General features: G+C 35.4%; 12 protein-coding genes across 25 annotated transcripts in view; 5 read left to right on the top strand and 7 right to left on the bottom strand.

Annotated features, from left to right (window-relative positions):
• The window catches only part of LOC129575071 (uncharacterized), a 17,538-nt gene extending 17,306 nt beyond the window's left edge, over positions 1-232 (bottom strand). Inside the window, exon 1 of one of the 4 annotated variants that reach the window (XM_055457922.1) lies at positions 62-232. The gene's annotated coding sequence lies outside the window, so the exon portion shown is untranslated. The remainder of the gene's footprint in view (positions 1-61) is intronic. The other 3 variants (XM_055457924.1, XM_055457929.1, XM_055457930.1) reach the window with 3 other exon arrangements.
• A 17,493-nt stretch (positions 233-17,725) lies between these two features.
• LOC129575067 (tudor domain-containing 6-like) lies at positions 17,726-25,415 on the bottom strand. 2 transcript variants are annotated; one of them, XM_055457908.1, is made up of 7 exons: positions 23,326-23,769; positions 22,611-22,797; positions 21,180-21,428; positions 20,588-21,066; positions 20,279-20,423; positions 19,995-20,213; positions 17,726-18,384 (listed from the first exon to the last, which is right to left on the bottom strand). In XM_055457908.1, the coding sequence occupies exons 1-7, from the start codon at positions 23,619-23,621 to the stop codon at positions 18,373-18,375; spliced, it is 1,587 nt and encodes a 528-aa protein (XP_055313883.1). In that variant the 5' UTR covers positions 23,622-23,769; the 3' UTR covers positions 17,726-18,372. The 2 variants fall into 2 exon arrangements, with proteins under 2 accessions (XP_055313883.1, XP_055313881.1); XM_055457906.1 differs by lacking the exon at positions 17,726-18,384 and adding an exon at positions 18,418-19,117 and having other exon boundaries at positions 23,326-25,415.
• On the bottom strand, positions 24,436-30,233 carry LOC129575069 (rho GDP-dissociation inhibitor 1). 7 transcript variants are annotated; one of them, XM_055457916.1, is made up of 4 exons: positions 30,102-30,233; positions 26,452-26,736; positions 25,723-25,947; positions 24,436-25,415 (listed from the first exon to the last, which is right to left on the bottom strand). In XM_055457916.1, exons 2-4 carry the CDS (start codon positions 26,636-26,638, stop codon positions 25,222-25,224), a joined length of 606 nt encoding a protein of 201 aa, XP_055313891.1. In that variant the 5' UTR covers positions 26,639-26,736; positions 30,102-30,233; the 3' UTR covers positions 24,436-25,221. The 7 variants fall into 7 exon arrangements, with proteins under 7 accessions (XP_055313891.1, XP_055313887.1, XP_055313885.1 ...); XM_055457912.1 differs by having other exon boundaries at positions 29,963-30,104; XM_055457910.1 differs by lacking the exon at positions 30,102-30,233 and adding an exon at positions 29,164-29,683.
• On the top strand, positions 30,094-35,586 carry LOC129575066 (histone-lysine N-methyltransferase E(z)). Of its 2 annotated transcripts, XM_055457904.1 has the most exons (8): positions 30,447-30,954; positions 31,049-31,182; positions 31,463-32,099; positions 32,269-32,429; positions 32,707-32,721; positions 33,646-33,746; positions 34,001-34,321; positions 34,468-35,586. In XM_055457904.1, the coding sequence occupies exons 1-8, from the start codon at positions 30,824-30,826 to the stop codon at positions 35,311-35,313; spliced, it is 2,346 nt and encodes a 781-aa protein (XP_055313879.1). In that variant the 5' UTR covers positions 30,447-30,823; the 3' UTR covers positions 35,314-35,586. The 2 variants fall into 2 exon arrangements, with proteins under 2 accessions (XP_055313880.1, XP_055313879.1); XM_055457905.1 differs by lacking the exon at positions 32,707-32,721 and having other exon boundaries at positions 30,094-30,954.
• On the bottom strand, positions 35,424-40,374 carry LOC129575070 (chromosome transmission fidelity protein 8 homolog). The gene is made up of 3 exons (XM_055457919.1): positions 40,239-40,374; positions 36,519-36,645; positions 35,424-35,938 (listed from the first exon to the last, which is right to left on the bottom strand). Exons 1-3 carry the CDS (start codon positions 40,256-40,258, stop codon positions 35,642-35,644), a joined length of 444 nt encoding a protein of 147 aa, XP_055313894.1. The 5' UTR covers positions 40,259-40,374; the 3' UTR covers positions 35,424-35,641.
• Positions 37,159-40,105, bottom strand: LOC129575065 (general transcription and DNA repair factor IIH helicase subunit XPB). The gene is made up of 3 exons (XM_055457903.1): positions 39,842-40,105; positions 38,644-39,680; positions 37,159-38,545 (listed from the first exon to the last, which is right to left on the bottom strand). The coding sequence occupies exons 1-3, from the start codon at positions 39,915-39,917 to the stop codon at positions 37,250-37,252; spliced, it is 2,409 nt and encodes an 802-aa protein (XP_055313878.1). The 5' UTR covers positions 39,918-40,105; the 3' UTR covers positions 37,159-37,249.
• A 128-nt stretch (positions 40,375-40,502) lies between the features above and the next one.
• LOC129575068 (E3 ubiquitin-protein ligase RNF25) lies at positions 40,503-44,591 on the top strand. The gene is made up of 5 exons (XM_055457909.1): positions 40,503-41,214; positions 41,356-41,427; positions 41,505-41,964; positions 42,260-42,496; positions 42,641-44,591. Exons 1-5 carry the CDS (start codon positions 41,207-41,209, stop codon positions 42,938-42,940), a joined length of 1,077 nt encoding a protein of 358 aa, XP_055313884.1. The 5' UTR covers positions 40,503-41,206; the 3' UTR covers positions 42,941-44,591.
• A 2,989-nt stretch (positions 44,592-47,580) lies between these two features.
• On the top strand, positions 47,581-48,148 carry LOC129575112 (uncharacterized). Its single transcript, XM_055458040.1, has 2 exons — positions 47,581-47,703; positions 47,811-48,148. The coding sequence occupies exons 1-2, from the start codon at positions 47,670-47,672 to the stop codon at positions 48,146-48,148; spliced, it is 372 nt and encodes a 123-aa protein (XP_055314015.1). The 5' UTR covers positions 47,581-47,669.
• A 581-nt stretch (positions 48,149-48,729) lies between these two features.
• LOC129575111 (uncharacterized) lies at positions 48,730-49,637 on the top strand. The gene is made up of 2 exons (XM_055458038.1): positions 48,730-48,827; positions 49,075-49,637. The coding sequence occupies exons 1-2, from the start codon at positions 48,785-48,787 to the stop codon at positions 49,635-49,637; spliced, it is 606 nt and encodes a 201-aa protein (XP_055314013.1). The 5' UTR covers positions 48,730-48,784.
• Positions 49,638-52,373: 2,736 nt separating this feature from the next.
• On the top strand, positions 52,374-54,232 carry LOC129575133 (uncharacterized). Of its 2 annotated transcripts, none has more exons than XM_055458069.1 (5): positions 52,374-52,464; positions 52,537-52,713; positions 52,786-52,947; positions 53,079-53,172; positions 53,286-54,232. In XM_055458069.1, exons 1-5 carry the CDS (start codon positions 52,406-52,408, stop codon positions 53,325-53,327), a joined length of 534 nt encoding a protein of 177 aa, XP_055314044.1. In that variant the 5' UTR covers positions 52,374-52,405; the 3' UTR covers positions 53,328-54,232. The 2 variants fall into 2 exon arrangements, with proteins under 2 accessions (XP_055314044.1, XP_055314043.1); XM_055458068.1 differs by having other exon boundaries at positions 53,038-53,172; positions 53,286-53,569.
• On the bottom strand, positions 53,533-57,637 carry LOC129575132 (zinc finger protein 665-like). Of its 2 annotated transcripts, XM_055458066.1 has the most exons (11): positions 57,395-57,637; positions 57,161-57,314; positions 56,614-57,100; positions 56,327-56,512; positions 56,206-56,267; positions 55,864-56,116; positions 55,320-55,736; positions 55,022-55,219; positions 54,876-54,957; positions 53,890-54,174; positions 53,533-53,822 (listed from the first exon to the last, which is right to left on the bottom strand). In XM_055458066.1, exons 1-11 carry the CDS (start codon positions 57,524-57,526, stop codon positions 53,661-53,663), a joined length of 2,418 nt encoding a protein of 805 aa, XP_055314041.1. In that variant the 5' UTR covers positions 57,527-57,637; the 3' UTR covers positions 53,533-53,660. The 2 variants fall into 2 exon arrangements, with proteins under 2 accessions (XP_055314041.1, XP_055314042.1); XM_055458067.1 differs by lacking the exons at positions 53,533-53,822; positions 53,890-54,174 and having other exon boundaries at positions 54,938-54,982; positions 57,395-57,590.
• A 2,616-nt stretch (positions 57,638-60,253) lies between these two features.
• LOC129575226 (zinc finger protein 28-like) lies at positions 60,254-64,382 on the bottom strand. The gene is made up of 12 exons (XM_055458317.1): positions 64,056-64,382; positions 63,565-63,860; positions 63,331-63,484; positions 62,799-63,270; positions 62,497-62,682; positions 62,375-62,436; positions 62,033-62,285; positions 61,509-61,925; positions 61,210-61,407; positions 61,062-61,143; positions 60,694-60,987; positions 60,254-60,620 (listed from the first exon to the last, which is right to left on the bottom strand). The coding sequence occupies exons 2-12, from the start codon at positions 63,694-63,696 to the stop codon at positions 60,459-60,461; spliced, it is 2,412 nt and encodes an 803-aa protein (XP_055314292.1). The 5' UTR covers positions 63,697-63,860; positions 64,056-64,382; the 3' UTR covers positions 60,254-60,458.
• Positions 64,383-67,556: the final 3,174 nt, after the last annotated feature.

Below are 67,556 nucleotides of genomic sequence, written 5' to 3'. Positions count from 1 at the left end.
AATTTCAATGTGGTAAAAAAAAATCTTTTTTTGTATTAATGATTCAAATTAACTCGCTAACCGAAACTTTTCTTCTTGTTGTGGATATAATTGTATATATGTATATTATTATTACTCTCTTTTTGGTAATAATATCGCCTGTATGGTTATGTAATGCTTTGTATTTGTGCGACCGGCAAGACAACTAAACGAGAACTAAGATGATACGGCAATGAGTAGTTTGTGCGTACACAATCAACATAGACCGCACCGTACCGCATCGCACCGCATCGATAGAGTTAGGAGAGAGCCGCGAGTGTTCTCGATATAATGTGTTTGCGATATATGTGTTTGCATGTATATGGAGCGAGAGCGCGAGAAACACCGAGCGGCATGGCACTCTCCGCGCGCGCGAGAGCCTCTTATATCGATAGAGCATGTGATAGAGAGAGCTACGGAATAATGAGAGTGGCCCAAACCAGCGGAAGAGAGAGCGAGTGAGAGATAGCTAAGGAGGCCGGTATGGTGTATCAGATGCGAAACAACAACAACAACAACATTAAACACATTGCTATGAAATTTCTGACAAAAATATTGTTCGATCACATGTTCAGCATTCTCGACGGTCCCAACTCAGAATGCGCATGTGTTTCGATAATGCCGTTGCTACCGCACCGTTTTGCTATTATTTGTTGTTTTCTTCTTCACTTGGGCATTTTACTGCCAGATTTGCCCCCCCCCCCCCCCAAAAAAAAACAAATCTTTTCTTTGCAAATTGAATGGTCTGCTTTTCTGCCGAATCATCCAAGAAAATCAATGTGCATGAGCAAAAAGAGCAGCGTTGAAACGCAAAAAATGTTCGAGTGAATTGAAAACTGACAAACCATTGCGAATAATCATGTTTTCACAGCTTTCGAAAAATTTCAATGTAAACATGTGTTTGAGAAGCGAAGAAAAAAACTATCGTTAAATTTGACTTTAGCGAATTGGTTTATAACATTGTGTTGATTGCTTGTTAACATTAAAAAAGTCGTTGAGTTTCGGATTATGGTGTGACTTTTTGCGAATTGGTCAAAAAGAAAGTTGATCGTTTGTTTTGATTAGATTCCAGAACGCAATATTTTTTTTTCCGGGCTGCACGTTTTGGAAAAGAAACTGGAACACAACGAAACAGAGGCAGAGAAAGGAGGAAGAGGGCGAGAGAGATAAAGAATTTTCTCGTTGGTTATGGAAAGAGATTAGAATCGTAAATCAAAAGACGCACACGATTTCCATGTGCTTTTTTGTGTGTGATAACATATCAAATGTCATTGGCAGCAGCAGCAGCACATTTCTGTGGCCGCTATCTATTTGAACCATTGGAACTTTCAATATTGAAAGAGTTATAGGCTTTAATGTTTTTTTTTCTACACATGAAGCGTCTCAAATCAACCGTTTGCTGTCTCATTCCATTATTATGACTTCTTTTTAATTTACGAAACTGTGTGTATTGGTCGGTCACATGGTATGCATGATAGAGTGTCGCAGCCTATACTCGGTTTGTGTGATAAAGAAATCGAACGAACGAACGATGTGATTCGTGTCCGCAAGAGCGTCGGATCATATGATTTTCTCTCCGTGCCGCAGTCGCAGTCTTAAGGAGAAAGAGAGCGGTGCCAAGAAACCATGTGTATATAGTATATCGACGCACACACTCAGCTCAGCCGCTTTGAATGTGTGATAGTGTGTTAACGCATAGCCAAGCACATGGTTCCATTCGCCCAATTCGAAATGATGCAATATCTTTGAAATCTGGTGAAATTGTTCGTTAGAAATGCAACGAGTATTCGATGTATGTCTCCTTGTCTCGGTTCAGGAGGATGACGAGTATGTTTGGTGTCCTTTCTTGCAATCGATAATTCGGTGCCGAAAGGAAATGAAGTAATTTTATTTGCCTTGCATCGTTTACCATCAACAAATGACGAACAGAGTTTGTAAAAGAAACGAACTCTCACACGCGATGCTTGCATCGGCAAACCAACTTTGAGTGTTGATTCCTCAAACAACTGATATATATATTTATTTTTGTCATAAACAAGGCCAACCAACTCATCGTGAATCGATGAAAATGAATGAAAATTGTCAAAATTACTGTGCGATGCTAAATGCGGCTCAACTCGGTTGCAATTAAACCAAAAACCGACCAAACGAAATGAAAAAAATGAAATAGAATTAAAAAAAAAACAATCGGCAACAACTGCCATTGACAAGACACTCACGCACACAACAACAAGCAGGAATTGTAATCCGAGCGTCGCATCATTACGTAAACATCGCGTTTTCATAATTAATTTTAGAACACAATGGGGCACCCGATGTGTGTATTGTGCGCACTCGATCATGTGCACATTTTTTTGCCCACCGATTTTTCTTTTCTTCATTTTTTTCTTTTCTCGTTTTAAATTCCTTTCGGTCAGTTTTCAACCAGAGCAAAAGAGAAAATATAGATAAAAACATCACAAAGTCATGAGAAAATAACAACATGTTTTACATACACCGAATATCTATATGGTTTCTTTTCTTTTGAATTCAAATGGTGGTTTATTCACGCCTTTGCCGCTTTCATTCATATTCATCATTATCATCATCACATTGTGCATGTGACACCAAACACTAGGAGCTATCTCAAATATGTGCACCGATGATGCGTTCATTAATTTTCGCGAATTGCACGAACAGCACTTAATGCACTCGCTCATTACACATGTTGTCCCTATTCGGCGGATGCATTTTCAACGACAACACACATGAAATATTCATTTCATCACGACCAATTGCGGCCAAATAATTTGTATCACACCCATTCGACCGAACTGAAGCCAAAATTATGAGTTGGGACGAAATTCAAATCGGTACGTTTGGGTTTGTGAAACGAATATTCTGAATAAAAATGAGATTTGGATGAAGTGTCGCCTTTTTTGGCACATTATTCAGAGATTCTAGGAAAAAGGTGAATTCACATTTTTAGCCAAATTTCCATCCTAGTTGAATTGTTCTCCATTGAAATGAAAATTGAGTCTCATTCGAAACTTAGGGCCAATTTACAGTTTGCCATGCGAAAAAAGGGCATTGATTTTTAGGTACCTAGCCCGGCCATGCGAAAAAATATATATTTTTATTGCATATGATTGAACTCTTCGAAACTAATAATAATTCAATGGCTTAAGTTTTGTCCATCACTTGTGATTACGGAGTAATAAGCGTTTAAAGTCGTCAGTAACGTCACATGAAGTGATTTTCGAGGTTACTTCATATTTTCTAAAAATTAGCGAATCTAGCAATTTATTTTTCGGGCCATAACCAAAAATTTAAAGATGAAGAATTAAAGAAACGATAGATATGGTGCACCATCATAATCACGATTACGCTGAAAAACATATTTTTGGTAGATCTACAGACGTTAAAGTGACGTCAGTAAAAAAAAAGTACGAACTTCGTGACAAAAAAACAGGATGCGATAAAAAAATGTGATTTCTGTTAACTGAATAATAAAATTTGAACCTTTTTCTTTAAGAATATGTATTTAACCTAACGAAAAACAGTCCACAAAAAATCAAAAAATGACGAAAAAATTCGCAAATAACCTCGTGCAGCTTGGCGTCATTTCCTCCACTTCCATATGTTTGCAGTGATGTTTGAACTTTGACAAGCAAGCTTCTAGAATGGAAATTAAATGCGAGTGGAGACGCCACAAAAATGACTCCAAAATCGTTGATTAATGATCGAACTACTTTGGCAATTTCGATAGGAAAAAATAATCAAAATTCCATGAAATTCTCAGAATATATTGAGTTTATGTAAGATAGTTTGGTGCAAAACTTCACAGCAATCTAATAACAATAAGACCATTTTTTCCACTTTAAACTTTTTTTTGCCGCGGTTTCATCTTACGCCACCGTGACCATATATGGTATTTTATACAATTTTTTTGCATGCAGAACAATTGCCGGTCCATTCTTTTGCATGCAAATAAAAAGGTACCTAAAAATCAATGCAAATTTTATTTTCGCATGGCCAACTTGGCCTTTACACTCAAACCTCAAATCGACTTGTCATAAATTTAACTTAATTCTGAAAAACGATTGCGAATTGTGCATCAAACTCAGACCAAACTTTCAAATTGGAAATGAAAATTGTGTAAAAATGTAAATTAAATTGAAATGTTGCAAGCAATTTCTACTTCAAATGATGCTAGGCTCTGTGAAGTGTGTTGCTCATGAATGAATTATTTTAAAACATTGACTGAAGGTAATTTGCCTTAAAGTACGTTGTTCGCTCATTGCGCTCACGCTATACATAGATACCAAATGTCAATCAAAGGCCTTTGGAAATAAGGCAAACGGAGTTTAATGCAGCATAATCGATATTCTAAATGCTTAGTTAACAGCTTCTAAATGTGGCAGCCGCTTTATACTGAGCAACAGCAACAGCAGCTCTCGTTTAAAACCGATCGTCGTCAACTTCTTCTACTTAAAATCAATCATCATTACTTTTAAGCTGTAATCTTAGACTGAAACATCACTCAACAGCACGTGACGAAAAATCGCACGAGTATTGAACAAGACTTGAACAAGAGTTTTTAGTTACTCAATCTATTTTGTTGTTTCACAACAAACAATTTTTTGGCACACTACATGAAATGTATTTCATCAAAGTAACTTTGAAGTAATATATTTATTTGCAAAATGAATTACAAGATCTTGATTTTATTTCTTTTTTGAAATATACTGCCTTTGGTTCAAATTAAATAAATAATATGAGCATAGAATCTAAAATCACTGCAATTCTGGTCAAGACTCAGAAAATATTATACGAAAAATTAATGTAATTTTTAAACAACATTTGATAATAAAAATTTTATTGGCGCTTTGAGATATTATGCACTTATTTGTCGTTACTGCCACTGTTCTAAATTAAATAAAAAATATGAACATAAAATTCAAATTCACCATAATTTGTTTCAACACTCAAAAAGTATCTAGGAAAAAAAAGAGCAGATTAGTAGCTCTACATTTCATGTAGTGCGAAAAACAAAGATGGAACGAGTGTCTCGAAAAACAACTGATATTTTTAACTATCTATCTATTCCTTGCTAGAAACGAAAAATGGCTATCGATTCGCATAAAACAATTTTTCACCAGATTGAGAGGGATTGCTTGACTGAAATAAAAATGGAGCAAATGGCTTCGACATTTCGAATGAATCTGTATGAATAAGATATGGTTTCAATCGATGCGAGACATTCTTAGGCAACATATTCATATATCATTTCCACATAAGTAGAATTTTAGTTCGCGAGACATGTGCAAATATTATATATGTGAATATGTTGGGTGGTCGCCAAAATATTGAAAGTCTGAAACACTTTAAAGCCAAACTCAAAAAAGACCAAATATTAAATTGAATATTTATGAGCTGAACTTGAATCGTCCATCTTCGTACTTACAGTTCAAAACTAGACAAACTTCGTTCAAAAAAAGGGAACAGTAAATTGCTGCCAAATGTTCCATGGTCGGCACTCACTATCACGATCATATGGAAGCGACAAACTCAAAAGAAAATGGTTCAATTCAAGCCAAATCAAAATGTCTACAATGTAAACTCACCACAACATATTCACAATATAATTGAGATAATGTTATCTTTTCGGTGATTTGAAACAGCATTCTTACTAAATTTCTTCTCTACCATTTTATTGAATCTAATGCCCGTCGTCAAATTGGCTCACCAGTTGTTAATTTTACATTATCTTTATTGAATTTTCCGTTGCTCATCGTATGTAAGTCCACTGGTATATGCAACAAGTCGAGTGTTTCCAAAAGAAATGTGTACGTTCTAATTTGTAAGTACCATATAGATCGCATGCTTATTTGAATACTACTTGATCGGTCTATAGGTACCACGAGTCTACGCACATTATTTCCTCTACGTATTTTAGCGTATCACAATTTCTCTCATACAAATTCGTCTCAGTTTGGCACTGAGAGCATGGTATACATTTGCTGGTAACCAAGATCATTTATTTACTTTGATCTTGCAATTTGTTTGATGTCTAATGAATCAAATACTGAGCCAAACAAATCATTGGGCTTTGCTGTGTTGTGTGTCAACGGTAAACAGTTCGTGATCGACCATTTAGATGTGTGCATTAGAGGACTGCGTCAAGAATTCAGCGTATGAATTTAATAAGAAGATGAATGAGAGATGTTGAATGCGAGTCGATGAGATGGATATTCAACGATTTCTCAATTATATATAATTGAACTCGCACATATTCAATGCGCAGATTTACTTCAAATGCTTCGGAGTTGTAGAAACTGCAAGTGAAATATTTTATTTAATGAAAGAATTATAATTAATAACATTTGCATTATAAAACAATTTAATTATTTATTTATAATAAAGAAAATGAACTTATTTCACCTAAAAATGTTTTTGAATACATTTTACATTTAAAAAAAAAATCAATTTCTCAAGTCAGCCGGATCTGCACCTGAAATTCTCGTAGCTTCGTCAGTCATTCTGGACCATTCAGAACAGAAAATGATCCAAGATGTCGACAGAGATCTAAATTCAAGTCGGTTGTCTCTTTCTTGTCAACAAAGAAGATCTTAATTTGATTTATTGGTCTAAATAGCCTTGCAGAACGTATAATTATAAGAAAAGTCGGTTTTAGGTTATCCACCCAATCTATTTATTGAAAATTTTATAAAATAGGTGTTTGGAACTCAATCGATAAATTAGCGTATGACAAATGCTGATTCTTTGAAGTAATAAAATGAAAGAACAGATGTTGTTTAACTTCCTCAGAATTTTATTAATTCCAATTACGGGGGAAAACGCAAAATAATGTGCAAAACGAATTGGAATTTAAAATATATTAACCTGGCTACAAAGTTTGCCATGACCTATCGGTATCAGACTTTGTGGAATAAAAACGTGAGTTTTGAGCATCATTGATGCCTTGAAAGTAGCGACACATAACAGCGGTTTTTTCATAGCAGTCAATCAAATATCATGAGCTGTCAAAATTTCAGTATTCTACGTTGTTTAAATGTCAAAACGAGAACCGCTGTAAGAGGGCGATACGAGTTTACATTGTTATTGTTTTTAATAGAAAAACACTGACATTCAAAGAGCACGAATAAAAAGGGAATGACTGTGAATCGTTTTTCGATGTAATGATCTAGTTCAAGTTTAATAGTTGATTTGGTAAAGTGGTACCATTCGGTTTGGTAGCTGTTTTCAATTTCATTGTGGTTTTCCCAATTTCCACGCAATGACACGATTTTTATTTTGGAGTTTCTTGATCGGGTTCATTGTGAGTGAAACCAAACGATTAGTTTTTCGTTTTGCCTTCAAATCACACAATGTTCATATTTTTCTATAATCAAATAAGTTTCAATAACATCGACAGAACTATGTCCACTCAAAAAACCTGATCATGTACGGATAGAATGGACGAAAACATCAGATGGAATTCAAATTGTTAACGCAATGGTTTATCCCCCGCTTTGGAGAAAGGCCCGAGATGAATTTAAACCTTTCAAAATTGTTTTGAAACGTACACATTTTGTTATGGTATTTAACGAACATGAAACTTGAACCAAATCCTTTTTTTATAGATGCATTGCGAAAGATTTCTATTCACAGGACAATGCACAAAAATTTGCTATTAAAAATGACAAGCCAAAGCTGAAACAAGAGCCAAAGCTGAAACAAGAGCCAAAGACGAAGTTCGTAACTTTTATTGAAATACTAATTTTTATTTCAAATTATTAGAGAATTTATTTATTCCCTTAAGCTCAAATCACGAATATCTGGAATCGATAAAAAATGAAGTAAACAAAAAAGTTACCAAATATATGAAAACATACGATAATGAACAGATCAGCACTTTTACCAACATCGAATATGCAAAGTAAACTGTGCCGGTATTCTAACACCATTCCGAATACTTTGTTCGGAATTATTCCTAGCGATCAATTGTATTTTGGAAGGTGGTATCCAAACGTTATATATGGATTTGTCTATTTTTCATTGATTGAACGTTTGGTTTCCACCTTCCAAAATACAATTGATCGCTCGGAATAATTCCGAACAAAGTGTTCGGAACGGTGTTAGAATACCGGCACTGATAAACAAATTGACTCGTCTTATTTTCAAATTGATCTTTTCAAAATGTAATGTTGAAATAATTTTTCCTATTAATATCGCACAGACTTAGACTAGTCTTTAATTCGTATGCATCAAAATTGCGAAAATTCATCGAAAAATGGCAAGTTGAATTTTAAAACACGTTTCGACTCTACGAATGATTTTACTTTCATTTAGATGTTTGATGATATGATGAAGAGAAATATTTTATTCAATATTATTTGCTTGACAATTGAATTTTGCAGCACGAAAGACGAAGACTGGTAAACATCTTCAGATGCAACATTTGTGCAAATCGCTGTGGGCTACTGTAAAGATATGAATACCAATTTGATTGCTATAAAAGCTGTGGAATTGCAGAAAACTCCTTGGGGAAAATTGATAAGACTCGAAAAGCTGGGCATTTAGGTTGGATACGCTGGTTATACACTTGCAAAAAAGAAGAAATGACCTTTTATCTACCACCATCAGAAATGAGTGTTGACATTGTTTCATCATTTGAGAAGGAATTGGTTACATCATTTTGTTGCTCAATGAAATTTTAATGAATTTCCATTTTGAATGCAAAAGACATAAAAATTAAAATTAAAAGACAGAACAATAAAAGTTGGTGAGAATTCCTTTCGAAAAAATTCTCTGTTTCACCAATAGCTCAACACCACTCAACACCTCAACGATCAAGAGAAATAAACACGAAAATCAGAATGAAAGAGAGTTGGAAAAAACCTTTCAAAAGCCGTTGTAAGCTTTTGGGTATCCGATGTAGACATTTGGTCGTGTACTCCGTAATATTCTAAAATGTGTCATCCATTACTATAGGATTCTCTCAATCGATTGAGCGGCTAATGGAAGGTCATCAAAGTGTTGACCAGAGGAATCCCCTGAACAGCAATTACCCTGAACTAAAAACACATTGTTAGAATTTATGTAAAAAATAAAATGTTTTACCATGTAAAACGAACTTTTCCGCACATTTTCGGTAGAATGTAAAATATAGATCACTTGGATGGAATGTTGCAATTGTTAAGTGATGTTACCATAACCATGAAGGACCCGGATGGTATTTATGTTCATCTTCGTTCCAAGACCTTTCATATGATACCCATATTGACTATACCTATGTAGAAATGGTATGAAGTCCATCATGGTCATCATGATGGACGGATATAGTGTCCATGTCCACGCCCATTTTAAAACCTTTCATATGATACCCATATGACATGTGTCAACTATTTATATAAAAATGCTGTTAAGTGGTGTTAACATAACCGTGATGGACCGGGATGGTGTTCATGTTCATCTCCGTTCAAAGACCTTTCATATGATACCCATATTGACTATACTATGTAAAAATGGTATGAAGTCCATCGTGGTCGACCATCGTGTTATAACACCATTTAACATCACTTACCATGGGGAAATCGTGTAAAAACAGTAAAAAAAAATAAAAAGTTTTAAAAAAAAATTCAAAAAAAAATAGAAAAAAAGTCAATCATGGTCGGCCATCGTGTTATAAATCATTTAACACGGATTAACATGATAAAATCGTGTTAAAACAAATCAAAAATCCGTTCTATGATAACAAGAAAAAAAAGGGGTGAAATTCTTCCCCCTTGGGTGAAATTCTATGACATCCGAAAATTACCAGATGAACTAGTCCAATTTGGCCCAACTTTTGATACATCCAAGGTATTTACTAATAGTGACTCCTGGCCAAATTTGAGCGAAATCGTTTAAGCGGTTCGAAAGTTATCGTGGACACAACCAAAAATCGTAGTTTTTGGGCCATCATGGTCGGCCATCGTGTTATAAACCATTTAACACTGCCTAATATTATAAAACTATGTGAGAACGATACAACAATCCACTCTAGGTTGATTGACAATGATGATTTTTCGACATAATCCAAGGGGGGACCCTTGGGTGATTTTCTATGACATCCGAAAATTACCAGATGAACTGGTCCAATTTGGCCCAACTTTTGATACATCCAAGATATTTACTAATTGTGACTCCTGGCCAAATTTGAGCGAAATCGCTTGAGCGGTTCGAAAGTTATCGTGGACACAACAAAAATTAGCACACTTTTTATCACGTCGATCGCTATACTTTTCTCACACACTTCGTGTGCGGAAAAGTAATAAACGGTTTAATTCAGAATCAAAAAATAGAAGCAAATTAAATGATCAGACTATGAAAATAGGTGCGGTTTATGAGTAATAAAGTAAATTATTACACATTGCGTCAAAGGTTACACATCATTCAGAAGAGCACATCGACCGCTTCTGCTCTTTTTTTCATTCCTACAGCTAATTATAGAAATAGTGAAAATTTGAGAAAATTTTTTCTCAACCACTTTATATTCAGTTTTCAATAGAAACAGCAAATGATGACTGGGTTCAATGTGTGGAACAAACATTGTTTCTTTGTTTATTTATTTTTCGGTTTGTTTACTTCTTTTGGGTTGCGATGCTAACCGCTTATCTCTGTAAAAAAAAAACGGTGAATTCCCTCGATGTTGACGAGCCACGGCATATCACATTGAACAACCACGATGTGCATGAGTTTAAAACATGTTTCGATATTAATCGGTTTTCGTTGATTGTGTGTGTGACGCTGATGCTATTATTGGCTGAAACGATTCAAAACAGCAAAGATTTCGATTTTATTTGAAGCATTTCAATCGATTAGGACTCTCAGCTGAAGACATTCTGTGGAAAAGAGATTTTTGATCCTTTCAAATATGTCCAAAGTGTAAAGTAGTAAAAGCAGAGCATTTCGAAATGCAAACGGTGAAATATGACTCTTAAACACACTGAGGGATCTCTTTCCCTAAACAGGATCGAATGATATCGACTTTTCCAATCCCTTTAAGAGAGATCGACTCCCCCAGAGTGTTTAGGAGTCATATTTCACTGTTGGCATTTTAAAATGCTTTCCTCTTTATTTCATTTCCGATGAAATTTCTCAATTCATATCATTATCTCCATTCCTTTCCATTCTTTCCGATTTATGAATTGTTTCGTAGCTCATACCTCATTCTTCTTCAAAAGTCCCGTTGAACGAGAAAAAAAATCATACACAAATGTATATGATATATGAATCGGTTAGAATAAAAGTGACCTCCGACGATTTTTTGGTGTTTTTTGTGATTTTGTGTTTTACCAGTAATAGATATAGGAAAGTTTGAGTTTTTGAGAATATCTTCTACTCTCCTACAGACATTTTTCAGAAACCTCCAACCTAAAATCCACAAAATACAAAGACCAAAAAATCGTCGGAGGTCACTTTTATTCTAACCAATTCATATCTAGTGTTACATCTCATGTGCGGTTCCAAAACCATTTTTCGCACATTTCAACCAAATGAAATGGCACGATTTTTGATCGCTTCAATAGCTAACTAACAGCATGTTATTTCAAAAGTCTCGTCTGTTTTCTTTTCATATGGAAAAATATTATGAGTCAATTATCAGCGTCATGTGAAAAATATATCGACCGTCTGGACCATAAACGGTTGAAAACGTAAAAATAAAGTGACCGAAACGATAACATTGAATTGAATGAATTCGTTTTTGTAAACTGCATTTCAAAGGCATAAACAATGACGACGATGAGTGTAAGGAACAAATAAATGCGCTTAAAAATAACATTGGGAGAATAAGTTGAATCATTTAGATAAATATATGGTAGTTTTCTATCGGTTGTTTTGTTGATTTTTCTTATGAAGCCGATTACAACAGAACAAGTGTCAGAGTCTGCAGCTGATGCCTGGAGAGTCAGGAAAAAAAAACCATGCTATAGATAAAAATAAACAAGCAATACCACTTTATCTATTGTTGCAAGAACACCAAGCGAGTGCTTTATGGTTCTGGCCATAAACATTTACGGCTAGGTCAGGTAAAACAACACAGCGCAACCATTTTTAAGTCGAGTTTCATGAAGAGATTGAAGTTATTACCATTTTTGTTCTTTCTTCTCTCGTCACATTCAAATCGAATAGTCTGTATGATACAGATTATATGGATCAGCTCGAAAATGAAGAACACGAGATAACGAATTATTTTATTACAATTGAAACCACGTGTAAATAGTACTTACTAAGTGCAACACTTTGATCATTTTATTTGCAAAATATGATATTACTTAGTGTATTTATACCTCGGATATTACTCTTGATTCAACAAAGATATCTTCATCAGGTATGAATTTTACGGAAGTTTCAATATTTTTTTATGTTTTCGGAAAATAAACCGGCAATTCCACACGAAATCAGAGTAAAGTTGTAATGAGGGGTCGCCGAATTGGCTGAAAATTGGTTTAGAGTTTTGTTTCGATGAGAAAATGATAAAAACAAAATCTTGGGGCTGTAAGTGGTTCACATTGTCATGTTCACCCAGTGTAAATTTTTGAAAAATTTTAAAAATAGAAAAAATGTGTTTGCGCCAACTGAAATCTAACTATAAAGTTGCTAACACATTGCCAAACCACTGGATCCATTGGAAAGGGAATCAATGGGGCTACGAAAAAAAACTCCATATATACTTATTCCCCTTTGACCCCATTGCGGCCCCTAAAAATGGGTTCAAAGTATCAACTTGGACGATTTTGCTGATTGTATGAAGTAATAAAACAAGACAATATTTATTCCGTCAAATAAAAATGCCCATAAATTAAGGGAACTGAAAATCTAAAAAAATGTACAAAAACAATTTGAAATACATTGTATACATATTATACATATATTTTTTTTAATGTCTGCCCACAAAATTTGGCAAAAGCTGTCTGTATCAGACTTAAAAAGGAGGGAAAAACTGCAAAATATCATATCAATTGCTTTAAAAATGAACCCTTTATTTTATAGATATATATTCTTGATAAGCCACCATATTTCCTTATGCTTCTTTTAAGTCCTAAAGATATTTTTATTTGTCTTATGTTTCCTTTATTTATGTTCTTGAATAATTATATAGTTGTCTATGAAAATCTGTTAACAATATTCTATGCAAAATGAACATGTTTATAAAAGACGGTTAATAGAAAAAAGCGGTTGAATGATCTATTCTTAAAATTCGCTTTTTTTTAGCTAAAAATATTTTGGAAGAGAGTAATTGTATCAAAAATACCGTATGATATTCAATTATTTGTTTATTCGCTCAAAAAATGTTTGCCGCATATTCTATCGAAATCCGAAATAGTTGCAACTTTGTTCGTCCGTTTTCGGCAAAGCATTGTCATTTCATCATATCCGTATCAAAACGTGTTTGCATTTTAAACTTGTATTTCTTTATTGCATTATAGTACTTCGTCGTCAGATAGTTTGTCATGATTGAAAATTTGAATCACCGCTTGCGCAACATCTAGTCGCTAAAGTATCGACTTTAGTCGATAATCGTATCGACTGGAAAATGCGTACTGTGACACTTTTTTCTGAAGCGCTTGTGTTTATCAAGCAAAAAGAAGGTCGAACGAAAAAAGGGCGCAGTTCAATCGGAGTTATTGAAATGAGACAAAATCCGCGTGCTAATAATAAACTGAGTCGATTTGACGACAATGTAAAAAAATATACTGAAGTTCACTTTCGACCCAAAAAAATCCATATCAGCACGCGCGCGCACACGGTCATGAGATTTGGCAAAAAAAAATTCGAACCAATCTAAAACAAAATCACCTAAATTGAGCTCGGAATTTATATGAAATTGATACAGATAGAGACACAAAAAAATTTATTCTAGCGTCTTTCTATTCATTTAGTTCCGTGAGATAGCTCAAGAGATTAAGGGATTGAACAGAGTTTTTTACTGGCCGGTCATTCACCGGGTGAGGCAAAAAGGATCGAAAATGGTAAAAGAACGAACTGTGAAATCGGAAGAACAAAAAAACACGGAGAACAATTGAAAGAATTAGAAAAAAAAAGAATTTTAAAAACGATCAAAAAGCGAAAATAAAACATTGAAATACATAAATTTCTTCATGGTCTCCAAACTTGGCACTGACATTGTTTATTTTATATTTGAAGTATAATTTTTCTTTCAAGAATTTCAAATGTAAACCAAATCTGTTCGCAATTTTTTCCCACCCGGGGTGTCAATTTGATTACAAAAAAATGAAGCGAATAAGCAATCTTGAATTCCTAGTTTGTTTATGAAACACTTCACAGTAACAGAAATCAAACCAAATGGTTTACCGGATACACGATTGTAAATCAATTGAATAAAATGTTAATTATTAATTCCATTGAATCGAACGAGCGAGCAAAATTGAGTGTTTGTGTGATGTGAAACTTTTTGTTTTGCATTGTACTGTTGCTGCAGTCACTCTTCACATTTCGTCGGGGATTATTTTTATGTGTTTCGACGAATCAAATGGTTGTCCATTAAATTGTTTATTGTTTTGATGTTTGCTGTTGAGTTGGAGTGTTTTCAAACGGGAAATATGCCCATATTGTTCATACGGTTGTACTCGAAATGATTGCGTCAAAAGAGACAATTTTTTATTGGTTGATTTACAAATTTTCGTCGATATTTGGATTTTGATCAATCATTGTTTCTGTTTGTCGGTGCGATTTTTCCAGAGTTCATCTTTGTTTACGAATTTCATTGTGCCATTGTTGCCACTGTAGTGTACGTCATTTGCAGTAGAAGATGACCCCAAATACAATTTACCACTGTTACCGATGTAATTCACTTTGCCCGAGTTTTCTCCAATTTTCACCCTTGACGAGTTGCCAATCACATCCAAATGTCCTGAATTACTCTTCATATCGATCTTATTGTCGTTGCCAATAATCCGCAAATGAATCTTATTATTGTCGATGGTAATCCTTTTGCTACTCCCAATATATTCGCGTTTTTCCATTTTCACAATCAGATTTTATCCATCAGAATGGTCTGCTGAACTGAGCTCTTTTTATCTAATGCACGTCAACTATTCGACTGTCAACTATAACCAGAATTGCGTCCGTTTATGTATAACACTAGTTAGATATTATCGCAAAGTTTCAACAAAAAAAAAACGAAATGGAAAAGCAAAACTACGCTCTTAGCAATTACACACAATGAGAGGTGTATGAGTGAATTGTCTATGCGGAGACCATTTAGACATATTCGATACAATTAACTCAATTGATAGATAACAAAAGCAGCCGTTTCGCATGTGGCAATTTCAACCTAACGATCGTAAGCACAAGTTCACACAAAAAAAAAAACATGCTCAATCGGTGTTTCCCCGAGATATGTTTGTTCGCTGTTTGTTGTGCTCTTTTCTATCTCATTCATTTCTTTTGTGTCTTTCGTTTCATTCGGCCGATTTTAATCGGACACACTGCTCATTATGCACAGCATTTCTTTAGCGCTAACACCGAAAAAAACAACAACTGAAGATTTGAATGGAATGTTGCCATTCCGAATGAAAAGCTGTTTGTGATTTCAGGTGCACGGCATATTATATTGCGTTTTTTTTTTGCGACAAACCGCCGGAATCATCGATTATGAACGTATGTTGTAATGTTTTTGCGAGACGATAAGTTCCAAACCGCTAAAAATCTTTTTGAATGGACAGTTTAAACTTTTGATTGGAAGCTTGAAAAAAATTGAAATTCAAATTGGAAGATCTTAGTCATTTTATTTGATGATTCAATCCAATTCCATTTGAAGCTAATTTTAGAATTGTCGAAATTGAATCTGTACGATTTGACAACTTAGTATGACTTGTAATTTCATTGATTTTGCGGGAAATGATTCAATTAAAGTCAACTATTATGGGGAATTTCCGTCCTTTTCAACAGACACAACCATAAAATAACTATTGAAACGAATTTTATACAAAAAATATTGTATTATTTATCATTCAAATGGGGTGTTCAGTGAACGGTGCTTAATGGACATAATGGCTCACGGACATAATGGCTGGTTTCTTGACTAGCTCCGGCCAACAAGATATTTTGCCTAAGCCTCGTAAGAATAAAACAAATAACATCAATTTCAATGTATAATTTATTATATTAAAAATGATTTTCAAATGAATTAATCCATTTCAAGCATTATACATTCAGAGCACGGCGTGCTCGCACGCTAACAAATATTTAATAAAAGTATCGGATACAAATTAAGCGTCCGGCTAACAGGCATTGATCTTTTTAATATTCCAACTTATATATTACGATGACCGGTACTGTAAAAATCACATTTCCCTTGTGCACTTTGCCAACGTGACGGTTCGACGGGGAAGATTGTCCAACAATTGACTTTTTTTTAAATATTTTTCTTCATTTTCAAAGATAATAGAGTCAATAGAGTTTCCTAACTATTTTATTGGAAAATAAGGCAAGGATAGCTTTTAAAATTGTTATAAAATCCCGTGATGCAAAGTCGCTATATAGAGAGAAATTTGATGCTAGAAATTAGCGACATCTTTACGTAAAAACATGAATTAATAGTATCATCAGTGGATAACAGTATTGTCGAAAGCACTTCTCATTCGCTACCTTTATTTTATTTTTATTTTTATTTTTATTGATTTATAATGGTGTTGAAAACAGGAAAAATCTCAATAACATTCTTCACCCACTTTATCGCCAACACATAGCAAATGATACACAAATATATTTATTGTTGCACTGAAGCGTTAGATACACTTCTAGTTCGTTAGGGCGACAACTTTATGCGTAGATGGCGTAGTATTTTCTGCATGTACGAACTCAATTTTCAATGCCATCTGCACGATTTTCAACTGAACCGCAAATATTGCATTCCACACGCATATACAATTACAGATTTACCGGCATTAAAAATGTAGTAGGTAGTAGCATTACGTTAACAAAAATTTCCTGTAATGTTATTACAATTGTAATAGCTATTACTTGATCCGTCTGTTACAATATTAACATGTTACCTAACATTAACGGTAAGAAAATTCTGGAAGTGGGTTTTGGTGGATCCTCAAGATTGTTCAAAACCGCTCCTGGTTCTGGAAGGGGATCCTCAGGATGGACCAGGGCATTATCAAACCCAGTCTAATCCATCCTGAAGATCCACCAAAACCCACTTCCAGAATTTTATTACCGTTAATGTTAGGTAACATGTTAATATTGTAACGGACGGGTCAAGTAATAGCTATTTTGTTACACATTACCGGTAATGCTAAATTTTGGCATTAAAATTGTAATAGCATTACTTTGGCTCTTCGTTACGGCAAAATGTAAATCTGTATATATAATTTTGTATTGAATACATAAAAAATACGAAGTGTGAAATTGTAGAGCGCCGTTTATAAACGACAACAAAATTCAGTACTAATTGGTGTGCTTTCGCAACATTTCACAATATGTCGAAATAACTTACAGCTATTTACAGCTGATTTTGCCGTCAATTATGGATGGCGCTCTACAATTGTTCAAAATCTGACAACAAACGGGTGTTGCATCCCTTTTTCGGAGGAATTCCTATTGTCAACATGATCGATACAGTTCTATTGACATTCAGGTTTTCACGGTCAGATGACATTATAACTGAACATCATTTTCTTCATTGAATCATTGTGAATTTAATCTATTTTGTCTTTTCCATGCAAATGTGGTATACTTTATTAATTCGATCGAAGTTTCAAAACAATATTCCGTTTTCAAGTGTCATTTCAATTCTAACCTCAAACTTTTTCTGTGTGATTTCAAAAATACACTTGTGAATTGATTTTGTGTGTGTATTTGCTTCCGTATCAGAGATGACTGAAATGTGCTAAGTTAAAAAGCAATAGTTGATACACCACATTACATAATCCACACTGAATTACTGCATCTCTTCCATTGAAAGCGAATGTAGTTCCACTCTTAATGAACTAGGTGGCATATCAACTATAATCAACCTTAAGCCTACAGTTTTACCATGGAATTAGATGTATTTGGTGCATACGACTTGGTTTTGTTCAAATACGACGGGTTTCAGTGCCTCTGTCGTATGATTGACTATTAAGATGTCATTTGATCGTATTGAATTGAATGGCTCAGAGATTGAATGTTCTTCTCTCTCGATGCTGGTTACTTCCTTTTTGGTGTATGAATCCCCAACGCTTGTATACTCCCTTAAATGGAACCTAACCGGTGTATTATACAGTAACTTTACACATTTTACATCGTTGAAATCATCTGTTATTAATCCAAGCATCTTGTAGGCTTTGTTTGTTATTAATTCAATATTTTGATTCAAAATTTCATCTATTTAAAAAAAAATTGACAAGATCAGTCATCTCTGTATTAAATTTTTTCCCAGTTTTATTTTTCAATTTTTCCTCATGTCCTTCTACAAAATCCATCGTTTCGAATTGAATCCATATTACTTTATATACAGATATGTAGCTACAAACTAGCTATTTGAAAAGTTAATGATTTGCGCTAAGTGATTTCAAAAAAATTCTATTTTTCATACGGACAAAATTCAGTTGTCTTGACATTTCCATTCCTAATATGATTTCATTTTATTTATTTTTTTCTATTCAGCAAATGTCAACCCTACAGATGTTGTAGCTAATTTAGGAAGATGTCAAGTGTCAATTGTCTGAATATCTGTTCATTGTATACACATTCAGTGTAAAGTGCCATTTCATAGGCCAAATAATGATAATTTCATTTGATTTCATTCTTCAATATCATTAATTGATAACTAGTGTATTGGTTCAATACACATTTTCATTCAAATTCATGTTTTCAAAAAGACTTCATGTCAATTATATTGTATATATCTTAAGAGATCCAATTCCCAATTCAAAATAACGTCTTAATCTTATTGATATTCTTTCGGTTTTTGATTCTATGCTCAACAAAAACTTCATGGAACGCACTATGCATTGGATCTGCTCTTCTTCAGTACGGCGTGACCCAAGCGAACCATTTCGTCGTTGACACACATCTTGGTTGAGTCCAATGTGAGTTCCACGATGGCCTTTGATTTCTATAAAAATACAAAAGGTGTGTTTAGTAGAGTAACAATAGCGCCCTTTTGTCCTCATGTGCGAAAAATAAATAGCGGAATGTCGTCGAACTTGGAGTAGGTTTTCAAAGCTCGCTTAAAAAGTTATCTAATCTTTTTTTTTCAACATTTAAGGTACCGATGGAAAGGTAAACTCCAAGGAAAACTTTCTACTGGAGAAAATCTTTCGGGAATTACTTACTAAAATTATTTTAGTAAAATAAGTGATAAAATGAAATGATAACGCCTTTTGTTCCATTTTTATTGAATGTTCATTCATTTGTTCGACTTTGACAAGTGAATTGATTCCGATTTTGATTGTTTTCAACGCTTTGGCTAACGTATTGAAATCAGTCATTTTAAATTCGAGTTTTTGACGGTGTTACCAGATCCAACTAAAAATGTTTAAAAATTGCGATGTTTTCCTTTTGAAAAACCATAAATAAACATTTAAAACACGATATTTAATCATGAAAATGACATTTCTATGCAGAACAAAAAAAACACAATACCCGTCTTGGACGACTTGAGCGTTCCATTTAAGGAAAAAAAACTTGACGTTTTCGCATCATGTTCATGACACGTTGAACACATTCACTTATGGAAATCGACGAAAAGTCCAGCTTTTTTTTATGCAAAGAAACCTTTTTAAAATAATTTCAGACGATATTTTGTTCACAAACAAGGAAAATGTGCATTCAATGAGTGATTCATTTGTAGGAAATGACGTTCGCGAATGCAAATATCCCAGAAATGTCATTCTCCCATACGCCGTCCTCAGTTAGACGACATTCCCTTTCCAAAATGTGAATTTTAAATCCAAAAGTCATTATGATTTCATTTTGAATTTCACACTTACGATGTTGTCAATCTGGAGGATTCTTGCCCACAATTTTTCGCCATCAAGCAAATTGATCAATGCATCAACGCTTTCATTGGTGAATTCTTTTCCCATTGGTTTAATGTTACCCAAGGCACAGCACAACGCAGCTTTTGGAACGCTCCAGAACTGCTTTGGCAGCTTGCGCATTTGGCTGATGTTGATTATTTCGCGACTGCCATGGTCGATGAATGACACCTTTTCGAGAAAAAAAGTCTTTGGTCATTTTTCATTTCAAAAAGAGTGATTCATTTTGTAAATACCCGCAATGACTCTCCCATTTTTGTGTCTAACGGTTCCACACGATGCCACTGGCCCATGTAGTTGACAGCAAAATATTGTTGGTTCGATTCATCTGGTTCGGTCACTTTCAGATCGTCCGAATGGCGGTTACGGCTGTAGAATTCTCTGAAAAATGAAGCAAAATTGTCAATTCATTGATTATATCCGAAATATTATTCGAATTATAGCATGTCAAAATCCGAATGGATTTATCAAGGCCAAAATTAATTCCAATTTTTCCTTTCACTGAAAAAAATCCGATAGTCAAAATTGTCTTCTTGAACACTTACTGCATGTCTTTGTACATTGTGTCGATTTGTTTCTTGTATTTCTCCTGACGAACATGGACCCAGAACTTCAACGGGCTGTTGGCGTCCGAAAGTCGGACTGGAACTGTATCGCCGATATGTAAATCACCCAGAACTCCTTTGATTTCGTTCTGTTCAGTTTCTTCCTCTTCGTCTGAAAACAAAGGGTCGGCCATTCGTTGACGCAATAATTCCACAGACGACGGTGGAACCGGAACTTCTTCTGTGTCCGAAACACCATAATAAAAGCTGCTATCGTCGGTATTGGCTTTGTTCTTTGCCGGGGCTGTCGGTGGTTCGAGGTTGTCCAATTCGTCATCCCATAGGTTCTCGTTGGATGATTCCCATGTTAGTTTTTCAGTCGTTTCTTTTGTGATTGCAGGTGCTGTCAATGCTACGGCGTTACCTTGTGGTGGAGACTTCTGCTGCGGTTGTGGCTGTGTCTGTGCCTGTGCCAATGGCTGTTGATTGGAAAAAATGTGTTAGTATTTTTAAATCCCTTTGATTCTATTTCATCCTTTTCAAAAAATAACAAAATTCTGAAATTCTTTTTGTGTTTCGTTTTCTTTCTTACTTGTGATCCATTTGGTGACAGATTCTTTGATTGAATTTCTTCTTTCTTTGCTTGAATTTTGATGTTAATTTTTTCAAGCTGCGATTTTATTGATGATCTTTTACCGCTCGATGGTGAAGAATCGTTCGATTGTTTTGAGTGTGTATTCAGGTTTCGACCTGGACCGCGTGTGCCGCGTGCACCCATCAAACCTTGCTGTCGCAACAGATAACGTTCTTGACTCTGTTGTAGCCGTTCTTGGATGCTTTTCTGTGAACAAAAAAATCACTTACAGTCAGTCAAAAAAGTATTCGGCCACTTGGATTTTTTTTTCATTTTCAAACAAAAATTGACAACTGATGAAAAGTTTGGCTTTCCCTTTATGACAGTTCTTGATACGAAAATTTTTATTTGTGCATATTATCATGCTAATTCCTTTGAATTACTTCATTTTCAATCTTGTCTATTCGTAAATTTAACGGTATATCACCAAGGATTGAAAATAGTCTAAACTTCATTTGCCTTTCATTTCTAGTTATTGCCAATATTTTGTTAATGGGCAATCAAGTGGTCTCTCTACATGTTGAACTTAGTTAGAAATGGCTAAAACTATATCCAAATGATAGAATAAGACCTAATTCATACTATAACTATCAATTTGGACATAAACCATTTCCAAAGTCTCCGAAAAATGGCCGCTTTCGTGAATGAGGAGCCGCCAAAAACTAGTTGTTGGCCATACTTTCACCGAATTTCCGCAAATTTCGTAGAAAATTTTGATTGATATCTTTCATTTTTGTCTTATACTTATCCTATTTCACGATTATATAGCTCAACATAAATATTTATCACAAAAAATTCTTTTCCAGTGGCGCTAGATCTTCGATTGGCCGGTGCTACTACCATTCGGCCAAATTTCACCCTGCAGCTGACACATTGATATTTGAAAACTCGTGAAATGGCTTGAAATCACTGTAAATATTAGTAATTCATCGTTTTGCAGCGTCTATGTTGATACTTCATAGAAAATTTTGTAGAAATTCTCAAATGAATCGGTTTGGCCGAATACTTTTTTTGCACACAATTTCGACCTCTCGATAAACATGGCTACAGAAAAGGCAAAAATCATGTTGAATATTTCCGGAATTGGCCTGAATTTATAAGAACAGATTATAAACTTAACAAATAGATAGAAAATAGTTCGGTTTTTATATCACGAAAGAAACCAAAAATAATTTTTTTTTCAAGTTGCCGAATACTTTTTTGTCTGACTGTATGTTATTGTACATTTATTCTCTAAATATAGTATATCGGTATCAAATCGGTTGTCAATAACAATCAATAGTGCATTGGAACTTGTATTCACACTCTTGTATTCAGAACATCTTGTATCCACACTCTTTCTCTAAATGTTTCATCTGCAGCACAATAGTAGCAACCGAAAAAACTAACCTGTTGGAAATGTGATGATAAACCGTTGTTTGTGTTTGCGAATGGTTTGTATTGTACCAAATGCGGCATCGACGGTGAGCGGTTTCGTGTCACCGGTGAGCGGCGTCGTGTCGTCGGTGCTTGATGTGCCCGTGACGTTGTTGCCTGTTGCGAAGCGTGTGCACTGTTGTTGTTGCCATTGTACGCACTGTTAACGAATATCGAAAAACAAAATGGTTTGCATTTACAATTTCATTGCATGGAAACATCACATTTGATGCATGTCAAAAAATGTCCAATTCTTTTTCTCATTTTTATTTAAATCCTATATAAGCCTCTGTCATATTATGTGAGCAACACGCACTGAGCATTGTCAATGCGATCAGTTGTTGCTAAAAACCTTCTTGTTCATTTGTTTCCGAAGAAAATAAAATCAGTGTTCGTTTTTTATCTAACAACACCAACTGGCCAATGTGTGCAAACAAAACTGTTCATTCTTATGTTTCGACCGTAAAACAAATAAAATGTCGCAACGATGCACATTGCGTCGCTTTAGCAGTGAATGTGTTCTTTGAAATGTTGTTTACATGAAAACCAAAGATAGAAAACGAATGACAACATTCAGTGGGGAAACCATGCTATGTTATATGATTCTGAGCAATGCGTATACAAAATGAACCAATGAGATCGACTTCAACGTCGAAATAAGCAATTTACTACGTATGTTCGTTCTTACCGTGGTCTCGGTTTCTTGTTGTTGTTTTCTTCTTTCTTCAACTTCAGAATATGATCCGACTTTCCATTGGCAATGGGGTAAAGAATCTGTTGCATGTCGCCATATTCAATTCGAATGTTCTCCGACAGTTCTTCTTCCAAAAAGGTGAGCAATGAATGGTAACCGAATTCAGCAAAAGGAATTTTTTGTGATTCCATTCCTTCGTATGCTTTGTTGAATATATCGGCAGCAATACCGTTTGGATAGAGATTCATGAGCGAAATAATCACGCGCTTAATGTCGCTCAAATCGGCCATTTTGTGTCTTTGTGTTTATTTTTCACTTATTTTCCCAATTCTTTAACTTTTCAGCTAATTTCCTTCCGAATAAATCGAAAATTTAATGTTTTTTCATGGAAATTCGTTGTTATTGCAAACTCTTTCATTCAACTGTCACTCTCGCTCTAAACTGTGATCGCAGTTTGACAGACACAAGGGTCCGATACAGCACAATGTCAGGGTTACACAGTGAGGTTATGTCATAAGTATAAAAACGCAGTTACGATTCGAAACATACTTACCGATATTTAAATCAAATTTGGCATTTTTCCATCTTTTTTTTAACAACATCCAGATTTTTTTTCTTCTGTTTGGCGGTATTGACATTTTCTGCACAGATATTTTCTGTTCCCGCATAAAATCATGCATTGGAATTTTGCGATTCAATTCATTTTTTCTTCTTCACCTGCTGCCAAAACGTTTCGTTCACATCACAAATTTCTTTACCAAAACAAATCTTCTGGAGGCTAAACCCACAGCAAACACATTGACAAGGAAATCAAACAGCGCATTTTATCAAATTGTAATTGCTTAAAGTTCGAGAAAATGTTTTATTTGCGATTTCGAAAAAAAAAGTTTGTATAAAATATTCAATAGAGCGAAAATGCGGGATGAGCAATGGATCGAACATCGAACATTAGACGATAGAAAAAATGGTGTGGAGTGAATGGATAATTTCAAAAGGTCCTTTTTTGCTCATTCAATGTGGCATGAATGTATATAGCTAAGCTATTGCAATGTGATTTGTTTAATTTTGGTGTCCATTCGGATGCACAGTCAAAAAATATATATATTTCCATTGATAATAATCATTGTATTTTTCTTTCATTTTCAAATGTTTTTACCCACTACTTGTAAATTGGTTTTGACTTATCAAAAAAAAAAGAGAAAACAAAGAAACATTTAATTTAGAAGACACAAAAATGAATTACGAATAATGAATCGGTTGATTTTTTTAGAGCAATATTTGATTGTTTCAAGCGATATTAAAGGCATATTATTACACAACATAATTGATTTTTTTTATTCCATAATTTTTTTTTTGTCTGTTCTTGTTGAATATTCCTCGGAAAAAAAATTCACGGTTCATAATTTGTTGTTTTGTTTTATATCGACATATCGGAAGAACAATCCTCAATTGGGAGAAAGTGAATTGCCGACGAGCGCGCGCGCGTTGCCCATTTTTAGAGCTCAACCGGCAAAAATGGCAAGCCGTCATCGATTTGGTTCACATTCAATATACATTTTACAATAATAATATTTAATACTCATGTTGCTTTTTTGTTTCTTGTTAAAGATAATTTCTTGGTCTCTGGTGTTGATGATATTGTTTTTTTTTTGTTGTTTTCATTTTGTTGCTTGTATGTGTTCGATTGTTTGCTGTTGTTCATTCAAATGGCTTAAGAATAATTAATTATTTATATATCAATATTAAGTAGCGGAATTCTAGTTGGATAGATTTTTTTTTTCTTGTTTTGTTGTTGTTCTTGTTGTTTTTATTCCGAATAGGTCCTGCAATAAAATGCTTGAAAAATCCACATTTCATCGAAAGCCGTGAAGCGCGTTGAACCACCACTCTTTACCAGTCCTCTTTGATTTCGAATTTCCAGTCCCATTTGAGGTGCTCATTTTTATCGTCATCCGTGAACAGTGATGTGACCGAATACGTTCCACGTGTCATCATACCAGATGGAGCCTCCTCGAATGGCGTCGTGTAACTTTGGATTTCTGCCTTTGGCGGATACGAACCCACCATATGTGTCATTTTATCAACTGCAACGAGGAAATGGAAATTAGACATTTGAAGCTAAACATTTAACAAATCAAAATCGTCTCAGTGAGCAAGCTTTGTTGAACCCACCAACATGAATCGTTACATTTAAGCTCTTTTCAGCTCGACTTGTTACCAAGTACGGCTTGATTCATTACCAAATTGTCAGTTCAACAAAGTTCGACTTGGCTAAGTGCTGGATTGAACAGATTCAGGCTGACTGGATCTTTTTTCCAACAAAGCCTGTTGCCAACGATCGATGATAATATTGAACGAGGAAACTTCAATCAAAAATATGCCTCAACTCACCTGGCACTAGCATTCGATAGGTTTTTTGCACATATTTCAAACCGTGCACAATTTCGCGCTGCACTATGAAGTCAATGCGAATTTTATACTGAACACCCTCTTTGATTGTGAATACTTGCTTCTTCAATTTGGATATATCGCCCGACAAGTCTAATTCCATATCATCTCGTCCGGGCACACAAAGTGCCAGCTTCTTAACAATTACTTTACGTGGATCATTTGGATCTATGGTTTAGAAGAAGAAGAAAAATTAAACAAAATTAAAAATTGCACTGTTCAGTGTATGACAACATTGAAATGATAAGATAAATTGCAATAAAATGGAATTTGTTGATTATTATCTTTCAAGGCAATTTTCAGCGGAATTATGATTTGTTGTCGATTTTCTATAACATTCCATTCCAAGAGACAAACCTTCGGTTGTTATTTTTGTTGTTCAAATGTTTCATTCACATTTTTTCTTATAAATTTATTTTTTTTCTCAATTTTCTTTCTACTAAAGAATAATCTATTTATCAATGGTTTTTTTTTTTAAAATGCATCGTCAATTAACTTATAGTGATTATAGTGAGCCATTTTCTTTCATCACTCAGCCTCTTATTTCCCCATCCGATTCGTTCAAAACACTCCCTCTTTAACAACAACAATTCAGTAAATTGAATTTACGGTTGTTTTCAACATTTTGTCCTACAATCAAATTCAAAAAAAAAATTGTGGTCACACACTTACCGACTATAATTGTCTCGGATTGAGCGGCTCCCAGCAATGCTTCCTTGTATTTGCGTAAGCTTTCATCCTCTTGATCGGCGGCAACAATTTCTTCGATGGTTTTTTGTGGTGGTGGTTGGTAGCTTGATTCAACTTCAACGCCGTTATCATTTTCATTTTCTACATTAATTTCCTTGTCGTTTGACATATTTGCTGAATTTGTTCGGTTCTTTCTTTTCTAACTACGGTTGATTTAACCAAAAATTTGAATCTTTCTTTGCCAAAAGATGTGGATTTTTAATAGAGCTGTAAGTAAGAGAAAAAGATTATTGTTGAAAAACAAAAACGGTCTGTTTTAAGTTGGAATTTCGTATGATTGGCTTAATGTGTCAAAAATGGTCTTGGGAGTTGGTTTCTAATGGTTTATTTCCGTGAATTTTGTTTTTTCATTGGTGCTCGGTTAATGTTTGTGTATGTTTTAGGAAATAATTTATGTGTTTGAGTCATGATTTGCATGTAAATAAAAAGGCGGCGTTCCCCGAAGGGAAATAAAATGTCTAAATTTCCACGGGTATACAGTACATTTGGTGATTTTATATGAGAAATGCTCACGCATTATTCGCGCGCGACAAAAGTCGAAGAAAAAAAAGTGTCGAGCGAAACAACGAAAAACGCAGTGATTCACTTAAATTCTACTTAATTTCATATTATATTTTTATCCAACTTTTTTTTTTCATCGTGTTCATATATATATGTTTGCATGCACGCACACATTCGTTTGTTTAGCTTTCTCGCTCGCTTATATGATTAAAACAGATATTCCACACAGTTGGAGTGTATAAACAGAGAAATGCGTTCACAACAACAATGACAATATAGCTTGGCGACGATGATAACATTCTTATTTTCTGTTGTAGAAAACGATATGTAATTTTTTTAAAATCATTTTTCGGCTTTTGTTCATTTTTTTCATTCTCGTCCAATTGATATGACTAGCAAAATCATTTCAAGTGTTATGAATTGTGACGAAAGACGAACAAAAAAAAAACGTGATTTTTCATCGAAGCGTTCGTCACCCACTCAAAATGCGGAACGATTTTTGATTCATACAAAGTGCGATGGTTTTTCTGTTTGAATTTCGATCAAGGAAAAAACAAAATGAAACACAACCGCATGAAATACCCGCAAAATCTCTTGTAAATGAATAGCTCATGACAAATACAAATAATATGAGCTTGTTGTTTTGTGGCGATTAGTCATCATATCACAAGTGAGTGAAGGAGAGAGAGACGATACACACATCGAGACTTCGATCGAATGCATAGCGACGAGATTTAATCACACACAAAATCAACAGAAGAAGAAGAAGAAGAAGAAAAAAAAATGAATTGAAATGCAAAACGAAACGACTAATCATTATGGGATGTAATGAGAAGCTTGAAAATGAGCGCTGAAGATAGAACTTCAATTACACCAAATTGAACGGAATAAACGAGCCGAAATAACCCCCAGTTGCTAGTTTTAGTTTGACAGATTGCTGCGACATCGACATCACTTCGTTCTTTTTCTTCTTTGAATTAGATGGAGTTTTTGAAATGCGGTTTACTCTGATTAGCCGCCGCATTATTCATTGTTGTTGTTGTTATTTTTTCGGTGTCTATTATTTGTCACGATTATGCTTCACATATCACATACACACACACACACACACTCGGCCACTCTCTCACTTCAACTTAATTTGTTTAATTGAAGTCAAATCAATTATTGTTTTGCTGCGATGTGTTCATTTCATTAGGCCGATTTAGGAGTAGAAAGAAAACAACAACAACACCACACATAGTGAGAGAATGCAAAGCCACACGGTCCAAAACTAGCCGCCATAACAACAACAACAAAAACACCATCATCATCGACACCCGGGTGCAACTGTTTGGTGCTCTATGACTGACTGTGTGAGTGAGTGAGTGTGTGTACGAAAGCCAGTTCGATGAATTCGAACTAATTAAAATGATTTTGCATGAACTTCTATGTCACCGATTTGCACCCGTAACGTATTAAATGTGCATAAAATATGCAGTAAAAATCCTTTGACGCTATTAAGATCAAAGCCATTTTGCGAAACCGTTCGCATGGAACAATGAAACACGTTTCTTTATTATCATTTAAAACTTGGAACATAAAACGCCTAGTCAGCAACGAAAAAAAAACAAGAAGAAGGACAATTTTGTCGTCGCCGTTTGTCGATAATCTTCGAAATTTTCTTCACCCAGCCACCAAACGCACTTGATCGTGTAAATGTTCTGGATTTGTTTTGGGTTCGTCTATTGTTTTTTTTTCAATGACAATTCTTTGCTTTGATACGTTGTTAATTCGCAGTTTTACGTCGCAAACAGACAAATTTGATCGCAACACAATTTAAATTTAAAAAAAAGTCAATTGTTTATTTTCTTGTCGTCGATACTCTACTCGCTTACTCGCTCTGTTTTTTTTTTGTTACGATAAGCAAAACCGGATAAACCCTTTGTCGAACGATCCAACGCGTATGTGTATTACAACACAGCTACACTTTTTTTTTCTTTTCGCATTTATTTCTGCCCAAATTTCGAAGCACAATGTTTAGACGAACAAATAAAAAATTACTTTAACCAAAATTTCCTCTCTTGTATAGAAGAAAAAAAAACACCGACAAACAAAAGAAAAGACAAACAAATAGAAAAACTGTATCAAACTAACCGTGAGAGATGAGCAACAAGCGTAATGAATATACGAAAAATTGTGAACACTTTGTGCAAAATACCACACAATTCGATGATGCAGAAATATTGCGATCTGTATGCGATTTTAATATTTACTCTCGCGATGTTCGTTCGCTGCTACAGAAAAAAAAATTTCTTCTTCTGTTTCTCTTTCGTATTCTTTCTTTTGCTCCCTCTCGCTTTTTTTTTGCTCCCAAATAAGTGTTGTGTCTTTCTTTCGGCTTCAAAGTTTTTTTTTCGGACAGTCTTATTCTCTGTCGCTCTTTCTTTTATCTCTGGATATGGCGTGTGTTATACACCGCGAAGACACCAAAACTGTTCGCCTTTTTGTTCGCTCTCTTTCTCTGTCTGTTGTATGTTTTTTTTTTTATTCTCTTTGTTTCGTTCCGTATTTTGGAATCAAAGTGGCTACATGTATATATAAGACCGATACACACAATGCCTGCTACTGCTGCGACTGCTAATTGTCGCATGTACATGTGTGAAAATGCAATGTTTTTTTGTATTCTCAATTTTTGGCAACTGTCAACAGAGACAGAGAAAGAGAGCGAGAGTTCATGTTCGAAATGCCTTCAAGAGGGCGATAGTTAAAAAAAATTTGATTCTTTATGCAAATGCAAATTTTTTCGTCATGAAATTTCACCGAAATGATAAACAACAACAACAACAACAATGACAACGAAGACAGTGTGATTTTGAAATGTGGTCTTACAAACGAACGAACGAACGACAAAAAATTCCATTGAGCTGAAATATTCTAATTTGGATTGACTTACGAATGCCGGTTGTTTTCAACCAATTTCAACACCAAAATATATAGTCACAAAATACACTTTGTCGGGATTTGGAAGAGAAAAAAAAATCGATCGACGAATTTTTTCTCGTTTTTAACACAATTTTATTACAAAAAATTACCCAAACGAACAAACGAAACCGAAACGGAACAATTGAAATTCTTAAATGTATTCTACGAACTGTGGATACGTACGTATTTGAGTCAGTGAGAGAGTGAACCGAATCGAGCAACGATGACAGGCTGCCTCTTACAAACACATGCACCAACACATACACATTCAGGCGACAGCCAAACAAAGACCAATCACACTCGAACGCATGCACTACGACTCACACACGCACACACACACAGAGCGCGCATATGTCGGTGAGTTTCGAATAACAACAACCATTACCTACGCCCAGTTTTATGTGTGTGTGCACGCCGTCACACTCAACAATCCATACAGTCTGAGCACACACAGTCAAACACAAATGTCATTTGTGTAGTTGCATTTATTTGCGGGAAAATATTCAACGAAAGACGCTTATTATTTTTTTTTGTGTTCATCTCGTATAGTCGACCGCACACCGATTCAATTCTCACAAATAGAAACAACCACGTTTGGATGTCGACCATTCGATTGTAGTACAATTTTTTCTCTCGACAATTGTTGTTTCTTTCCTTTAAGTTTAGTTTAGTTTTAACACATCAATATAGCACTGAATGAACGGAACCGTTCGGTGGTGATTATTCGTGCTGTTTGTTTTCTTTGTCCTTTGGTTTTAGTTGAAATTTTTATCACATTTTCGGAAAAACAATTGAGTGCGACTAGTTTAGTTTTGGTGCGATAATTGAAAAAATGGCATCGAAAAATAATGGTAAAGTTGGTGTTGACTGGAAGAAAAAAGTCAAATCGGAATACACATTGATTTGCAAACAAAAGCGACATAAACGTGCCGATGAAGCCAAAATGGCATGGAACCAGAACCGGTAAGTTTTGAAATCGAAAGTGAATCGCTCGGCCGTGTTGTGTATGCATGCGAATTGAAGCGAGAACTACAGTTATTTTTCTCTTTCTCTATAGTATGAACATCAAAATCTTCAACGAGGATGATCAAACTGAGTGGAACTCATCGGTTTTAATGTGGGAATCAAAAGTTGTTGATCCGCCGCATGTCAATTCCATGAAACGAGCCGAAGTCACATCATTTATCGATGGTAAGTAGTATATACGAACACCATTTTTTTCCAATTTTTCCGCTTGATCAGCAATTCGTTTGATTTTGGGTCTGTTGAAATTTGCATCGTTTATTTTTTGAAAGTCAGTTTCCTATTGGCACTGAATGTAAATAACAGTAAAAATGTTTATACAAAATGCTTAATTGAAACGAGATAAAGAAGTTGGCTCGAAATGAAGCAAAGAGTTCAATGATTTCTGAGGATGAATATTTCAATATATTTCGAAACGGTTGGATAATGTGATACTTTGGATTTTTAGGTAGTGTTCAGCGTAAACCGATTCGTTCAATACCGGCTGTTACGCCGATCCCGACAATGTACATGTGGGCACCGACCCAACAAAATTTCATGGTCGAAGATGAAACGGAACTCCACAATATTCCATACATGGGTGATGAGGTGCTTGACAAAGACGGCACATTCATCGAAGAACTCATTAAGAACTATGATGGTCGCGTTCATGGGGACAAAGACAATGGTTATTTGGACGATACATCGTTCATTGAATTGGTGAATGCGTTACTAAATTATCAAGAGCCAAGCAGCAAAGATAATGCCGATAGCCGAGATAATTCGATGCGTGAACTACGCGGTCGACCATCGATCAGCGGTAGCACTGATGATAAGAATACAAAGTACACCAAAATCAAAGGACAAGGTACACCAAAATCAAAGAATGATTCACTGTTGCCACCACCACCGGCACCAGGTGCAGACACAGCTATGGACATCGATGAAGTAGCCAAATCATCCACACCGAGAGAGTCCACCTCATCAGCGGTGAAAGATGAAAATACCGATTGTAATGATAAAAAACCATTCCCGTGCTGGGGCATCTTCGAAGCAATCAGCGAACAGTTCCCAGACAAAGGCACTGCCGACGAACTGCGCGAGAAGTAAGCTATGAGTTTTTTTTACATTTTTCATTAACAAATTGTTGGATTTTGTCCGAGTTTTCTATTTGCTGTTGGAATTGAATTTCGCCTAGTTACTAGCCACCATCACTAGCCCAGTTATTACTTTCAATGCATTTATTAAATAATCTTTTCACATTTTCATCAACAGATACATAGAGTTAACGGAACGCATTGATCCAGATCGCCCACCAGAATGTACGCCAAACATCGATGGGCCAAAAGCGGAAAATGTATCACGTGAACAGACGTTACATTCATACCACACACTATTCTGTCGACGGTGTTTCAAATATGACTGCTTCTTGCATCGTAAGTTCGATTTTCTCTATCTCTCTTCCCCCGTCTTCAGGGTAGCTTAGTCGATTGTCGTTTGCTTTTGCCAGCAACGTTGTTTTTTTCTCGTTTGTTGGACGTCGTCACGTCGTTTTATTCTTTGCAGTGTGTAAATAAACTGAACCAATTTTTTTATATCTCTTTCTTCACCATATATTTTGTTTTTCGCTTCATTCGAAAATTGTGCGTTCTTTTTGTGTTTGATGTCTCGACAAACACATTCGCACATGCCAAACCGAATATAAATCAACAGGCCACCAACTTCATGGTGAGTTTTATTGACGCAGAATTTAACCATTTGCACCAATATATTTCTCTTCAGTTTCAACGCAATTCTCTTAATTTTTATTTTCTCCTGTTTTTCATCAATTCTTTCATACTTGTTTTTGTTTCGTTCAGATTTCGTTTTTCATTTGTTTTTCGACAATCTGTTTTCTTTGTTTTAATTATTGTTCTATTTTTCGCACAAACTTTCAAAATTACGTTCGCTTTTTGCTCACACAAAAACCAAACGCTGACAAAATCGCGGCATTGGAATGATAACATAACCTCTCATTCACATTTCATCGGACACATTTCCATTGTCACAGTATTTTTCATGCAAATTTTATCATTCTTCCATTAAAATAATTGGTCATCAACATGCAGATTCAATTCAAAGATGCAATACATGGGATATAATGTTTAGAATTGAATTTATTTTTGGGTTTGAACTCCTTACTCTACGAAACTCTTCTATTTTGTCGTCAGGATTTTTTTTGACTGATAACATCAGCCTGATATCAAGCATAAGAATGCTCAAGTTGGAAATAAGGCTTTCTTCATATGACCTCGTACACACATTGAAATTCATTCATTTACCAGACCGTAATAGACGAATAGACATTCTTAAATCATAACACACACAGAAATAATATCAATCAGCTTGATTCAATACACTAACTTCATCCGTTTTTATCACGTTGACCGAACTGCCTTTGAATTTCTACCATTTTTTATTAACACATTATCATTTTGTATTCATTATTTTTGATGAGTCTGTTTTTTCTTCAAGTGCATTTTAATTGTTTTTTTTTTAATGTCAATTTTTGATTTCATGCACTTTTTTCCGGTTGAACGAATCATTTTGATTCGTTTGAATTGAATAATAAAATTAAATTCTGAGATAATATTCTATTGTCCATTGAAATAGGGCTGCAAGCATGTCATCCGGGACCGAATTTGAGCAGACGTCGTTTCATGGATTTGAAACCATTCAGCGAACCATGCAGTACCACATGTTATATGCTTTTGGTTAGTATAATATCGCATAAAAGTCATACTAAGACTTATGTATCCGTTGGTGACAGTATCACCGTGACACCAGTTACAATCATTCGTCATTCAGTATTGTTTTTCTGATTCGAACCATACGAAGAGGAAAATGTACTGTTTTTTTCGCTTCCGATTCATAAAAGTTTCAATGGAACTGTCATTCATTCAAATTGGTGTGATATGATCCAAATAAGCTCTTCTAACCTCTAAATCGCTAATTATATCTGAAATAGGATGGAATGAAGGAGAAACTAGCCGCAAACAAAACGAAAACCCCGCCGATGGACTCGGGTAATGAAGCCAGTTCGGAAGACAGCAATGATAGCAATAGCAGCGATAGCAAAGATTTCACTGCTCCAGCAACGAAAGATGGTCCATCCGTATCGACAACGAACACAGACGATATGTCATCGTTGGTCGAATTATTGTGCTCCAAAAACGAGGATTGTGAATGGACGGGATCAGATCAATCACTGTTTCGTGCTTTGCATAAAGTCTTTTTAAATAATTACTGTGTAATTGCTCAAACGATGCTCACGAAAACATGTCAACAGGTAAGCAGTGGCCACTGGCCATTGGATTTTGTGTGACATTTTCTTATATAAAAACAATCAAAAGAAGACTTTTTTTTCAATTTAAAAGCGGTATTTTTCTTTATTCCTACTCAATTTCACTAATCTCAACCACGCATCTTCTGCAGGTATATGAATTCTGCCAGAAAGAGATTGCCGACTTGCCACCAGAGGATGTGTCGCTCGATTATACACCGCCACGCAAGAAGAAAAAGTATCGGCAGAAACAATGGTTGACTCACTGCCGAAAATTTTTCCCATTGCGAAAGGATTCGGTATCGAATCACGTATACAATTTCTCACCATGTGATCACCAAGGGCCTTGCGATGATTCGTGCACGTGCATCCAAACGCAAAATTTCTGTGAGAAATTCTGCAATTGCAGTGGTGATTGTCAGAATCGGTTTCCAGGTTGTCGGTGCAAGGCACAATGTAACACAAAGCAATGTCCATGCTACTTGGCTGTGCGCGAATGTGATCCAGATCTCTGTCAAACGTGCGGTGCGGATCAATTCAATTTGACAAAGATCACATGCAAAAATGTTAGTGTTCAACGTGGTCTGCACAAGCATTTGCTGATGGCGCCGTCTGACGTGGCCGGTTGGGGCATATTCCTAAAGGACAGCGCACAGAAGAACGAATTCATATCGGAGTATTGCGGCGAGATTATCTCACAAGAGGAGGCCGATCGACGAGGCAAAGTTTACGATAAATACATGTGCAGTTTTCTATTCAATTTGAATAACGATTTTGTCGTTGATGCCACACGCAAAGGCAACAAAATTCGATTTGCAAATCATTCAATTAACCCGAACTGCTACGCCAAGGTGATGATGGTGAATGGTGATCATCGCATCGGTATTTTTGCCAAAAGAGCGATCCAACCAGGAGAAGAGCTGTTCTTCGACTATCGATACGGTCCAACGGAACAACTCAAATTCGTTGGCATCGAACGAGAAATGGAATTTTTATAAATCATCATCTACACCCCCCGCACGCACCCAATGTGTGCGCACTCAGTTTTGAGTTTATTTTTCAGTACCCATACAGGAAATCAAAACATACAAACACACTCAGCATTAAATCTGATATCGAATTCATTTACCTTTATTTACTTTAACTTAACTTATAACAATCGTTCATTTTTTTTTCTCGAGTACAGTATATTCAGAAAAGTTGTGCTTTTGTGCATTTGGGTTTTCTCTCCCATCAAAATAAATACAAAGTTACTCATTTGAAGAATGAAATTGTGTTTTTCTTTTGCTTAATAAAATCTTAAGATTGGAATTGTGTATTTATAGCTTAGACGGTTTTAGCAACGTTGGCAATGATCGGTTTTGGTCGTGTTTTAAACACCAACTTCTTGCGGACGATTGCTCGGACACGGTATTCGGTCGTTGTTTGACTTTTATGCTCAATGGCAATGGTGGAGTCCAGAACGGTTCGATTGGCTGTGGTGTCAAGGTTCGCCGTTTGATTCAAATCCATCTCTTCAATCTCTGCGGCGTCGGCATCACGAACCACCTTTTCCAATACGGCAAATGGCTTCTCCATTTTGTGCTCTTTTCCATGCAGAATGTGATGACCGATTATTAAAATCTATTTTAAAATGATACGAAAGAAAGATGGGTAAAAATGATTTGAATTTTGTGAAATGGGTAAGTCCTAATAATAGATGAACTAATGTCAACTCCTATAGATTGGAATTAGTTTCGATGTTCATCGATAGAAATAGAAAAATATTTGAATTTCATATCTTTCTTACATTAAGAGATTATACATATCAACTATACTCTCTTAATATGGAAACTCTTACGGAGACATACTTCATCTCTTTCAAAGAGGAATACGAAAGCAGAAATAGACACAAATTGCCAGTACTTAAACGAGATGTTAAACACAATTCTCTATAATTAATATATGCGGTTGAAATTCGATCAACTCTGTGCTTGTGTAATACTATTTAATCAATATTCAAAACGGTATATCGATTTTCTGCAAATTCTATATTTATTTCTCTTTTTACATGTTATTTAAAACCTTCGGTTTCTTTATAAATTAACATGTGTAAACATTTATCAATAGATAGCCGCTCACGTCGAACTTCATATTACTTGCAGACCGCAACTACCACAAGTTGTGGTAATCATAAGTTCATTCATAAGAAATAAATACCTACCGGTTGCCCATATTTATCGTAATTCAAATCACCGATAAATTGGTTATCCATCATTTCTTCGCCGCGCACTTCCAAATCACCTTGTAGCTCCACGATGCCCCATTCTTGCAATCCGCTATCGCTTTTCCTGTGAATTGATCAATCAAATTCAAAAACAGTGTTCGCAATTGAAAATTGAATTATCAAAAGGACATTATTGTGAAAGAAAATAGTTAGAACAGATGTGTTTCATGACAGTTTCATAACATATCTTCCATATGGATATGATGTGATAACCATTGAATAAAAACAGTGCAATTGTTTGAATAAACTTAATTTTAATCAAAAGACTGAAACATTGATTGAAAGAATGAAAATAATCGGAAAAGACGTAGGTAGAAAACATTTTTCGGAGAAAATCCCAAGCAAATCGATTCACAGGAACAATATAATAAAAAACAAAGAAAATTTTCATTCAACTTTTGACAGAATTGGAATTTTGTCAAACAAATGGACAAATTCTCAGCAAAATGAAGTGAATTTCCTTCAGAAGAGAAAAAAATCCTCAAAAAGGGTCATAAAAGTCAACACAATCTCCACAGGAACTAATTCAACATCTGAAAACCTAATAAATTATTTTCCTTTACAAAAACCCATTTCATTTCACATTTTTTTGCAGATTTTTTTTGTCCAAATTTATTTCATGTAAAAAGGTCAACAAATGAGCATTCGTACAAAAGATAAAAAAAAATTTATCCTCGGAATTTCTTAAACAATGGATGAACGTTGTGAGCGGCTTTACGTCTTTGTTCATAGTAAACGGCATCGTCGCCGCCAGAAACCGAGCTCAACCCGCCAGTTCTCTTGACACCACCGCGATTGGCAAATCCACCTTCGCCCGGTAGTCGTTCGTCTTCACAATCAATGTCTGACGCTTGAAGCACTTGTTGTAGTAGATGTCCTTGTTCTTCTCGTGATTTGTAGAACAAATCAGGATCATTATCCATGCCAGACAAATGTGTGATCACTTTGTAGCTGTAGCCTTGATTCACCAAGAATCGTTGACGTTTACGTGAGTAGTTCATTTCCATTGTGTCTTGTGAAACGAGCGTATAAAAGAAGGCGTTGTATTCTTCGGCAACGGCTCCCTTTTTCGCACGCAAAATACGACCCAAACGCTGTGCCTCTTGACGCCGTGAACCGCCGTGCGATGAGATTTGGATGAGTACATTTGCTTCGGGCAAATCGAAACTGGTGTCAGCCACTTTACTCACAAAGATTGTGTTTACTTTGGGATTGAATTTGAAGTTTTGCAATATTTGGATACGTTCATTCTGCGATGTGGGACCATAAATGTACGGTTTGTTCATTTTGATGGCGTAATGTTTCAACGCGAACACATTATCACTGAACACAATGGTTTTGTCGCCACGTTGCTCATGGTATTTGATGAGAAACTGTGTGGCACGGAATTTTGACGGGTTCATCACATACAGCAATAGTTTTTTGGATGTTTTTGTCGTGAGATATTCATTGTAGAATTCGGGGCTCATAGGGCACCAAACTTCAGCGCACTGCACACGTGCAATGAAGCCTTTCTTCTGCAATTCCAACCAGTTGGCTTCGTACAGCTTGGGACCGATCAAGAAATTCAAATCGGCAATCTTATCATCTTCACGCAGCAGTGTGGCCGTGAGACCGAGTTTGCAGTGACTCTGAACGATGGTCAATACTCGACGGAACATCTTTGCCGGAATGGTGTGTACTTCGTCCAGAACCATAATACCCCATTCTTGTTCTTGAAGCCAACGCATCGTTTGTTCCGCTTCCCAGGAACGTTTTTGTGTGTGCGTTATCATTGAATAAGTTGTAACTAAAATACCACAGCCCATTGGTTTGTCTTTTGCATCAGATGTGAACCGGCAAATCATGCTGTCATCAGCCGTTGACCACATTTTAAATTGTTGTTTCCATTGTTCGACCGAAACGCCGGAGTTGCAGAGCACAAGGGCTCGCTTGCGTACCGTACAGCATGCAGTAACGCCAACCTGAAAACAGAAGAACCGGAAGAGAAGAGGGAAATTTAGTTGAATAAAAACAGAAAAACACCACGAAATCCTTCAGAAAGAGTCGCTTTGGAACTCACCAGTGATTTTCCCGCACCGCATGGCAATACAATCACACCAGATCGAGCACGTCCGTTGCCAAACATTTTACGCAAGCTTTTCTCTTGATATGGCCGAAGAACAGCGGCTGGTTTCAGATCTATATTGATATCTGGATTAACCGTATCATTTCGAAAGTCATATTCGGCCAGCAGTGGATGTTCAATTTCGATGCATCGTTTTTGTAATACTTCAATTTTTTCCTGGTTCACCTCAAATGACACAGTATTTAGGTTAAGATTTTCTTCGTCATCTTCGTTGTCAATTTTATCGTAGAAATTGGTGATATCGTCTGGAACAACGGTGGCGCCGTCCACCGGTGCATTTGATTTGTCAATCTCAGTTTGCCCAGGTGCTGCCGCACCGCTTTGTGCATTTTGATTGAACAAATTGGTTTTGGTTTTATCCGCTGCACTGACAATAAATCCATCGCCTTCTTCTTTTTCGCTGCGTTTCAATCGGCAGCTTTGAACAACGGGATCTTTTAGAATTTTCTGCAGGATTTCCGGATGTGGACTTTCGACAAAATATTTATTGTGCTTTAGCACCAATTTTACTTTACCGTACGACAGTGTGCACAGTTGTATGAATTCGATGATACCTTGTGGTATTGACGTTTTGCTGAGCCGCTTCAAGTATTCGATAATATCATTTGTTTGCAATCCAACTGAAACAGCCGCATACAAACTGTACGCCGTAAGTTTGTACTCGTGAATGTGTTCCGGCCGACACACTGGCTCCGAGATGGCGATCAAAAAGTCATGAGCATGTTTGTAAACGGGTGAAAATGATTCCAAAAAGATGTGACCGTTTGGTGCGACCCAAAGTGGTCGTGATGCATGATCAATTTTCAATTCCATTTGCGATCGATAATCTTTTGCACCATATTCATCTTCATTCACCGATTCATCATATTTTTCGGCATTTTTTGCTGCTGCAGCTGGTATACCACCGTCTTCATCGAAATTACCTTGCGAACTGTCATCATCGACGTACACATCGGTTTGATACTTTTTATCTACGCACCAGAGAAAGTGATTTGGATTAGAATAAACCAACTTTAATGCGTGAACAAGCACTTGGATCGAATTGAATTCAAAACCAAGCCCTTGAATTTATGTGTAAATTGGGCAAACATCTTATCCAAGCGGCTTATAACATGGAAAATGGAAAACTTACCATATTTTGATGATGCAGCTAAACTAGCAGCCTTCGATGAGTCGGACTTTTTTGAGAATTTCTTTGGTGGTGCCATTTTAATTCACAAAACAAATGCTTACGTTCAAAAGTGAATGCAATAAAATACTGAGAAAATTCGTTGCATGAATTTCATTTGGTGCGATTAGCTGTTTTTTTGTCGAATTTCTTGCAGCTAAACAACAAAACGCCACCAGTCTCTGTGAAAAAGCAGCGAATTTCACAATACACAAATGACGTTTGATGCAAACCTAACCTCAATGTTATGGAGAACAACAGAAAAAAAACCCGACACACAATCCAATGAAATCGATTTGCTTTGTGATTTTCTTCAGCGAAACCCCGATGGAAATTGATTAAAAGGCTATGGACTACTTACGTTTTCACTAAAATCGGCATTTTCCACTGGGAATCTGGCGACGAAAATTAAAATTGGAAAATGTTGAATTGTGTAGCAAAACAATGACACGAATTGGAATTTCGGCGCCAAAACAATAACATTGACTGGTTGCGATGTGTTGAAAATGAATCGATGTTATTGAGGGGCGGTTTACACGTGCCATTGGTGTTGTGACAAGCCATCGAGTGTGCGAAACGAAGTCGAAATCAATTCAAAAAAAATTATTTTGAAATACATGAAGAAACGTTTTTCTAGGCGAAATAAAATAAAAATCGCAATTGTTGATCGCAAAACCAAACTTTATTATTTATTCGTTTGTTCCATTTCGATCGCATGAAATGGTAAATATTGAATTGTGCATGAAAATGTGGTGAAAATAGTGTATGTGCATGTCTGAACTGTCAGTGGCGTGTGTATCGACCGAAAATGAAAACAATACATGTGCAAACGCATCGGAGCACACGCATACACAAAGGCGATACCCCCAGACGGCATTAGTATTTTTATCAAGTGGCTGTGTGCACAACAAACACACAAACTCAATCAACCAAATTTCTTGGTCAAAACGGAGATAGCGACAGGCGTATTGGAATTAGTGCAAGTGAGAGCGCTGGAAAAAAAAATCGAAATTGATGCTTTTGGCCTGGCCGAAACACGAAAGAGAAGAAAAAAAACGGTATTCACATATCCTTTTTGAGCATTTGTTGTGATTGCAAGTATACACGGAAAATCGAATGAAAAGAAAGAACTGCTGTTGCTGCATAATTCGGTGCGCACTATTTTTTTGGTAACCGACGCAAAATTCGTGAAAAAACAACAACAACGGGAATTCTATCAACGAGATATAGATTATCACCTCAGCGAAGAATTTGAATTACCGCACGGATTTTATTGATTGGAATCAAGAAAGAACATTTTTTTGAATTTGATTTTATTTCGGCCACAAAATGGATGCGTAAGTTGCAATTGAATTAAAATTTGGTATATTAAAATAATGTTTCTTATACAACTGGAGTTGACATAATGATAACATGAAAAGTGAATTTTTTTTCTCGATTATGAAAGTCAAATTTCCTTTTCTTTTGTTTCGATATAGGCTTTTGGATGAAGTTGAATCATTGGAGGCGATTTTGATGGACGATGTCAAAATCACAAAAAACTCCGACACGTAAGACAAAAATACACCTTATCTCGTAAATAATGCGGAGAAATCGATTGAAAAAATCGTGTTTGTTGATTTTACAGTGGCATTCCGGAGATGATTGAAACGATTGTATTGCCAACCGTTGGCGAAGAGGTTGAATCACAATATGTTTGTGTGACATTGCAAGTAATGTTCACCAAAGGGTATCCAGACGTTGAACCAAAGTATCAACTGAGAAGTCCACGTGGTTTGGATGATTTCAGCATCGATGCCATTCGAAAAGCAATTGATGTTAAGCTTACGGAATCGATTGGTGCACCGGTCGTTTTTGATCTGATCGAAGTGATTCGCGAACATTTGACTCATAGCAATCTACCAACGGGCCAATGTGTTGTCTGTTTGTATGGATTTCAAGCGGGCGACGAATTTACGAAAACTGAGTGCTATCACTATTTGCACAGCTATTGTTTGGCCCGCTTTATTTCTGCATCGAAATGGAATCATGATGAAGAATGTGAAAAACTACCCACATGGCAACAAAAAACCATCAAACCGTTTCAGGTAAGACACTTTGGGGGGGGGGGGGGGGGTGGTTTGGACGCGAGTGAAATGGGTGGAGATTTTTCCTTAAAGTGGAAATCTTTAGAGCTCCCTCCATTCACATCAAAATCAGTTGAACTGTTGACTTCGTTTCAATTTTTACCTCAAATTTTTACCTCAATCAAAGAAAAAAATCGGCAAATTTTAAACTTAACAAAAAATTTATGATCTAACCGAAAAAAGAATAGAAATCAGTAACAAATTGTTTGAACAACAAATCAAATCCATGTAGAAATCGAATTTGCTCCATTTTCAGGCCAGTTGTCCAGTGTGTCGTGAACCAATTAGCAAAGATGCCGAACCATTGCGTGATGCTGCCCAACCGGTTGAATTACAAAATGCCCCCGATTTCGAATTAACCACTGAAATGAAGACGATGCAAGTTCGCATGGCCAATTTGTATATGCATCAGATGAAACGTGGTGGAATTATTGACTCGAATGCCGACGAATCGAATGTGATCTCAATCCAAAGTGAAGATGCCAGAGAAGAGGTAATTGCTATTGACATGTCTAAATCCTAGCCTTATCTCCGAATCTGGTCGTTATAGGAAAAACTCGGCCACCCTTTTATAGGTGGCCATGCAAAGTGCACCATTTTCATCATGAACTAATCCAAAATTAATTCCGTATTACAGCAACCTCGAAAGAGTAAAAAATCTTCCAACAAACCGCAACCAACGGAGCAGCAATTGAATCAAGCGCGTCAGGCGGCTGCTTTGGCGCTTCGAAACGCAACAATGGTTAGGAACGAGGATGAAGATGAAGACGATGATGAGGAGAACGATCGTCGTCGTCACCATGGTCGACGCGGTGGTAATCGTCACAAGAATGCACCGCACAAGCGCAACGGCCATCATCAACGAGTTCAAGCAGCGAAAATCAGCGGCGGTGTAAACAATGAGACCGACCAAGCGAGTGGCTCAACTAAGAGATGACAATCGTTTGCCAGTGCAGTTCACATCGATGCGATTCTCATGCGATCCATTGATTTCAGTGCAGCAGTTTTGAGCTTGATTTCACAATTTGGTTTTTCATGATTTTTTTCGCTCAATGTTCCTCCCAGCGAAACAGCACAACAATCAGCATTCCAAATGAATTTTACAACAATAACAACAAATGGAATATGTTACCAATACGTACATCTCGAAAGCGATTTTTGAGCCAATCTCTTGTTTTTTTCGTTACGAGCACTTTGTATGACTGATTTCAATTCGTCGAATCCCTCGAAAGTCTATGTTTTTTTTAAGATTTTCAAAAAGCGAATGAGAAAAACAAAATTAACCAAAGAATAAATTCAACAGTAAATTACTCAAATTTCGAATATTAAAATCAAATTGAATCGAACGGCCGAAAAGCCAGTTGGGCGTTTAATTCAATTCGCTTTTTCATATTCCGAATCGATTTGAGATTTGAGCTTAGCAAATGTGTTGGGTAAAGAAAAGTTGTGAAACAAATGTGATTTATCGCTTACGAACTCAACGTGATAAAGAAGCAAAAAAAAACATGAAAGGAGAAGAAGTTACAGAGAAGAAGAAAACTGAAATTATTGAAGGCTTACTCAGATCCTTAATGTCTCCGTTACCAAAACGCTGACCAATTTTGCCAGAGCAATTAGTCATTCATCTTCATTTCTTCATTATTTTTAATTGATTTTACAGTTCTTCAATATGCGCGCGTCATATTCGAATTACGGAATATGTTTCGAAGCGTGAGCATATTGTTTGATTCAAAAGGGAAGCAATTACTAGCATCGCATGTTCAAGTTATTAAATTTTGCATTTTGTTCGGCAAAAGAGAAATTTGGGCTGTATTTTTAGCCATGGGGTGGACATGATGACGAATTTGCTGAATCCATACGAAAGTTTATGAATCAATTTGAAACTTGCAACATGACAGTGATACACACATGTGCGATAAAGTATATATATAAAAAGTCTTAGTCGTTTTTGAATTGATTCAAATCGTTGGGAATTTTTGAACTGGATTAAAATCTTGAATCCAGTGTCTACCTTATTGGCGCTTACGGTCCGGCACTGATCGATTTTTGTAAGAATTTCATTTGAAGAACAACAGAATCATTTTAGTAAGATTTTTTTAATCAAAATTGTTTACGTATTGCATTCAAGGGCACGCTGGAAAGACCAGATTCCTGCTTCTATTGGAGAAAAATCTCCTTTTCCCAAATTCACTGAATATTATGAAGAAATAATGAAAAACCAATAATGTCAGAGTGCTTCAAGATACTCAAACTTAATTTATTAAACATTGTCAATGTGTAAAATATTGTGTAATTTTTGTTGTAAATTTCATTAACTCTTTTTTAAGTTGAACGATTATTTTGGAGAGCTAATGAAACACAACGCGAGTCGTATTCATCTTAATCCTAATCTAAGAGAATCATTGTTTAAGTAATCGTGATGTTAATTTAAATGAAAACAAAAACTTAATTTTAGTACAATCACGTACAAATTAATACAAATGAATCAAGAAAATGGAACGCATATACTCTCTAATGATGAATAAATGTTTGTTCAAAACACAAATTTAATGAAATAAAGAGAAAAAAAACATAACATTCGCCAAAAATATACAGTTGCTTGCTTTTTTATTTGAGGGGGAAATTCTATTCGTATTATTGATGTTTGAAAACAACTATTTCTATACAAATCAAAGGGCTTTAAGGATAATCCGTAGTTTTTCAGAGCGCACAATCAATAGACCCATACTTAAAGGGTGTTTTTTAACGTTTTTTTTTAATTTCAAATAAATATCGGAATTTGTACCTTTTAATTGAGATTAAATTTTTTTTTTTAAAAAACACCCTTTATATGCAAGCGGGGATCTAAACGACTGGAAACATGTTCTGAGAGATTGATGGAGATTCATCAGCGTCCACAAATATGTAAGTTAATGAAGATATAGAAAAAATGAATCATTTCATCACCTTGCCAAGTTTTCGAATGTGCTTTATTGTAAAGTTTTATATCTCCATTTATCTGTTGATTCAACTCAAAGTTATCCCATGAATGCGTATGGTGTGAATTACGTTCAATTTAATATTTGATGACATCAGATGACTTGGTTTTGTGTACGCTAGACCTAGAAGCAACGATTTTTCGCCGACTTACCTTTCTCTATAGTTTCCAAGCACTTGATTTTTATACATTGTTGGACTTCAGTTAATGGGGTGTTTTTGACGTCGTCTTGAATTATTTTCAAACCTCTATTTAGAATACGTTCTCCGTCCATTTTTTTGTTAGCATACAATCGACAATAGTATCATCCAGAATCACAGGGAACCGATGAAATTTTTTTTAACCACGCGAGCAAGTTTTTTTAATCACGCTTTAAAAAAATAGCATTTTCCTGCATTTTGTTTCTGCATTTTGTTTTTCCGAAATATTGAGAGTTTGCTTTATTGCTTCGATGAGCAATAGCACTTGAAATAATCGAATAGAATGGAATGAACGAATTGGCGAAAAATAATTTTTTGAACTAATCACACCATCCGCTTGCTTCGAGTATTTTATATTGCGTCCTATGAAGAGCATTTTTAAAAAATATTGAATGCCGAATTGAATATATATTCTAGTGTATATTCGGTGTATTCTTCAGCATGAAACATATTGAATCAACGAATGCATTGATGGCCACCAGAGGGCGCCTGAATATGTTTCAATATGTTTCACGCCGAAGAATACGCCGATTATACACTAGAATATATATTCGATTCGGCGTTCAATAAGCGTGAATATATATTGTAGTGCATTTTCGGCGGATAGACAGCGTATAAACATATTGGCCGTTTCTCTTGGGATGCTAAAGCACTTTTACTTCCAGAAAACATTGGTCTGTTCCACAAGATCGATTCCACAAGATTCACTTCCAGCTCCGCGAATATTTCATGAACGCTATTTTTTAATATAATCCGAAAACAAAACTAGTAAAAACTTTTGAAATATTGGCTGAGCTGGAATCTTGTGGAGTAGGTGGACCCGACCTGGTCCAATGTATTCTGGACGTAAACGTACTTCAGCATTCGACCCTTCGGGACGCAGAATCGATTTATTTTTGCCGAATTCCGCTCGGATCAGCCTCAAATTTGATTTCTCAAATCTGGAATTGTGTACTGCGAACTCGGTAGCTGATAATTTCTGATAATTCAAAACCTACAAATGTGCAGAATAAGGAAAGACATTAGACGTAGTCATTTTTGCATCCGATATTAATATACGAGTCTAATCCTTATATTTCTTTGCAAACTCTACATTGTTGAAATCGCCGCAAGGAATTTCGCCCATCCTTTCGGCGATTTCACAATTAGCAAAAAATGGTGTTTGATGACAGTTAACACTTTAGGAATTCATGCACACTAGTTCACTCTAGTCGACAAACTTCGAATTCATTGTCAAAACAACCTCCGACCAATAACAACCACTGAATCGACGAGCATTTTTTTTAGATCATCCTAGTGAACGAGGAATAGAAAATATGCCACAAGTGAATCAAGAAACTCAAACTCAAACTCAAACTCAAGGTAAAATTAGTTAGACTGAGCAACATCAAAATAAATCAATATCAATTATATTTTGTTTGGTAAAAAAATGTATATAAACTTATGAAAAAATTTCCATACAACATCAATAAACACATCACACGTTTGTTCAAATCCGTTGAAGTATTTGTAGGTTTTAGTTCATTTCTAAAACAACTCAATTAATTGGTTTTAGCATTCAAATATTGAATTTGCAATGTTCAATTACGTTTTTTTTTACTAAATATTATTTATTATTTCATAGTTTCTGACAGAAAGATCAATACCTATTTGAAACTGTTGGCTGATTTTAATGAAGAAAAGCTGGAAGTATTGGAGATGTTCAGAGAGACAGCAGATGACGAGGATTTAAATAAGGTCTCTATGGAACGTTTGAAAGAAATTAACAATAGAATCATATCCTTGTTTAATGATTATGTGAGCTCGGCACCACAAAATGGCCATGCACAACTCTATTCAGGACTATTGTCTGGTTTTAAGAAAGAAAGGTCGATCATATTTGGGATGGTGACGGAATGGGAATTAAATGGAGATCAACTGGAAGTTTATATTGATCGCTTGAATGAAATCGACAGTAAAATTGTGTCCCTAGTTAACGCTTATGGCAGTCTGGCACCACAAAATGACGACCAAAATACTGATATGTACTCAAGATTATTGGCTGGTTTTAAGAAAGAGAAATTGCGCATATTGGAGCTGATAAAGGAATGGGAAAACGAAGAGATATTAGAATTATTGAAAAATCGCTTAACTCAAATTGATAATAGTATTTTTGTCATGACAAAATGTAGCGATTAATAAATGTCAAAATAAAAATTATTCTCATCATGATTTTGAATGTATTTTCTTCGTACAAATATTCAATCAGGATAAGAAAATGCATTAGATGTAGTCATTGTCGAAATCGCCGTATTTTGTGCGAATTCACTAAGGATTGGCGAAATTATTTAGAAAAAATATGGTGTTTAATGACAGTTAGCACTTTACGCATGTGTGAACAACGGCTTCAATTGTTGTCAACAAACTTTGAATTCATTTCTAAAAAAAACCACTTATTTGACGAAGGTATTTTTTGAGAGCGTACATTTGGACAACGGAAAATAAAGAATATGCCACAAGTGAAACAAGAACCTCAAACTCAAGGTAAAATTGATTTGACTGAGTAAAATCAAAACAAAATATCATTTTCAACCATGTTTTGTTTGATCGAAAAAAGAGAAATCTATACAGATATACAATTTTTATTATAGGTTCTACGAGCTCATCTACTCAAAATGGCCAAAACAGTGATGCCTATTTAAAACTATTGGACGATTTGAAGTTGGAAAAGATGAAAATTTTGGCTAGAATGCTAACAAATCCGGACCAACGAGTTGCAGATGTTTGGAGAAAACGCTTAACGCAAGTTGGCGAAATTCAAAAGGAAATTCACTATTCGGATTTATTAGTGGATTATAAAGAGGAAAAGAAGCAAATATTGAAATATTTATTGAAATTGAGTCCCAGCGAGGAAATTACACGCAAACATTGGATGGATCGATTGAAAGTTGTTGATAATAGAATTAAGTCCTTGCTTGAAGAATTTTAGCATCCTGTGATTCATGTCAAATTTACATAAGATATAAACGAAAAAAAAAACATTATTGTTATCATGTAGTATCCGGAAAATTCGTTAGCATTTTTAATTCAAATAAATCAACAGGAAATATCCAATAACAAGTATTCACTGCGTTCCGAATGTATTTTTATCGTAACTGGTGTAGATACAAATACCCGTAAAAGTTCACAAATGTTTAACACATTAGCTTACATGGTTTTCTGTTGAAGAAAACAGTATGCCAAAGTGATTTTTGTTTTGATAAAATAACAGCAAAACTTTTTCCTTTAAATTTCTGGTAATTCAGAACCTACAAATGTGCAGAATAAGAAAGGGTATTAGACGTAGTCGTTGTCGCATCTGATATTAATATACGAGCCCAAATATCCTTATACTTCTTTGCACACTCTACATTGTTGAAATCGCCGCAAGGAATTTCGCCCATCTTTTCGGCGATTTCGTAATTTGCAAAAAATGGTGTTGGATGACAGTTAACACTTTAGGAATTCATGCACACTTAGACCACTAAAGTCGGCAAGTTTCGAATTCATTGTCAAAACAACCTCCGACCAATAACAACCACTGAATCGACGAGCATTTTTTTGAGATCATCCTACTGAACGAAGAATGGAAAATATGCCACAAGTGAATCAGGAAACTCAAACTCAAGGTAAAATTAGTTAGACTGAGCAACATCAAAATAAAAAACGTATAATAAAATTACGAAAAATTTCCATACATACTATTAATATTGTTAATGACAGTTGACAATTCACATATTTGTTTAAATCCGTTGAAGTATTTGTAGTTTTCAGTTCATTTCCAAAACAACTCAGTCAATTGGTTTTAGCATTCAAATATTGACTTTGCCATGTTCAAATACGTTTTTTTTATATACTTAATTCATTTTTTCACAGTTTCTGGCAGAAAGGCCAATATGTATTTGCAATTATTGGCTGATTTTAAGGAAGAAAAGCGGGAAGTATTAGATATGCTAGAAGATTCAGATGAAGATGACGAGGATTTAGACGAGGTCTCTATGGATCGTTTGAAAGAAATCAACAATAGAATCGTATCCTTGTTCAGTGCTTATGTGAGTTCGGCACCACAAAATGACCATGCACAAATATCTGATCTCTATTTAGGACTATTGGCTGGTTTTAAGAAAGAAAGGTCGATCATATTTGGGATGGTGACGGAATGGGAATTAGATGGAGATCAACTGGAAGTTTATATTGATCGCTTGAATGAAATCGACAGTAAAATTGTGTCCCTAGTTAACGCTTATGAGAGTTTAGCACCACAAAATGACGACCAAAATGTTGATATGTACTCAAGATTATTGGCTGGTTTCAAGAAAGAAAAATTGCGCATATTGGAGTTAATAAAAGGATGGCAATACGAAGATGTACTACAATTGTGGAAAAATCGCTTGACTCAAATTGACAATAGTATTTTTGCCATGCTTGACAAAATGTAGCGATTAATAAATGTCAAAATAAAAATTATTCTCATCATGATTTTGAATGTATCCGATTATTTATTTGTTTTTCTTCAAATAAACCATCGTTAAACGAACGAATAACAAATAATCGTTCGTTTTTATTCTTTCGTAATGTCGTTTACAAAAAAATGGGCTGTCGCACCATCTATAGTGATATTGTAAGCATTCATGGACATTTTATATTTTTCTTCGTACAAATATTCAATCAGGATAAGAAAATGCATTAGATGTAGTCATTGTCGAAATCGCCGTACTTTGTGCGAATTCACTAAGGATTGGCGAAATTATTTAGTAAAAAAATGGTGTTTAATGACAGTTAGCACTTTACGCATGTCTGAACAACGGCCTCACTTATTGTCAACAAACTTTGGATTCATTTCCAAAACAACCACTTATTTGACGACGGTATTTTTTGAGAGCGTACGTTTGGACAACGGAAATGAGTAAAATGAAAACAAAATATTAATTCTCAATCATGTTTGGTTTGATCGAAAAGAGGAAATCTATACAAATGTAGGATTTTTTTTTGTTAAAGCTTCTACGAGCTCAACTGTTCAAACTGGCCAAAACAGTGATGAATATTCAAAACTATTGGTCGACTTGAAGTTGAAAAAGATGAAAATTTTGGCTAATGTGCTTACAAATCCAAACGAAAATTCACCTTTCGGATTCATTAGAGGATTATAAAGAGGAAAAGAAACAAATATTAAAATATTTATTGAAATTGAATCCCAGCGAGGAAAATACACGCATACATTGGATCTACGGGCTTTTATCTCTATTTATACGAAATGGTTTATATGCGAAATGGTTAAAATATACGGCGTATACGCGGATTATATCTGAAATATGCACAAAGTATGCGACGATTAAACGTGGTTATACGTATTTATATGAAATATTCGTTCAGAGTTAGAAGCCCCTAGCATTGGATGGATCGATTGAAAGAGGTTGATACATAATAGGATTCTGTTCTTGATTAAAAAAATGTAGCATCTTGTAATTTATGTCAAATTTACATAAAATATAATCAAAAATAAAATTATTGTCATCATGTAGTATAATTAATTAAATTGTAGTAAATATTCTTTTGCAGTAAATCATCGGAAAACAAAAGAATGGCAAATAGTAAGCATTCAGGTATTGTCATTGTCATAGAGTTCAATTAAAAATAGAATTATCCGCTCATGTTTTAATGTCGGATATTTTTATGCGATATTTTTGTTGCATTCAACCAGCGGCACATGGAAGTGATCGCATCGCTGTGTACGTATGTGCATGTATTAGAACACACAATGGACTGACTGTGTTGAACACGGAACAAACAAGTATACACACAACAACTCAGCAGTAATGCATAGAGTCGAATTCTGTGTGTGTATCTGTGTCACAGATATCGCATAAAAATCCCCGATATTAATACACAAGCGGATATTTGTATTTCTTTGCGAACTCTGCATTGTCGAAATCCCCGCAAGGGTGGGTGAAAGTAATTAACAGAAAATGGTGTTTGATGCCAGTTAACACTTTACGAATTTATGCACACTAAATCACTTTGGTAGACAAACTTTGAATTTATTGTCAAAACAACCTCCGACCAATAACAACCACTGAATCGACGAGCATTTTTTTTAGATCATCCTAGTGAGCGAGGAATGGAAAATATGTCGCAAGTGAAACAAGAACCACAAACTCAAGGTGAAATTAGTTAGACTGAGCAACATCAAATTAAAATATCCCAATTATATTTTGTTTGGTGAAAAAAATGTATACAAAATTACGAAAAATGTTGTATGAAATTAATAGTGTTTGGTGACACGTTTGTTTAAATTCGTTGCTGTGTTTGTAGATTTTAGTTTTCAGTTCATTTCCAAAACAACTTAATTAATTTGTTTTTGCATTCAAATATTGACTTTACAATTTTCAAATACGTTTTTTTTTGTTATACTTTATTCACTTTTCCATAGTTTCTGACAGAAAGGTCAATACGTATATGCAATTATTGGCTGATTTTAATAAAGAAAAGCGGGAAATATTGGAGATGCTAGAGGAACATAAACTAGAGGTTTTTATGGATCGTTTGAAGGAAATCGACAGTAAAATTGTGTCATTGGTTAGCACTCTTGTGAGCTCGGTACCACAAAATGACGAACAAAAAGCTGGTCTGTATTCAGGACTATTGGCTGGTTTTGAGAAAGAAAAGTTTCAAATTTTGGAATTGCTAAGGGATTGGGATGACGCGGATAATCTAGAAGTTTTGAAAAATCGCTTGAGTCAAATTGACGATAGCATTTTTTTGTTGGTTGACGCAATGTAGCAATTTATGTCAAATTTACATAAAATAAAAATTATTTCCATCATGATTTTGAATGTATTCGTCAAGGTGCGGAAATAGTACGAAATTTCAAAAATGCCGCGTATTTTAGTTACAAAATAAACTCCACTTTACATTGATTTGCTATATACCTCAGTGGCGCTAGTATCGTGAATGGGAGAAATTGACAGCTCTTTTTCCGAAACCTGGTATTCGTATAATGATGTATCCGATTTTTTGCTCTCTGCAAATAAATTATCGTTAAATAAACGAACAACACATAATCGTTCGATTCTTTTCTTTCGTATTTCCTTTGACAAGAAAAATTGACTGTCACGCCATCTACAGTGATATTGTAAACATTACAGCATTGACAGCTCAGTCATATTCAATCAGTTGTCACATTTCATCGTGTAAACAACAATCGAAAATGGTTGGGTGTAAAATACAAAATTGTCCAATAAAAAGAGGAGAATGTACAATGTTTAGGTAAGTCGTTTGTTGTGTGCATTGTCCAATCTTTTCCGACCGTTTTACCGTTAATATTCATTTCAATTGAAGTGTGCCCTTCGAGCCAATTACCCGCAAAATATGGATTGATATCATTGAAAAATATCAAGAATTCGACTACATACCAATGGTATTTCCCCTTTGTGAGTTACACTTCGATGCCAGCGATATTATTCGGTATGGAAAAAGGACCAAATTGCAATCAGGAGCAGTGCCTAAATATTTCGAGTGAGTTGAATATAATCGAAAAACGAGTGAATCGATTCATTCTTCGACTTTGATCTCTTTCTTTTCTTCAAGAAATCTCGACTTCGATCGGCTGAACAGAAACGAACCAAACAAAAATTATAATCCCAAAAAGAAACACAAGAAATCTGAAGGAGCAAGTGAGGAAATTGAACCAAATTTTGACTTTGTATCAGTTGAATCTATCGTCAAAAATGAGCCGGACGCAATACCACTGTAAGCGAATTTGCCCGGTGATTCGAAATTCAAACAAATCACCAATATCAAAGCGTAGAAAAAAATTCTCCCCTTCGTTTGCAATTGCAGAGAATATGAATATAACGATTTGGTCTCTGAATCCCTCTCAGTATGCGATGCAAGTACACAAACCGAAGACGTAGCGGAATCACCGAATGGGAAATGCCATGGCAGTACTTCAACCGAATCAGCTCAATCACAAAGGTATGTCATCAAGCATAAATCGATATCGCCAACAATGACACCAAAGAACTCACCTTTGCGAAACGATGACTTGATAGCGTTTATACTTAAAAATATCATTTGTTCTTTCTCAGGTTACCCCAATCGAAAATGGACACCGCAAATATATCTTCTAATGAAAACGAAGTGACCGTTTGTATCAGTCAACGAGAATATGCCCGTCTCTTACTGACTGATTTGGAATGCATCAAAGCAAACGAAAAAATCAACCGTTTAAAACTCAAGTGCCAAGCAAAAGCAAAAGAAGTCAAACAGTTACAAGACTCACTCTCTTACCATAAAAAGAAATTATCGGAGTTAACAAAACACTCACAACAGGAATGACCGCGAAATTTCATTTACTATTCGATATCTTACAATATAACTAATTTATACAATCGAAATAAACAAAAATTTTCTGTATATAGGGTAAGATGGATGCTGTTGATCTCCTAAGCCATTCACACTTTTTAAGGATTCATTTTTGCCGTTTCTCTCTTCGCCTTATCAGCCAACCATTCCTCTCCATGTTGCTGTTTTCTATGTTTGTACATGTTTGGCCTCCAAATGAACGTCTCATCACAATAGGTGCACTTGTAGCTGGTCTTGTTCAGATGCGTTGCGATGTGGTCCTAAAGTAAATGTCGAAATTTTCTTTAAAAGTGTCATAAACGACAAATTTGGTACGAAAATACACACCTTCAGTGTTGCTTGTGACTTGAACGACTTCTCGCATAAATGGCATTTAAATTTCGATTCACAGTGAACCACGCGAATGTGCTGTTTCAATGCATTTGGATTAGGGGAAATTTTATCACATTGATTGCATTTCTGCGGCTCTGAATCGTGTGTCAATTTATGTTCAGCCAATTTGTATTGGTTCGAGTACCATCCGTTGCACACATTACATTGCCATTTAGGCTTTGAACTTCGGCTTGTGTGTGTTCCCTGATGGGCTTTCAGTTCCGGTTTTGTTTTGAATGTCTTAAAAGAAAAGTTAAATTGTGAAACCGATTAAAAAATAAAACGAATTACACACGTATCCGAACAAAATGTCAAAAATTTCAAGAAATGTTGATTTCAGACCAAATTTATGGGTAAGTAGGTGTTCAGTTGTTTGAAGGCTCCCATTATTTTTGCAAAAAAAATGGCAGTTTGGCTTGATCGAAACCCTGAAAAATGCTTTTTTCGGGTACTTCCCGTACAAAAGTGTCATTTTTCAAGGCTTTTCAGGTCCTCAGTCGGACGCTTATGGTACAAAATTGGTAAATCAGAATGGGCTCAAAATCAATCCGAAGCTTTGTCTCGACATGCCAAAACTTTTGGCTTTTACAGATCTCAATTATCTTGTCAACTTTTTGAGATAATCAACAAAATGTGGCGAACAAAAAACGCGAACGCGAACGCGGACGACGCCATACGAACATCGCTATTTTACACATTTTTCATAGTAAACAACATGTTTTTGGAAGCAGATAGGTCTTGATCGATAGGATTTGTTCCCATCTACATTTCCTAGTGTACAGATATGTGCTTTTTGAAGTTTGGCGTGACGTTATAGTGGTCCGAAAGAGGAGATGTCATGAAATTTTGGCTAGTAAAACCAATACTTTTTCATACAAACAAAGTTTGCGGAAAAGTAAAAGTTGAATTGCACTCCTCTGACTGATTAGAATTCGTCTTACCTTTGCGCAGAACTCACAAATCTGATCGTGCTTTAGATCGTGTCTTCTACGATGGTTATTTAGATGTTTTGGGCTACGAAATCTATTTGGGACGATAAATACATTTTCTGATAATTTAATCATGATTATCTGAAATGTGTACTCACCCTTTGTCGCATATATCGCAAATAAAATTGCGCTGTTTTTCACTATAACGATTCTTATGTATTTCCAAATGGTCTTCTAAGTGATTTCTACGTGTAAACGACTTTTGACATGTGTGGCAATAATACTTATTTGAAGGACAATCATTGTGTCGATTCAAACTCAATCGGTTTGGAAGTGATTTGTTACAAACATCACATCTGTTTTGAATCGTTTAACAACAAAATATCATTTGAATTACTACAGTTTCAGTTAAATTACAGAAAACTCAAGTCAAATGCAAAGGTGTTTTAAAATTACCTGAAAATATCCGGATTATTGTGCCATGCAATGTGGTCTCTGATATGAGTTAATTTTGAGAACTTCGTCTGGCAGCATGATACCGACCCGACTAATTTGTGAATATCTAAATAATGTGATTGCATTTCTCTGAACGAGGTAAACGTTTTTACTGGACACAGATCGCACGAAGCATCGACATAGCTCGGTATCTCTATGTCATTTCCATTGCTTTCATTTGAATTAGTTTCAATCGATGAAGAGCTCGGTTGTATTCCTGGATGTTTGAGTTCCATATGAGTTCTGTGGTGTGCGCTGGTCGCATAGTATCGATCACAAATGTTACACATAAATTGCTTTGTTGATAAAGCATTATGCCGTTTCACGTGATCAATGAGGGTATATCGATGCTTGTGTTCTAGCTTGCATACTCGACATCTGAAAAATTCAATGAAAAAAACTCTTCATATTATGATATCGTTATTCGTCAATTGAAGTAAGCAATAGAATAAACTGATTGAAAAGAAAGTTCATATCGTTATAATTTTGTGTGTTTGTGTATAACCTGAAAGTGTCTGGATCGATGTGCCATTGAACGTGATCCAAGACTGTTCTGTTACTATACATTTTAGTTCCGCAACATCGGAGATAGCCTTTTGGATTTTTATGTTCTGATGAATAGTGTGATTTGGCCATTGTGATACTATCAAGCTGAACATCACATTGTTCACATTTTCGATCGAAATATTCCTCGATTGTATTTTTGATCTGTACCTCGCTTGTATTGAACTCCATAGATTTTATTTCGTTTATATAATCTGCAATGAAATCATTCAAATTGAATACCAACAATATCCACAAGGCTGTTCAATATAAGAGACGAGCTTGTACAATGAAAATTATTTACCTTCTAAACCATTCGAATGAGTCATTTTCAGGTGAATTTCCAAATGTTTTCGAGTATTGAAACTTGTAAGGAAAAAACTTAGATTATGACTTCATTTCATTGAAATAGAGCATTAGCTTACTTCTGATCGCATTGATCGCATGGGAATTTCAATTTAGTTGAATGTACTTCAAGAATATGACGTTCAAGGTGGGTTAATACAGTAAATACCTTCTGGCAAATGTCGCACGTGAATTGGTTGAAATGTGTGAGTTTGTGTTGATAATAAGATTGATAAGTTTTCTTTAGTTCTCCACATACCTGGCATCTGTTTTTTGGCAGTAAAGAAATTTGTTTTACTTATTTTACTCTTCCCAACTTTATATTGAATTCCACTGCTGATTCATCTAGAATCTCTTATTGACTCACTTGAACAATTCAGGATTCAAATGCCACACAATATGGGAATGGAAATCATAACTCCGTAACAATTTCATTGTGCAACATTTTACATAGCCTTTGGACTGATTGTTATGCGTCACTTTATAATGATGGGTGGCTTCTTGGAATGTTTCAAAATTCGCGTCACAATAATCGCAACTCATGTCGCAGTATTGGTCAATAATTTGCTGTTGTTGCTCGAGGCTGACTTCACTGATGTGCCGTGGAAGTCGAAGGCAATCGCCGCTCTCACGCAGCTCATTGCTATCAATCAGTTCATCGTAAGCTTCACTACCATCATCGTCCTCATTACCATCTGAGAATCCCTCTTCATTCCCTGACTCATAATGAAGTTTGCTTCCTTCTAGTTCCATATTCTCATCTCCTTCATCCATTATCATATTGATGGGCCTCAATAGGTCAACACAAACCATTTCCCGATGGAATTCTGGCTCAATATTTGAAACTGCGTATTCTGAAAAATTTAGACGAATCATGGACCAAATGTAAATGGCGAAGAAATGAAGAAATTTACCACCATAGTCTTCATCTTTGACCGCACTGTTGAGGTGTTGTCGCAGATACTCTTCGCGCAATGCGATGACCTCTTCGGAAAACTTACGAAATGATTCAAGTTTGTCCCAACATTCGATGCAAATTACTTTTGGCAAAATGTCCGAGTCGCTCACCTTCAAGGATTTAGAAAATTGTCCATTCAATTTTAGTCATTCCTTGACATGTGCTGATTTTACTGGAACGAACGACTTACCTCGTCGTGAAAATACTGCTTTAGCGTGTCGATTATAGTCGGCATCGATGCAGTATTCTCGAATATATCAAAGTATTCAATAGCTTGTGTATAACACAAACGACAACGATCCGCTTCCACTTTTACTTCCATCGCGTATTTTTTTTAGTTTATTCAGAATAAAACCGCAATTTCAACTAAAATAGTATTTCTCTGAATATTCTGTTTACAATGTGCGGTAGATTTTGTTTTGATAGTTCTGTCAAAGTCAAAGTGTCGTTTCATGTGAGTTGACATCAGATGGAGCTCAAATTCAGCCCAGCACATTGTTTTTATTTTTAACCGGATGAGGAGCCAAATTCGAAAAATGTCACACAATATTTTCGTTTGGGTCAAATATATGCAAATGATCAATACAGCGGTGCCATAAAAATGTTCAACATTAGAAACAAACTAGAGAAAACAGTTGTTGAGATTTGATAAAATCTTGGTTTTTTTAATGTTTCTATGTGGTAATTAAAAGCGTTTATTGATTTTGTGATTCAAATCCACCGAAAATATGAGATCGTTTTTCTGTTAGGTTTTTTAAATGGAAAAAATTTCATCTTCGGCCATACAAATGGGTTTACAAACAAGTAGGTCATTCGATTATTCAACAGTGGCCGACTTTAGCTTTATTATTCTACGAATTGTGTAAACTTCATAAACGACACCGATCCGGTTCATTCTTCACTTCCACCTCGTTATTTTTGTTCTAACCCGAATGTTTTGTTTATAATGTGTCAGATTGATATTGTTCTGAAGAGGTTTGTCAAATTCAGAGTGTAGCAAGTTGATATCATCGTAAAGTTGATAATTATCGGTTTAATAAGACGCTTCTGAATTGTATGAAATTATTGTACTTGGTCATCAGAAGAGATGTATTTCTCATGGATTCATTTTTGCCATTTCTTTATTCGCCTTATCGGCCAGCCATTCTGCTTCGTGCTCATTCTTTCTATGTTTATACATGTTTGACCGCCGAATGAATGTCTCATCACAATAGGTGCACTTATAGACCTAATTGTTCGTATGCGTTGCGACGTGATCCAGGGCCTTTTTTCCCTATGTGCGAGGTCGTGCAATGCACTAGGGCGCAACGGATCTGATGGCGCTAGCGTCAAAAGAGCGCCACAATTCGGGAGCTAAAACCCAAGCCTATTTGCGAGCTTCCAAATTGCTGCGCTCTTTGGACACTTGCGCCCTATTTCAATTGTTTGCATAGAGCGCTGGAGCGCCTTTTCTGCTCGCATTGATTATGAAATTTTGCTGAAAAATTTTCTTTTCTACATGAGCGCCCAAGCACTTTCGGCGCTCTCGCACAGAGACTTTTCACCCCGAAACGAAGTTGTGTAATGAACAGTGGCGCCCGTGGGGCAAAAATTGAAATAATAGATCATTTCTAGGGGCGCACATATAAAATTTACACAAGGGCGCCAGAGGAGTGAAAAAAGGCACTGACGTGATCCTAAAATAAGTTGTCCAATCCAATTCAGAATGAAGTGAAGACGAAAAATTATGTAAAAATGTTTTTAAAAAAATTGTATTTTTGATACGTGCACACCAAGGATATGACGTTCCAAAGAGTTGGATGCAGTAAACACTCTCTGACATATGTCACACGTGAACTGGTTGATGTGTGTGCGTTTATGTGAATCATAAGTACTTGGATTCGTTTTGACCACGCCACAAATTTCGCATCTGTTTCTCGACAAATTGATTAAAATGTTGTAAGGATATAAAACTAAAAAGGTAACAAAACTTTAAGTTTCCATTAAACTCACTTGAACAATTCAGGATTCAAATGCCACACAATATGGAAATTGAAGTCATAAGGCCGTGGAAATTTCAGTGAAGAACATTTCACATAGCCTCGCGGCTGATTATTATGCTTAACTTCATAGTGCTGAATAGAAATCGCAACTCATATCAAAGTACTGGTCAATGATTTGCTGTTGTTGTTCAGGGCTGACTTCACTACTCTCTGGCAACTCATTGGAAGTGAACGCTTTATTTTCATCTTTAAAAGCATTGGTATCAGAGAATCCCGTGGGGCAAATCACTCAAAATAGTAATTGCAAAATTTAGCAGTAATTGCACAAGAAAAAAGTAATTGCGAAAGTAATTGTTGATCAGCAATTACTACATTTTTCTTGCAATTACCAATGAAATTACTTCTTTTTAATGCAATTACTTTTGAGTGATCTGCCCCTCGGAGAATCCCCGTTCATCCATTGACTCATATTGAAGTTTACTTTCTTCTAATTCTGTATTCTCATCTTCTTCTTCAATGAACATTTTTATGGACCTCAATGACTCAACACAGACCATTTCCTGATGGATTTCTGGCTCAACATTTGGAATCGTGTATTCTAGAATATGCACAAATATCATGGACCGATGGTAAATGGCGAAGAAATGAAGAAATTTACCTCCATAGTCTTCATCTTTGACATTGTTGTCCAGTTTTTGTTGCAGATATTCTTCGCGCATTGCGATGACCTCTTCGGAAAACTTCTGGAACTCCTCGACTTTGTCCCAACATTTGATGCAAATTATTTTTGGCAAAATATCAGAATCGTTGACCTTCAAGTATGTATTGACTGTAGAGTTGTTATGGTCATTTGTCGAAATGTGCCGGTTTTATCGAGTCGAACGACTTACCTCATCGTCAAAATACTGCTTCAGCTTGTCGACTATAGTCGACATCGATGCATTATTCTCGAATATATCAAAGTATTCAACAGCTTGTGAATAACACAAACGACACAGATCTCGTTCCATCTTTACTTCCATCTCGTTCTCATTACTTTATTCGTTCCTTCAGAATAAAACCATTAATTTTCAAATAAAACTGTATTTCTCTGAATGTTTTGTTTACAATGTGTGAGATAGATTTTGTTTTGATAGTTCTGTCAAAGTTAAAGTGTCGTTTCATGCGAGTTGACATCAGATGGAAGTTCTGTTCAGCACAACACATTGTTTTTATATTGAAGCGAGTGAGGAGCCGAATTTGAAGAAAGAGGGTAAGATTTCAATATGTTTCCTATGGTTTCTTTTTTGCCGCTTCTATCTTGTCTTTATCGGCCAGCCATTCCATTCCGTGTTGGTGTTTTCTATGTTTATACATGTTTTGGCGCCAAATGAACGTCTCATCACAATAGGTGCACTTATAGCTCTTCTTGTTCGTATGCGTTGCGACGTGATCCTAAAAAAGTTTTTGGTAAAATTCAGAATGGAGTTTGGAAAAATAATGTAAACATATTATAAAACCGCCGTACCTTTAGTGATGCTTGTGACCTGAGTGATTTGTCACATAAGTGGCATTTGAAATTGGCTTCACTATTGTGAATGTACCGAATATGCTGTTCCAGTGCATGTGTATTAGCTGAAACCTTATGGCATTGATTGCATTTCTGTGGCCCTGAATTGTGTTTTGTTTTGTGGTTTATCAAGCTACTCCGGCTTGCATACCATCCTTTACATATATCACACTGGAATTTTGGCTTTGATTTAGGTGCTACATCCAAATGTTTCGACTGATGCTGTTTCAGTTGCGCTTTTGTTTTGAATTTCTTAAACGATAAAATATTAAAACCGATTAGAACCGTTGATTTGCACTCTTCAGACTGATTTGAATTCGTCTCACCTTTGCACAGAACTCACAAATCTGATCGTGTTTTAAATCATGTATTTTATGATGGTTATTCAGATGACTTTGTCTAAGGAATCTATTTGAAATCATAAGCACATTTTATATCATTTTATTCATGACAATTTGAAATTTATATACCCACCGTTTGTCGCAAATTTCGCAACTGAAATTGCGTTGCATTTCACAATTGCGATTTCTATGCATTTCCATATGATCTTTAAATTTATTTCGACGTTTAAACGACTTCTGACACGTGTCGCAATAATACTTATTTGAATGCCAATCATTGTGTTGTTTTAAAACGTATCGGTTTGGGAGCGATTCTTTGCAAACATCACATCTGTTTTGAATCGTTGAAGGAACAACAAATTATTCGAATTCCCGAAGTTTCGGTTAAATTATGGAAAACTCGAGTGAAATGCAGAGATATTTTAAAATTACCTGAAAACGTCCGGATTATTGTGCAATGCAATGTGATCACTGAAAAAAGTTATGCGGGAAAACTTTTTCTGGCAACACGACACTGCCCCGACTGATTTGTGAATCTCTGAATGATGTGATTGCATTTCTTTGAACGAGGAAAACGTTTTTACTGGACACAGATCGCACGAAGCATCGACATATCCCGGTATCCGTATGTCATTTCCATTGTTTTCATTAGAATCGATTCCAACCGATGAAGAGCTCGGTTGTATTCCTGGATGTTTCCGTTCCATATGAGTTCTGTGGTGTGTGCTGGTCGCAAAGTATCTATCACAAATGTTGCACATAAATTGCTTTGTTGATAAAGCATTATGCCGTTTCACGTGGTCAATGAGGGTATATCGATACATGTGTTCTAGCTTGCATACTCGACATCTAAAAAGTTCAGCAAAAAAAACTCTCTATCATTAGTCGTACGCAATGGAATAAATTGATTGAAAAGAACATATTTATCGTTATAATTTTGTGTGTTTGAGTTGAACCTGAAAGTGTCTGGATCGATGTGCCATTGAACGTGATCCAAAACTGTTTTTTTTGCATAAATTTTAATTCCACAACACCGGAGATAACCTGTTGGGTTTTTATGTTCTGACGAATAGTGTGATTTGGCCATTGTGATTGTATAGAGCTGAGCATCACATAGTTCACATTTCCGATCGAAATATTTCTCCATAATTCTATTGACTTGTACCTCGCTTACATTGAACTCCATGGATTTTATTTCGTTTATATAATCTGCAATGAAATCAGTCAAATTGAGTACCAACAATATTCACAACACTGTTCAACATCAGACACGATTTAGTACAATGACAAATATTTACCTTTCAAACCGTTCGAATGATTCACTCCCAGGTGGATTTCCAAATGTTTTCGAGTCTTGAAACTTTGAAGAAAAAAAACTAAGATTATGACTTCATTTAATTGAAATGCAGCGTTAACCTACCTCTGATCGCATTGATCGCATGGAAATTTCACTTTAGATACATGTACATTAAGAATATGACGTTCTAAGTGGGTGAGTACAGTAAATACCTTCTGGCATATGTCGCACGTGAATTGATTGGAATGTTTGAGTTTGTGTTGATAATAAGATTGATAAGTTTTCTTAAGTTCTCCACAAATCTGGCATCTGTTTTGTTTGGGATAATACATTTTTAATCAGAATAAATGCTTGTTCCTTGTCAAAGACTAAATTTTTTTTTTGAATTTTTACTCTAACGCAATCCAATGTTTGTGTTCACTCACTTGAATACTGCTGGATTCAAATGATATACAATATGGGCATTCATGAGAGAATTCTCTGACAATTTCAGTGAACAACATTTTACATAGCCTTTGGGCTGATTGTTATGTTTAACTTTATAATGTTGGATGGCTTCTTGTAATGTTCGGAATGTGGCTTCACAAAAATCGCAACTCATGTCGCAGTATTGGTCAATAATTTGCTGTTGTTGCTCAGGGCTCACTTCACTGATGTGTCGTGGAAGTCGTATGCCGTCGTCACTCTCTGGTTGATAATTGCGATCAAATAGTTCATTGTCATCATCATTCTCATTACCATCTGAGAATCCCAGTTCATTCGCTGACTCATAATGAAGTTTGCTTTCTTTTAATGCCATATTCTCATCTCCTTCATCCATTATCATATTGGTGGGCCTCAATGGGTCAACACAAACCATTTCCTGATGGACTGGCTCAACATTTGAAACTGCGTATTCTGAAAAATGTAGACGAATCATGGACCAAATGTAAATGGCGAAGAAATGAAGAAATTTACCACCATAGTCTTCATCTTTGACCGCACTGTTGAGGTGTTGTCGCAGATACTCTTCGCGCAATGCGATGACCTCTTCGGAAAACTTACGAAATGATTCAACTTTATCCCAACATTCGATGCAAATTACTTTTGGCAAAATGTCCAAATTGTTGACCTTCAAGGATTAAGAGTAGTTTTCTTATAATTATGGTCATTTGTTGGAATGTGCCGGTTTCATCGAGTCGAATGGCTTACCTCGTCGTGAAAATACTGTTTCAGTGTGTCGACTATAGTCGGCATCGATGCAGAATTCTCGAATATATCAAAGTATTCAATAGCTTGTGTATAACACAAACGACATTGATTAGGTTCTTTCTTCACTTCCATCTTGTTATATTTTTCTATTCAAATTAAAACCGCAAAATTCAACTAAAATTGTTCTCATGTGAATGTTTTGCTTACAATGTGTCAGATTGATATTGTTCCGAAGAGATATGTGTCAAATTCAAAGTTTAGTTTAACGTAAATTGATATCAGATGGAGCTTCGGTTCTGAATGAGGAGCGAAATTTGAAAAGTGCAACATATATTAGTAATGGATACTTTTTTTGTTTCTTTGCTTCAAATATAGAAAATGAAGCAATAAAAATCTTCAACATTAAAAAAGTGCCAAAAATATAGTTGTTCCTATTCGATTTGAATAATTGGTTTTTATTCGAATGTTTTACTTGAGAAGAAAATACTTACAAAAAGTCGCTGAGGATTTTCCGTTTCTTCTTATTCATGTGCGCTGCGACGTGATCCTAAAATATGTTTTCCAATCCAATTCAGAATGGAGCTACACCTGGGACTTGGGTGTCATTTTTGACGTGAAACTCACATTTGCCAACCACATTGATACGACAGTAGCTAGTGCACACGGTGCATTAGGTTTTATTAAGCGAACACTGAAAAACAAGTTTACTGTAGAATCAGCAAAAATGTTATATTGTGCATTGGTTCGATCGAAATTGGAGTATGCTAGTGTAGTGTGGCATCCATACCACCAGTCATACATTGACAAAATTGAAACAATTCAGAAAGACTTTGTAATCTGGGCACTTAGAGGAATTTACCGAAGAGATGTTAACTATAGATTGCCATCTTATGAATTTAGTTGTGATAATTTGAATATTCAGCCTCTTTGGAGATGGCGTATAAATGCCTCAGTACATTTAATTTATGATCTATTATTAGTAAAGTTAATTAGCACTGCACTGAGAGAAAGAATTGTATATACGTATCAGAAATTAGATGAAATTGGTTGATTCGGATAGGGAATGAGCCCATTCAATTGCTCGAATCGAGAAATCCGTTTGGCCATATATTTGAATGTCGTTGGGGAGTATGGAACGTCATGCAAGCAGACATTCCGTATGGCTGCATATTGAGCTGAGCTATTTACAAATAGCTGGCTGTTTGGTACATTTTGGTTTTGTGACTATCGAACCATGTAAATTACCGACTGGAATGATACCTAGCGGGTATGCTGGCCCTTTAAATTTTATCTCAAAATCCGCAATGGTCTTTACTTTTGTTCGAACAATGTCCGTCGGTAACTTTTAATCGAATGAAAAACAGTTGGAAACCATAAAAATCACATCCTTTGTTCGTATTCCAATTGTATCACTTTGTTTTATTTCCATATATGGTTCCTAATCGTGGATGTGAGTAGAGTAGGGAGGAATCGACCAAAGTTTGATGTCTTATATACCATGATGTCTTATGACATGTATTTTTCGGGATTTCCCTTGTGTTTGATTTATTTATTCATATAAGACAAGAAATAATAAAGAGATAAGCATTCAAGGCTGGTTTTGGGCACACAGTGACCAATTTACAAGTTGAAGGTTAAACAGCTTTCATTCATCGTTTTACTAAATATCTCATTCTTTTTCTTTTCGAATGAAACTCCATATAGCTCCATTTATCGGAACTTTATACGTCGTGTCGTTTGATCTTTCATTTTCATATTTAATATGTAAGCGACGATCCATCTGGTTGTTTTTTTAACTATGAAATGGAGTGTGTTTTGTGCATGCTGCGAAAAAGTGAAAATTTTCATATTCCAATCAATTATCACGTGAAAAGCATAAGGACAAATCGTGAAATTTAAATCGCTGTATTCAAATATAGGATTAAATGTTTTTCGTCTAAAAAATGTGTAAAATCGTCTAAAAAAGTATAAAAATCGTCTAAAAAAATAATTGATTTTGAATCTAAAGAAATTGAGAAAATCGTCAAAAAAAATAACGAAAATCGTCTAAAGAAATTGAGAAAATCGTCTAAAAAGTGTGCATATTTTTTGCGGTGAAAATCGTCTAAAGAATTAGTAAAACCATCTAATTTGAATTTTCAATTTTTTGGTAAAAATCATCTAAAGATGTTAGAAAAACGTCTAAAGAATTCACAAAAATATCTAAAGAATTTACAAAAACATCTAAAGAATTTGTCAAAAGAATTGAAAAAATCGACTAAAGGAATTGCGAAAATCTTCTAAAAAATTCTCATATTTTTATATGTGTAAAAAACATCTAAAATAATGTCGAAATCGTCTAAAAGTCCGATTTGTTTTTTCTGGCTTGAAAATCGTCTAAAAAAATAATTCATTTCGAATGGTCTTTAGCAATGGTGCTCTGAATTCTTCTTTGAAAATCATCGAAACCACTTCCAATTCCCGAACGTATTTTCCAAAGCAAGATAAAACTTGATGTATTTGAATGAGACAATTATTCAGCGTAAACACTCAATCAACGAGATTCATTGAATTTTAATGAATTTCCAATCGTTTTTGAACTTGAAAAACACGAAAAAATCGATGAAATATGAAAAAATAGAGAATATGTATTTTTTTACTATTTCTATATTTTTCTACATTTTTTCATTGTTTTTCGTAGTTGTAAAGACCAAAAACGATTGAAAATCCAACGAAATTCAATGAATTTCATATATTGAGTGTTTATACTGCATGTTTTTCTAAAAAAAATAGGGTGGTCAACTTACAAAGAAAAAATGTTGTTGCCAAAAATCAGACCTCTTAGAAAATTGACCGAAATATTTTGTTTTTACAACCATAGCTAATGAATTTCCTAATCAAATTGTAGCTTTTTCGGCTCTCTTTCCAATGGTATATCAAGTGTGCATTTATCTTTATTCCATAAAAAGTTATGACTAAAATGATTAGTGCGGGTCAACCTACACATAATTCCCCTAATAGTTCAAAGCTGGAAAAATGCTGAATCGAAGATCTATCACGCTGCTGCTCATTGGCTTGGTGTTATCCGAGGTGAGTCGACAATTTCAGTCACATTTTTGTCATCCTAAGAATTTTCGTCCATTTATTTGTAATTTTAATGTTGCTTGGAATTTTTCCACTTGTAAATTTTGCACCGAATTTGGTACAACATCGAAATAGTTTTTTTTGACGTTTTGGTTAATTTTTGTGACGATTTGACGAATAACTTTTCAATTAAAAAAAACAGTTTTCTCAATCGAATGAAAGACATTAGAAAACCATTACAATCTCATCCGTTGTTCCCATTCCAATTAAATCACTTTGTTTTATTTACACAGTTCTTAATCGTGGATGTGAGTGGGGGGATAGTAGAAGACCGAGTCAACAAATTTGAAGATCTCGGAAAGAGAAACGGTTCAAAGACTGTATCTCCAAGAAAGCCAGATGCGCCAAACAAATATGCCAAACCTGTTGTGATAAATCCGGCTTTTCAAATCGTGAAAGCGAAAGCAAAAGTTCCGCAGCCAAACCTGCAGAACAACCAGACGGTAAGATTGGAGATTCATTTCTTCATCAAGTTTCACTCACAAATTCCCTATATAAAACACTTTTTGATGTATGGAGTTTAACATGAAGAATAATACATGGGTGGATTGGTTCGGTGTCTACGTCTACTCTGATCTCTGATCTTTGTTCACCGTGGTTTATATGATATGCGATATATATGTTAGACGAATATTCAAATCTTGGAAAATTTGCCGAAATGACTTCGGGTAGGGCGATTTCAATTGTAGATTTTATGTAGTTTAATGGAGTGTTTTTACTTTTTTTTATGTAGGAACAATTTTTTTGAGTAATCGGCTATCGAAAAACTGCTATAAAATGGAACAACTCAAATCTTGGTCAAAAAACGTATTTTCCACAAATCGAATTTTTTTCGTATTAAGAATGGTTCCATAAAATTGTAGAAAAAA

The sequence above is a fragment of the Sitodiplosis mosellana genome, unplaced genomic scaffold (genome assembly GCF_009176505.1).
Source record: "Sitodiplosis mosellana isolate CC-2019 unplaced genomic scaffold, AAFC_SMos_1.0 Smas_scaffold_6166, whole genome shotgun sequence".
NCBI classification, from domain to species: Eukaryota; Metazoa; Arthropoda; class Insecta; order Diptera; family Cecidomyiidae; genus Sitodiplosis; species Sitodiplosis mosellana.
The sequence above is the reverse complement of the archived record's forward strand: the minus strand, read 5'-3'. Positions and strand labels throughout refer to the sequence as shown.

What these genes read in the sequence shown, in the direction of transcription:
- LOC129575067 (XM_055457906.1), bottom strand. Translation starts at nt 23,621, where the DNA reads ATGGCCGATTTGAGCGACATTAAGCGCGTGATTATTTCGCTCATGAAT. An exon ending in TGTCACCAAATGGATCACAA is followed by an intron (nt 21,067 to 21,179) that starts GTAAGAAAGAAA and finishes TCCAATCAACAG; the next exon opens with CCATTGGCACAGGCACAGAC. An exon ending in ACAATGTACAAAGACATGCA is followed by an intron (nt 20,424 to 20,587) that starts GTAAGTGTTCAA and finishes TTCATTTTTCAG; the next exon opens with AGAATTCTACAGCCGTAACC.
- LOC129575069 (XM_055457916.1), bottom strand. Translation starts at nt 26,638, where the DNA reads ATGTCAAACGACAAGGAAATTAATGTAGAAAATGAAAATGATAACGGC. An exon ending in ATCCGAGACAATTATAGTCG is followed by an intron (nt 25,948 to 26,451) that starts GTAAGTGTGTGA and finishes TCTAAACCATAG; the next exon opens with ATCCAAATGATCCACGTAAA. An exon ending in CTATCGAATGCTAGTGCCAG is followed by an intron (nt 25,416 to 25,722) that starts GTGAGTTGAGGC and finishes TCCTCGTTGCAG; the next exon opens with TTGATAAAATGACACATATG.
- LOC129575066 (XM_055457904.1), top strand. Translation starts at nt 30,824, where the DNA reads ATGGCATCGAAAAATAATGGTAAAGTTGGTGTTGACTGGAAGAAAAAA. An exon ending in AGTCACATCATTTATCGATG is followed by an intron (nt 31,183 to 31,462) that starts GTAAGTAGTATA and finishes TTGGATTTTTAG; the next exon opens with GTAGTGTTCAGCGTAAACCG. An exon ending in CCACATGTTATATGCTTTTG is followed by an intron (nt 33,747 to 34,000) that starts GTTAGTATAATA and finishes TATCTGAAATAG; the next exon opens with GATGGAATGAAGGAGAAACT.
- LOC129575065 (XM_055457903.1), bottom strand. Translation starts at nt 39,917, where the DNA reads ATGGCACCACCAAAGAAATTCTCAAAAAAGTCCGACTCATCGAAGGCT. An exon ending in AGCTGCATCATCAAAATATG is followed by an intron (nt 39,681 to 39,841) that starts GTAAGTTTTCCA and finishes TCTGGTGCGTAG; the next exon opens with ATAAAAAGTATCAAACCGAT. An exon ending in GCGGTGCGGGAAAATCACTG is followed by an intron (nt 38,546 to 38,643) that starts GTGAGTTCCAAA and finishes TTCTGTTTTCAG; the next exon opens with GTTGGCGTTACTGCATGCTG.
- LOC129575070 (XM_055457919.1), bottom strand. Translation starts at nt 40,258, where the DNA reads ATGCCGATTTTAGTGAAAAC. An exon ending in ATGCCGATTTTAGTGAAAAC is followed by an intron (nt 36,646 to 40,238) that starts GTAAGTAGTCCA and finishes ATCAATTCACAG; the next exon opens with GAAAAGCGATAGCGGATTGC. An exon ending in ACGATAAATATGGGCAACCG is followed by an intron (nt 35,939 to 36,518) that starts GTAGGTATTTAT and finishes ATTTTAAAATAG; the next exon opens with ATTTTAATAATCGGTCATCA.
- LOC129575068 (XM_055457909.1), top strand. An exon ending in ATCACAAAAAACTCCGACAC is followed by an intron (nt 41,428 to 41,504) that starts GTAAGACAAAAA and finishes TTGATTTTACAG; the next exon opens with TGGCATTCCGGAGATGATTG. An exon ending in GTGAAGATGCCAGAGAAGAG is followed by an intron (nt 42,497 to 42,640) that starts GTAATTGCTATT and finishes TCCGTATTACAG; the next exon opens with CAACCTCGAAAGAGTAAAAA.
- LOC129575112 (XM_055458040.1), top strand. Translation starts at nt 47,670, where the DNA reads ATGCCACAAGTGAAACAAGAACCTCAAACTCAAG. An exon ending in ACAAGAACCTCAAACTCAAG is followed by an intron (nt 47,704 to 47,810) that starts GTAAAATTGATT and finishes TTTTTATTATAG; the next exon opens with GTTCTACGAGCTCATCTACT.
- LOC129575111 (XM_055458038.1), top strand. Translation starts at nt 48,785, where the DNA reads ATGGAAAATATGCCACAAGTGAATCAGGAAACTCAAACTCAAG. An exon ending in TCAGGAAACTCAAACTCAAG is followed by an intron (nt 48,828 to 49,074) that starts GTAAAATTAGTT and finishes ATTTTTTCACAG; the next exon opens with TTTCTGGCAGAAAGGCCAAT.
- LOC129575133 (XM_055458068.1), top strand. Translation starts at nt 52,406, where the DNA reads ATGGTTGGGTGTAAAATACAAAATTGTCCAATAAAAAGAGGAGAATGT. An exon ending in GGAGAATGTACAATGTTTAG is followed by an intron (nt 52,465 to 52,536) that starts GTAAGTCGTTTG and finishes TTTCAATTGAAG; the next exon opens with TGTGCCCTTCGAGCCAATTA. An exon ending in GAGCCGGACGCAATACCACT is followed by an intron (nt 52,948 to 53,037) that starts GTAAGCGAATTT and finishes TTGCAATTGCAG; the next exon opens with AGAATATGAATATAACGATT.
- LOC129575132 (XM_055458066.1), bottom strand. Translation starts at nt 57,526, where the DNA reads ATGGAAGTAAAAGTGGAAGCGGATCGTTGTCGTTTGTGTTATACACAA. An exon ending in ATCGATCCAGACACTTTCAG is followed by an intron (nt 55,737 to 55,863) that starts GTTATACACAAA and finishes TGAATTTTTCAG; the next exon opens with ATGTCGAGTATGCAAGCTAG. An exon ending in TGCGATATATGCGACAAAGG is followed by an intron (nt 54,958 to 55,021) that starts GTGAGTACACAT and finishes CGTCCCAAATAG; the next exon opens with ATTTCGTAGCCCAAAACATC.
- LOC129575226 (XM_055458317.1), bottom strand. Translation starts at nt 63,696, where the DNA reads ATGGAAGTGAAGAAAGAACCTAATCAATGTCGTTTGTGTTATACACAA. An exon ending in TTGAATCCAGCAGTATTCAA is followed by an intron (nt 62,683 to 62,798) that starts GTGAGTGAACAC and finishes CAAACAAAACAG; the next exon opens with ATGCCAGATTTGTGGAGAAC. An exon ending in GGTCACAAGCATCACTAAAG is followed by an intron (nt 60,621 to 60,693) that starts GTACGGCGGTTT and finishes AAACTTTTTTAG; the next exon opens with GATCACGTCGCAACGCATAC.